General features: G+C 43.2%; 3 protein-coding genes across 3 annotated transcripts in view; 2 read left to right on the forward strand and 1 right to left on the reverse strand.

The window, feature by feature from the left end:
• Nucleotides 1-22,485: 22,485 nt before the first annotated feature.
• COX4I2 (cytochrome c oxidase subunit 4I2) lies at nucleotides 22,486-28,538 on the forward strand. Its single transcript, XM_075276886.1, has 5 exons — nucleotides 22,486-22,642; nucleotides 23,129-23,225; nucleotides 27,145-27,303; nucleotides 28,088-28,219; nucleotides 28,297-28,538. The coding sequence occupies exons 1-5, from the start codon at nucleotides 22,520-22,522 to the stop codon at nucleotides 28,431-28,433; spliced, it is 648 nt and encodes a 215-aa protein (XP_075132987.1). The 5' UTR covers nucleotides 22,486-22,519; the 3' UTR covers nucleotides 28,434-28,538.
• Nucleotides 28,539-30,970: 2,432 nt separating this feature from the next.
• BCL2L1 (BCL2 like 1) lies at nucleotides 30,971-43,864 on the reverse strand. Its single transcript, XM_075276888.1, has 3 exons — nucleotides 43,657-43,864; nucleotides 37,647-38,338; nucleotides 30,971-35,168 (listed from the first exon to the last, which is right to left on the reverse strand). Exons 2-3 carry the CDS (start codon nucleotides 38,154-38,156, stop codon nucleotides 35,031-35,033), a joined length of 648 nt encoding a protein of 215 aa, XP_075132989.1. The 5' UTR covers nucleotides 38,157-38,338; nucleotides 43,657-43,864; the 3' UTR covers nucleotides 30,971-35,030.
• Nucleotides 43,865-59,751: 15,887 nt separating this feature from the next.
• Nucleotides 59,752-72,089, forward strand: part of TPX2 (TPX2 microtubule nucleation factor) — an 18,870-nt gene continuing 6,532 nt past the window's right edge. The window contains exons 1-9 of the mRNA XM_075276953.1: nucleotides 59,752-59,832; nucleotides 65,843-66,009; nucleotides 68,503-68,565; nucleotides 69,591-69,705; nucleotides 70,696-70,809; nucleotides 70,890-70,997; nucleotides 71,205-71,338; nucleotides 71,425-71,582; nucleotides 71,971-72,089. The exon at nucleotides 71,971-72,089 is cut by the window's right edge and continues 59 nt beyond it. Of these exons, the coding sequence (XP_075133054.1) occupies nucleotides 65,910-66,009; nucleotides 68,503-68,565; nucleotides 69,591-69,705; nucleotides 70,696-70,809; nucleotides 70,890-70,997; nucleotides 71,205-71,338; nucleotides 71,425-71,582; nucleotides 71,971-72,089 (911 nt within the window). The 5' untranslated portion in view covers nucleotides 59,752-59,832; nucleotides 65,843-65,909. The remainder of the gene's footprint in view (nucleotides 59,833-65,842; nucleotides 66,010-68,502; nucleotides 68,566-69,590; nucleotides 69,706-70,695; nucleotides 70,810-70,889; nucleotides 70,998-71,204; nucleotides 71,339-71,424; nucleotides 71,583-71,970) is intronic.

Raw genomic sequence — 72,089 nt, forward strand, 5'->3', positions numbered from 1 at the left:
GTAGACAAAGAAAAGGGGCGTAACTGGGCGTGTTGAATGGGCCAAAAGGGGTGTGGTTAGGACGTGGTTAGGGGCGTGGCACCTGTCAAACCTCAAAAAAGGGGCGTTTGACGAAACATATGTATGCCTCACTACTAATGCACCCTTAGGCTGGTCTTACACGACCGTAGTTTAAGACCGCAAATGGTCCGCAATTGAGGGTTTTCAATTGCGGACCATTTGGGGACACATTATATTCAATGTGGCCTCTTATACCACCGGATATTTTATCCGTGGTGTGCCGGGCCACAACCAAAGTGCGCACTTTATAGAACATGTCCGTAATGGCCGTAATTCATGGCACTGCATGGACTCGCCCATAGGACTCTATGGGCGAGTGCGGCAGTTTACGGGCGTCTGCGGAGTCGTGTAAGACCAGCCTTATTCTTAACCTCTTACTGATCCCAGGTGGGAGTAGAATCAAAACTAAAATATAACATTTAATATTAGTTTAAAAACATGGCCAAAACCAACATAAACCACAACAAACCTATAGGTTTCCCTATGTAATGTCCCGATACTGCTAGTCCAATTCCCTCTAGCAGGGCCGCCATCAGGAATTTTGGGGCCCCATGCAGCCTAAGTGTCTGTCCCCCCCCCCCCCGCCATTTTAAAACTACGTTATTTTGCGACATACCAATTATGTATTAAGTTTACCTTTCACACAAAAAAAATTAAACCCTGCCACTACAACAAGGTACACTTGTTTGACAGATTAATAATATGAGTCATTTTGTTAAATCTTTTGGTCAAGTATGTTTATTACTATAATGCAAATATGGCATCATAAAGGAAAGCCCAGTGAACTGTAGACCTATACAAATATTCACTAGACAACACAACATATAACAAATATAACATTATAAAGTGCAGCTGCTAGGGCCACCAGTCCTGTGATATATGCAGCTTTAGTAAAGCCGCGCTGAGTCCACATATCTCTTCGGTGGCCTCTCAGTTTTTGACCAATGTGTTAATAACGCAGAAAATATATTCAAGTCACATCAACATATTACATACATATAAATAAATAACCAGAACAGTGCAAACACACCAAATTAACAAAATATTATTAACTTTGCCATCAACAATATTAAAAGCAGCAATAAGATGGCACAAAAGATAAAGACAAAATACTCATGCACCACACTAGAAAAATATTTGTTTTCACAATAATACCAATAAATAACAGGTAACCAGAAGATAAATTATACGCAATAATATTTAAAACTATACGTAAACTCCACCATAGGTGTAAAAAAAAGTCAACCAACTCAAATCACGTAGAACCTCTATTGCAACAAACAGCTGGCTCCAAAACAAAGGTGCAGTTCATGCAACAGAGTCTGTGTGCTGACCGCATCACAAGGACTGCACTTGTGCATGTGAATGGGGCTCCCCACTTCATAACCGCACTGCCACTCCAAGTGCTGAGGAGCTCCACGCTTCGTAGCCATGCACATTCACATGCATAAGTGCAGTCCTTGTGATGAGGTGAACACATGGACTGTGTTGCACGAACTGCACTCTGGCTTGAACATCAGCTAGATCAGGGTAACTAGAGTAAACTTGGACCTGTATTTAGCTGTGAAGTCCACAGCTGATTGAAAAACAAAGTTCCATATGATAACATTTTCCTACGTGTCTATGTGGGTAAAGTAAAGCTGTCATTTTCTTCAAGTAAATCTTCACAGTATCTGGAAAACCTAGTGGATAGCAAAAATGAACCTTCTATCCAATGCACTGTGAGCGCTGAATTGTGCCCTTCTTGGCTCATAGTTAAAATAAACAACAAATTCAGGTTTATGGAGCAAGTCTTCTGACTTTCTGATTTGCAAAGTCTTTAATTAAATCTTTGTAACAGAGTTGTCTTGCAAGCTCATGTTCAATGGAAAGTATTGCTAGGCTGTTTAGACGTTGTTCACTCATTGTAGAACGCAGGTAGTTCTTGATTAATGAAAGTTTGCTAAATGCCCTCTCTCCTTCTGCTACTGAAAGTGGGAGTGTGGTAAAAATCCGAAGAGCAATACACATCTCTCCAAATATTCCTTGAAGCTCTAGTTCGTAGATTGCGTTTAACAAATCTAAGGGACCCAGGTTTTCTGGAAATGTAGCTTTGTACACTTTCCGAAGATGTTGCAGCTCACCGAGTAAAGATGATGTGAAATCATCAGGGTATGCTGAGATTAATTCTTCAGTCGATGCCACCAGGTCTTCCTCACTTATTGTTGTCACTTTCAAGATTGGAGAAAATAGCTTGCAGACTTCCTCCATAGACTGGAAGCGCTGATGAAGGTCAGAAATGATTGTGTCCATTGCCACAAGGAAGACATTAGCTTTAAAATGCTCTTCAGGATCTATTGCATCATGATTCTTTGACTTCCTTTGCCGCAATTGTTGAGGGTTCAGTAGTTCCTTGGGGATCTCCATGCAATCTGCTACTGCTCCAGCTTCAGAAAGTAAAACAGGCCACTTTTCTCGAAGCAGTTGCATTTCTTCAGCGAGAGCTTTAATGTTGGCCACTCCAATTTCCATGGAAATAGATCTTGATTGTAGAATTTTGTTTCTATCCTCAAAGCTGGTAAGCACTTTGAACCAGAATGTGGCTAAAACCACTGCCCGAAAGGATGAGAAGTAGTCATAGAGACCTTGGGCATCTGAGTGTGCATCATTTGTAAGTTTTCTGGAAGCAAGAACTTTTTCCAGAGCTTTTAAAATGCTTGGTAGATTCTGTGCAACGTGGGCTGTGGACGTACAGCCTCTATTCTTGAACTCCACCGAGTGTCACTCAAACCATGTAAAGACCTTCCCACTTCATCAATCAGTGTGTTCCATCTTGCAGGACTGCTGCTGAACAGAATATATAACCTGTTTACACTATCAAAAAAGGTCTTCATTTCAGGGCAGCTTGCGGCTGCATGCACTCCGACAAGGTTTAAGGAATGTGCAGCACAGGAACAAAACATAGCTGTTGGGTATGTCTCCTGGATTTTGGCTCTTACACCTTTAATTCTGCCAGACATGTTGGCTCCATTGTCATATCCCTGACCTCTGCAGTCTTTGAGATCAATGGCATGTTCACTCAATCTTGACATGATCATGTCAGCAATTTCTTCTCCAGTCTTCTGAAAAAAATCAAAAAATTCAATAAATCTTTCTTGAATACTCCATTTTCCATTTTGGGGCTCTGTTAACGTATCGCAAAACAATTACATTTTGTTCAGTGTGTGAAACATCAGGTGTTGCATCACATATTATTGCAAAATAAATTGCTGCTTTCCTTTCGGACAATATAGCATTCAGGACATGTTTTCCACAAATATTAATGAATTCGTTTTGTGTGGCCCAAGACAGGTAATGAGCTGGAAGTCTCTTTCCCTTTTCCTGACTAGCCTTGACTTTTTCTAAATGCTCTCTCAATAGATTATCATATCTTGCCAAGATTTCCAAGGTTCCCAGAAAGTTGCCATTATGGATTTCTCCAATTCTTTGGGAACTCCCTCGGAATGCCATATTCCGTGATGCTAGATGCAATGTGACATCCAAAAGTCTCTCTAAAAGAGCCATAAACTTATCAGCTTCCTTTAAAAAATTTCTTTGAAGCTCATAATCAACGCCATGACCACCTATAGACTTTTGAAGTGTTCTCCAGCTCCAGTAGTTCTTTCTGTGTTGTGCAGAGTGTTCATGCTCTGGCAACTTCATATACAACTGATGCCACTTCTGCTGTGATGGGTCAAAACCTTCCTTCCTACTGAGGATGCTTCCTTTCTTACTCATACGGTCATTAGAAAATGCCATGCAAGTTACACAGTACAGTACTTTTCTGCTTAAACTCCATCTTAGCCAATCTCTTAAAATCTTCTCACGTCCATTTGATGACTTGGCATACAGAAGAAAATCACTGAAAGAATGATTCTCTACATCTTTAGGCAATGAGTGTGCCATATTCTTTAATTGTTCCTCATTGTAAAGTCCAGAGAGGATAATCTTCTCCCTTTCATTGTCATTGAGGAAATCTGGCCAACGTGCTGGGTCTTTCCAGTCGATTTCTTCCTCATTTGTCTGTTCCAAAGAAGTTATGTTTAGGGCAATATGTTCATTCTTAGGGTCAGAACCCTACATGTCAGGTTTTTCTGTCCGCTTGAAAAGTCGGACATCTTTGAGAATGGACACTTAAGCACGGGCACGGAGTGTAAAACAATGCACCCGTGCGCCATTGAAATGAATGCAGAATGTCACGGACACAGCTAGTGTCTGTGCATGATTTTTCATGGACACTAGCATTGGACACTACATGTCGGACATTGACAGTAGTGTGAATGCCCCCTTAATCAGATTCTATTTGCAGGTATAATCTGCTACGTGTGAAAGCACCTATAGAGAACCAACACCATTTAAAAGAGCCCTCTTAATAAATCCTCAGGGCTTTTTTCATATTGCGTTTTTGGCCTCAATTGCCGGGATATGTTGGTAACCAGTCAGAATCAGCTGTCAACTTATCCCTGCATGAAGAACTGGCCATTAAAAAAAAAGGGGGGCCTGCAGTTCTCCGTGCAGGGATAAGTGGGTAGCTGATTGGGTTAAAGTCCCTTCTCTAAATATGTCTTACACAGAACAGGACAAGCCAAAACAACACAGAAGAGGAGTCAGCAAACCGAGGTCAAACCAGAGAGGCACAACAGTACCAAATCACAATCCAAAAGAGTAGTCAAAAAGCCAAGAAGCAGAGGTCAGTAAATACAAAACAAGAGCAAGGACAAAACAAGGTCAGATACAATATCCAGCAAACATTTGTGGCCTGATGGCTACTTAATGAAGCCCAGAACCCGTCTCAGGCTTGATTGGCAGATAAGCTTTCAAACACAACACAAACACCCCTAAGGGTGCATTCACATGGAGGAAAATGGCGCTGAATTTGGTGTGGAATCCATGACAGATTCAGCGCTGAAAAAAAAGCCTCCCATTGACTTCAATGGGTTCCTTTTTCTGCAAAACAACCCAGTGAAGTCAATGGGAGGCTTTTTTTTTCAGCGCTGAATCTAACGCAGATTCCACACCAAATTCACCGGTATTTTCCTCTGTGTGAATGCACCCTAACAATAACAACACAATAACAAGAGACCGGGAGCAGGTAATCATAAGCAGACAGGCCTCCTGCACTGTACAATGCAGCAAGAGAATGGTGCAGGAGTTCGAACGGGTGAGGACGTAACATGAGTATATTTTTTTTTATTATGCTGTTTTTTTCTCTTTCAGGTTATGATGATCCATTGGATTATGTTGGATTCCATCGATGATCATCATTTTTGTTTTATTTTTTTTTAAATTCTTTAATAAAATGGTCAACGATTTGTCTATTTCAATAAAAACAAATTTCTTTCATGTCTCGAGTTTTTATAAATACTTTCTTACCCCTTAGTAATGGCAACTGGTAGACAGCATCCATTACTAAGGTTTGGCTTAGCATTAGTGGTGAATATTCTAGCATTAACCCTCCAATTATTACCCCGATACCTAATGCTCAGGAGAATTGGTTATCATCCAATACCCGGCTGTTTAATAGAGACTGCTGAGGATTGGGGCAGTCACAGGCTGGAATTATTAGGGTCAGTGCACACTGAATTTTTTGGTGCTGATTATGACGCTAAATCCGCCTCAAAATCAGCCTCCAAAAAAAGCCTCCCAATAGAACTCAAAATGAGCACAAAAAAACTCAGTGTGCACTGACCCTTAGGCTGGAAAAGGCCGAAAACAACAGGCTGGTATTATAAGGCTGGGAAGGGCCAAAAACCATGCCATTTCCACCCTTGTAATGTCAGGATACTGTTTGTTATATCTGTCTGGCTCAGAAATATTGGGGGGACCCTATGTTGATTCATAATTAGAAAAAAAAAATGACATAGGGTCCCCCCAATTTTTCATAACCAGCCAGATATAACAAGCAGCAGCAGCCTGACATTACAAGGGTGGCAAGAGCCATGGTTTTTGGCCCTTCCCAGTCTGCGACCACCCCAATCCCCAGCAGTCTCTTTAGACAGCTGGGTATTGGACGATACCCAGCTCTTCCCAGCACCCCTGATGGTGTTGGGTACCGGGGTAATAATTAGAGGGTTAGTGCTAGACTATTCACCAGCTAACACTAAGCCACACCTTAGTAATGGATGCTGTCTATCAGACAGTCGCCATTACTAAGGGGGTAAGAAATTTTTCAATGTGGCCGGGCCCCTGACGCCAGTACCGGTAGTACTGCCCTATCGGCGGCCCTGCCCTCTAGTAGTCCGTGCAGACCAAGATGGTATGGACATTTGCATATAAGGTAAAGCGTTTATTCCCCCTTCATTCCTTCATTTCTATTTTTCCAGAGCCAGCACACAGGGGGTCTATTAATGCGCCATCTTGTGGATGTTTTTGTGTACTACACCTGCCTATATTTACCATTGTAATGTAATTTGAGCTGGCACTGTAAAGGGAGTGTCCATTATAATTAGGTGACCTCCAGGACCACTCAAGGGAGCTTGGCTAGCCTGGAGGCGGAGCTGAGTGACCGCCCTCTCTAGAGAGGGGGTTGGGAACTTGTTCTTTTTGTCTTTGGTGTGGAGCTGAGCACATGGGAAGCTATAAAAATGGCAGCTAAGACTCCGGGAAATTGTAACAGAGACGTCTTTTCCTCTGTACCCAAGATTCCTCTCAGTGAATACTTTCTTCTGAATCTCCAAGCAGAGATGTCTTGTCCTCTGCCTCCAAGATGTTCCTCAGAGAGTGTTTTCCTCTGAAGCTCCACGTCTCTACGAGTAGGCTGTCCTGTTATCCATACATCTGGGAACTCCACACGTATCTCCCTATTCAAGTAAGTCTTTGGGACAAATCTATATTTAAGGAGCCCATAGCGAGTCCAACGGAAATTGAGGGTCCCCTGCCGTCGATAATTTGTATCTCCTCTTCTATATACGTGTACCCAGTTGTTGAGGTCTAACCCCCTGGATACAGGCCATCCTTACAAGTATATACAAGTTTAACTTCCCAAGCAACTACGAGTTAACCAAGCCCAAGGTATTCTTGCTCCAAGCTCCATCACCTGATTAAGTGGACACTGTCTATAAAGATTGCTGTATTGTATGTGAAGAATCACTCCGTCATCTGTATATTTGTATCAACTCGTCCTGCTAGTAAAAAGAGCAACGATTACCCCCGAAGCCTGGTTGTCTGTTGTCATTGTCAGATATCAGAGTGGGGGCGGGTAATCGGGGACATCAAAAAGGGAGATTTTGTGCACTTTTGGGACCCAGGGACCCCTTGAAAGCCGGCCACATCTGATATATTACCTGTGATAGCAGCCCTGACCCTCCTGAGTGTTGCACCTATAGGTATAGTTAAAGCAATAAGCCCACAGAGGGAACCTCTATGAAACTTTCTGTGAAAAGTACTGCGGGAAAAACCACAAAGTGTTACCACCACAGTTTTTCTTACTGCACTTTTTTGCTGTTGGACACTATGTGGGACCTTAGCCTTAAAGAGGACCTTTCATCAGATTGGGCACAGGCAGTTCTATATACTGCTGGAAAGCTGACAGTGCGCTGAATTCAGTGCACTGTCGGCTTTCCCGAGCTGTGCCCTGGGTAAAGCGCTATCGGTCCTGGTACCATAGCACTTTACAGTCAGAAAGGCGTTTCGCACAGTTAGCCAGGGACGCCCTTCTGCCCAGCAGCGCCTATCGCGCTGTAGAGTGTGAGCGGGGAGGAACGCCCCTCTCGCAGCACTGGGGGCCCTAGCACTCAAACAGAACTGGGGGCATCCCAAATGCTGCCAATACTGTGTAATCGGCCATTTTTCTTGTGGCCACGGGCATGCGCAGTCGGCTTTGCCCAATGCCTAGAAGTTTGAAGCCAACCCCCGGAAAAAGACGCAGTAAAGACCCCGTTCCTGAAGAAGATGGAGGCGACACTGGAGAGTTCTCTGGCACCATTGGGGATGCCCCCAGTGCTGTTTGAGCGCTGGGGCCCACCCCCAGAGCTGCGAGAGAACTCATTTGCATACCGACGGAAAATGGGATTTTAACTGAACAGCTGGGCGGAGAAGACATCTTACAGGCAGCAGGGTGGCTCAGTGGTTAGCACTGCAGCCTTGCAGCGCTGGAGTCCTGGGTTCAAATTCTGCCAAGGGCAACATCTGCAAGGAGTTTGTATGTTCTCCCCGTGTTTGTGTGGGTTTCCTCTGGGTACTACGGTTTCCTCCCACACACCAAAGACATACTGATAGGGAATGTAGATTGTGAGCCCTATATGGGACAGTGACTGACAATATCTGTAAAGCGCTGCGGAATATGATGGCGCTTTATAAGTAAGCATAATAAATAAATAAGGTAGCAGACGAATAGCCTTTCTTAAGGCTATTCCGACGTGTTAAGGAGAAAAAAAAAAGTTTTTAATGGTATAATCCCTTTAAGGTGGTCACTGTTTGACATGTGGTATAAATGCCTCATGGTGAACAGTGAATGTGTAGGGAATTGTGGCACAGCTGTATCTGGGTGGCATGCAGGCAGTTCACTACTCAGACGGTGGCTGAAAATGCCTCTGTACCGGGGAAATATTTGAAGGATATCAGTGCTAAATCTGCATCTTAGGATCAATATAAGATTTGAAATTTGTTTTTCTCAAAATCTCAAAGGGATGTACATAACAAAGGTATGGAGTTGCAATGAAGTATAATATTCTGTGTAGCAAAGTAGTGACAGTTTAATATGCCTGGCGGAGGTGGTAGACTCACACATGTCAACTCACCTGGGTTCTCCAGGAAGAAGGGGAGCAGCATGCACCGAAAAAAACAATACGAAGTTACTAAGATCAAGTGACCCGGCCATCCTGCTGAAGCAGCTTCAGTACTCATTTTCATAACACTTCTTACCTAACAAAGGTATGGTTTTAATGCAGGCCATACTATGTTGTCCTTAGAAAGCTTCTTCAGCAGGATGGCCGAGTCACTTGATCTTAGTAATTTCAGATTGTTTTGTTTTGTTTTTTTTGTGCATGCTGCTCCCTTTCTCCCTGGAAAACCAATTGAAAACTATATGTTACCATGTGAGTCGGTGTAAATACTGGGTGATTCCAAGGAAAACCAGATGAGTTGACATGTCTTGGTCTAACACCTCCCCAAACATATTCGACCTGTTCTTACAGAGAACACTACAACACATTGCACTGATAATGCCATACCTTTGTGAGCACATTCCGCGCTAAATATCACCGTATTGAAGTCAGATTATTAAAGTTATTTTATAAGCTAGCATAGAGTAACACACAAATCCACTCAGCTATTGTGTAAATAGTGGGTTCTGATTTAATGGATAGAAAGAAATTGTTTTAATACATTGCATAGACAAAGAATAGGTTAGACTGGTATAATTCACATTACATGATTGGTGGCAAAGTTGTAAAATAGTTCTGGCACATGGCTTTTGGATACGGAACTGGAAAGAAGTCGCATCACATTTAAGGCTGAGGGGGGATGTGAGCTCTCTAAACAAAGAGGAGTGTAAAATGGCTGCAGGCATGGGAGCACATGGTCCTGGTGTCCAAAATAGAGGTTACACGAAGCTGACATCCTCCACACCTTTGTTATGTATGTCACTTTTGTAGATTTTAAGAAAAACAAATCTTATGAAAATGAGGTAGTTGGAGCACAATGATCAACCGTCAGCTTCCTAGGGCACTGCTCTTGCTACTCAGACCCCTACCGTCACCTGCCTGTACGACCCTGTGTAGCGAGAGATGTACCACCCACTGGTATGACATCACCCATCCTATTTGACCAGCAAAGAAAGTGCTCCCAGGGCACCAACTGTATCTTTTGCAGAAGAGTTCAAAGTTATTCTTCTCCAAATCTACAAAGGTGACGAGTGTAATGTGGGTGGTAGCAGTTTATTATGCTTGGAGGAAATTATAGACTTCCTTTAAGCAACTGACCACAATCTATATAGAGAACACGGGATTGTGATGGGAAGTACAGGGTCTACATAATTACTTGTCTCACAGAATAATCCTTAGGTAATTAAAATCTTCTGCATCCTTAGAAAGTCAGATCCCTAGGTATCATTGATTAGTGAGAGAAGGAAATCACTGAAAGCTCTCTAAGGTTTATCTCTTCCTAATCTTATCGCTTATGTCATAGATTCTTAATCAGTGCACAACTAATCCGAAAGAATTGATCTCCTGTGCCAGAGCCTTCTCTTTTGACCCTGAATATGAGAAACAGGAGAGGGCTCTGGAGGCGAATATAGATAGATTCACAGAACTGATCGAGAATAAGAGGCACTCTCAATTCCAATAGGATTTGGTTGAATTTAAAGAAAACTTTGCATATGCAAGTTTCACCAATATCCCATAAGAAACTGAAGTATCTTCCTTTGACTATGACACATCAGATACAGACACCAAATAGGAATCTTAATAGAGGAGGTAGAGAAAAGGTTAGAGGCAGAGAAATAAGTACCAATGCATTTGTAAGATCTGAGTGCAAAGATTCATCTAACACTCAAAATAGTGATCAATCATTTTTGTCCCTAATCCACCCAATTACCCGGAACCATCTAAGAGGCTGAAAGGATCAAACAGGCGCACATGATGAAAGTATTGAGTAAATGTGGCTTCATATACATATTTACCACTCAATAAAGCAATTGAGGCTCTTAGATATTATCTAGACATGTGCACTGATTATCAAACAGATCTAAAAGGTTTTTTTTATTATTGCTGACTCATGTTTTTGCTCAACAGTTTTTTTGTGATCAATCAGTATTACTTATAGCTAAAATGCCCATCCAAGGGATGGGAATTGAGATAGTCAAGACCTATAAGTACCTGGGTGTGTTCCTCAATAATAAGCTGGACTGGGCTGATCACCTGGATGTGCTACCTGCCCAGGAGGCTGAGGGCCTTTAGAGTCCAGGGGGCACTTCTTAGGGCCTTTTTCAACTCTGTGGTAGCATCAGCCATCTTCTTCAGAGTGGCCTGCTGTGGAAGTAGCATACCAGCGTGGGTCAGAAATAGAATTGACAAGCTAATTAGAAGGGCCAGCTCTGTCCTGGGGAGCTCCATGGACTCAGTACAGGTGGACACTGTCCGTGGTGAGCTCCATGCTGGAAAACAATTCCCCTCCCATGTATGCATGTTAGTGACCAACTGCTTCACCCCAAGTTTGAAAATGAGCGCTATCAGAGGTCCTTCCTCCCAACTGCAGTCAGGCTGTATAATCAACATCAGGCTAAGTGTAGATCACTCCGCACAGAGAACTAAATGATCCGGAGTCTTTCTTTTTTCTTTCTAGTTGCTATGACTGCTAGTATATTTTCTGCTATATATAGCAGAAAATATATTTATCTGCTATAAGCTTGTATGTGTTATTTCTTGAATTATATTACAGTATTATCCATGCTGCAGTAACACACTGAATCTCCCCGTGGTGGGACTATTAAAGGATTATCTTATCTTATCTTAAAAGGTTGCCTATGGAGGTTTGTTTTTCACCTTCAATGGCTAATATATATACACTCAGTGACCAAAAGTCATGGGAAGGTCCCAGATTCGCCGTCAATAGTGGGTTGCCCCTCCACAAGCCCTGATAACTGCAGCAAGATGACGAGGCATGGACTCCACGAGGGATATTGATCCACGCAGTCTGCACTGCAGCCCACAATTGTTTGGCGTTAGGTCCATGGAGCAGACACTGGTATCCACAGCATCCCATAAATGCTCTATGGGGTTGAGCTCGGGCAAGCAGCAAGGCCAATCGAGGGTCGTGAGGTCACTGGTGTGTTCATTAAGCCAGACCCGTGCCACCAACAAGCAAGGACATGTATTATCTTGTTGGTACACAACATCCCCACCAGGGAACTCCAACATCAGAAAGGGGTGCAGATGGTCTGCCATAAGTTGTATCTATCAAGCAACGGTCATCGATCTCTGCAGCCGGACAATAGGGCCCAATTGCGACCATGTCAACACGGCCCAGACCATGACCAAGTCACCTCTCACCTGGACACGTCCCTGTTGGCATGCAGGATCCATGGCTTCATGAAGCATTTGCCACACTCTCACACGCCCATTGACTCTGTACAACTGGAACCATGATACATCAAACCATGCCACATGCCACCATTGTTCCATGGTCTAATAATGATGGTCGTGAGTCAATGCTAGTCTTCAAGCTCTGTGTTGGAGCGTCAGCAAAGGGACACGGGTCGGCCTTCGACTGTTGAAGCCTATGCAGTGTAGTTCTCGGCATACAGACCTGGTGGAAATGGGGTCCTAACGCCTCATATTCAAATCGGTGGCAATTTGACCCACAGTAGACCATCGAGAGCCCCATATGACTCTGCGGAAGTGACGTAACATCCGTTGATCAAACACTTGTAGTCAACCGGTGCGCTGGTTTACGCGGCTGCCAACGTTGACTCTGCGATATTGCAGGTCCACCCAAGACACTCTTGACCTCAGAAACCCAAATTCCCGGGTGATCTCCAAAATACTATGCCCCATGCGTCTTGCACTGATTCATCCCATGTTCAAAGTCACTTAACTTGCGATGTGTTGCCATGTTCAGGAGACACCTGTCTGCATCAGACTGGTAAGATATCCTTGCAACACTAGAGCCATAGGCCGCACCGTGTCACACTATTTGAGCGTCATATTCGACACAACCGGCACTGGGACACGCCTTCCTATGACTTTTGGTTACTGATTGTATGATAGTATGGGAAGAGAAATACCTTTATACTTCTGGAAATCGATATTGTGCCCATATCCATTAGTATAGACCTTATATACACTGCTCAAAAAAAGCATTGGTACTGAGATGTGGTCTGTGGTCCCCACCTGCAGAACAACTCCTTTATTGAGTGTGTCTCGATAATTGCCAATAATTTCCATCTGTTGTCTATTACATTTGCACAACAGCATGTGAAATTGATTGTTACTCAGTGTTGCTTGGAGTTACATTGTGTTGCTTAAGTGTTCCCTTTATTTTTTTGAGCAGTTTATATTAGTAACACAGGGGAGAATCCCCAGTATGGGAGAACAGTAGCTGATAAATAGAAAAAATAAGACCTCTAGTACATGTGCCACCCGAAAAATCTTCTTAAAGCAGTGGGCAAAGTAATCTTAAGGGACCCATAGAGTGAGTGAACAAAATGGACCACCAGAGAGTAGTAAAGCCATTCAGTGGAATGAAGATTCATGGTAGTCGTCAGATTAAAGGACCTGAGCTCTACTGTCACAGAGTCAACTATACCAGCAATCCGGAAAAGGCTGACTTTGGCATCCAGACCATAGCAGAGGACAGACTATCCAGCAGGAGAGGATTAAACAGGATGGATACCATTGAGGAGTGAGAAGACACCAGGGGGAACCTAGTGAAACAGGTGAACCAGACAGACCTAGTAAAGCAAATGGGCCAAGCAGGGTAAGGTAGAGAGGGGGGTAGGGGGGGAGCCAACCCACAGTAGTGCATTAGGATGTATGGGTGCAAGCCAGAGCTTTGATCCATTTAGTGTACAGTACACCAGCATAGCTGCTCAAAATGGGATACAGCGTAGCTGCACTGTCCAATAGTTAGTGCAACAGGAGCAGAAGAGCCAGTCCCCCACACTCCCTCTCTGCCAGCAAAACTGAGCAAGGTATACGGTGACTTTTACCTTGCCACATAAATTGAAAGATCGCCTTCTGCCGGCTCCAAAGGTCCACACGAGGGACCTCTACTGGGAGTGTCTCAAAATAGTATAGCAACTTTTAGAGGAGGGATATCTTGACTGCAGCAATTCTACCTAAGAGGGAAATAGACAAGGGTCGCCACTTATCTTAGAGGGCTCTCAGGTCACAAAAAAGATGTGGATAATTCACTGAATAGAGGGCTGAATAAGAAGTGGATATCTGGGTCTGACCATTGGAAATCAAAATTACTCTAAAGAAAGTTTAGTTGATAATGCGGGATATTAAAGAGGACCTTTCACCACCTGGGGCACATACGGTTTTATATAACGGTAGAAAGCCGACAGTGTGCTGAATTCAGCGCACTGTCGGATTTCACGGTCTGTGCCCAGGGTGAAGAGATATTAGTGCCGCTACCGTAGCTCTTTACCATCAGAAGGGCGTTTCTGGCAGTCAGTCAGGAACGCCCTTCCTCACTGCGCCTATAGCGCTGTACTGTGAGAGCGGTGAGGAACACCCCCCCAGTACTCATCTATGGACAAGTACTGTGAGCAGAGGGAAGGGGGTGTTTCTCACCGCTCTCACAGTACAGTGCTATAGGCGCTGCTGTGAGGAAGGGCGTTCCTGACTGACTGTCAGAAACGCCCTTCTGACGGTGAAGAGCTACGGTACTGGCACCCATAGCTCTTCACCAGGGGGCACAGATCATGAAAGCTGACAGTGCGCTGAATTCAGTGCACTGTCGGCTTTTTAGTGGTATATAAAACCGCATGTGCTCCAGGTGGTGAAATTTTTTAAAATTTTTTATCAGAGGCAAAACATAAAAAAAACAGCAGTTTGGCACTTTTGATTTTATTTTTTTTTCCCCGCTATGGCATTCACTGTATGGGAAAAATATTTTTATAGATTTGCAGACCAGGCATTTTTGGATACAGGGATACCTAATGTATGACCCTCAGGGGGTCAGAACACTAATGAAAGACATTCAAATTTTAATGCATTGCAAAATATCGGCATTGTCTGCAATAGTAGAAAATAGCAGACAAGTTCGGGAGCCTTCAATAGGCTCTCGGCTTACATGCTAACGTGACACTGGCCCGGATCTTGCTTCAGTTATCCCCGGCAAAATGGTTTCTTGTTCAAAGCTGGGGTGTTAATGCCTGCAATAAGTACAGACACTGATCATGGGTATTAGCATCGGGTATCTGCTGTATAATACAGCAGGGACATGGCGGTTATGTTGGTCGCTCAGCTCCAGAGTGCCTGTCATATTTAAATATATGGGGTTAAAATGTTTTTGGAAATAAATATTACATTTTTCTAAGTGCTAGATTTTTTTAAAAGTGGATTGACTATAATGGGGTCCGTCGGGTGTCCTCCATGTGCTGCATGCAGGACTTTTTCCTTTGCCAATTTCTAGGCAGACACGGCATCTGGCACAGATATGAATGCAGCCTTTACATGGGTTTAAAATTTGTCTCTTTTTACCAGGAAGAAATTGATGGCACAAATTTACGAAAATTGATGATAGGAAAAAAAAAATTCATGGAGTTTAGGAGCTTACCCAGAACACAAAAACAGCACCAAGCAGCACATAGCAAAAAAAGGATTAAAAAAATGGCCTCTCATCTTGCGTTGTTGTGACTTATCACAAAAACAACTGAAGCATATAACAGGTGTGGCCTCAGGTGATGCTACAGGATATCTACTGCTGTATGGAGAGTCCAAGCAGTAGTCACCAAGTCATAACTGGTTAGAAAATAATCATCAAGAAGAAAAGAAATCCCCATTCATCTTTTGATCCAAGCAATACTCTTTTATCAGTGTCCACATTACAACACGTTTTGGGGTTCAACTTCCCTTTATCAAGTGTACAGTCATGGCCAAAAGTTTTGAGAATGACACAAATCTTATATTTTCACATGATCTGCTGCCCTCTGGTTTTTATGTGTGTTTGTCAGATGTTTTTATCACATACAGAAATATAATTGCAATCATATTATGAGTAACAAAAGCTTATATTGACAGTTAGAATGAGTTAATGCAGGAAGTCAATATTTGCAGTGTTGACCCTTCTTCTTCAGGACCTCTGCAATTCTCCCTGGCATGCTCTCAATCAACTTCTGGACCAAATCCTGACTGATAGCAGTCCATTCTTGTGCAATCAATGCTTGCATTTTGTCAGAATTTGTAGGTTTTTGTTTGTCCACCCATCTCTTGATGATTGACCACAAGTTCTCAATGGGATTAAGATCTGGGAAGTTTCCAGGCCATGGACCCAAAATCTCTATGTTTTGTTCCCTGAGCCATTTAGTTATCACCTTTGCTTTATGGCAAGGTGCTCTATCATGCTGGAAAAGGCATTGTTGATCGCCAAACTGCTCTTGGACGGTTGGGAGAAGTTGATCTTGGAGGACATTCTGGTACCATTCTTTATTCATGGCTGTGTTTTTAGGCAAGATTGTGAGAGAGCCGATTCCCTTGGCTGAGAAGCAACCCCACACATGAATGGTTTCAGGATGCTTTACAGTTGGCATGAGACAAGACTGGTGGTAGCGCTCACCTCGTCTTCTCCGAATAAGCTGTTTTCCAGATGTCCCAAACAATCGAAAAGGGGATTCATCAGAGAAAATGACTTTACCCCAGTCCTCAGCAGTCCACTCTCTGTACCTTTTGCAGAATATCAGTCTGTCCCTGCTGTTTTTTCTGGAGAGAAGTGGCTTCTTTGCTGCCCTCCTTGAGACCAGGCCTTGCTCCAAGAGTCTCCACCTCACAGTGCGTGCAGATGCACTCACACCTGCCTGCTGCCATTCCTGAGCAAGCTCTGCACTGCTGGTAGCCCAATCCCGCAGCTGAAACACTTTTAAGAGACGGTCCTGGCGCTTGCTGGTCGTTCTTGGGCGCCCTGGAGCCTTTTTGCCAACAATGTAACCTCTCTCTTTGAAGTTCTAGATGATGCGATAGATTGTTGACTGAGGTGCAATCTTTCTAGCTGCGATACTCTTCCCTGTTAGGCCATTTTTGTGCAGTGCAATGATGACTGCACGTGTTTCTTTAGAGATAACCATGGTTAACAGAAGAGAAACAATGATGCCAAGCACCAGCCTCCTTTTAAAGTGTCCAGTGGTGTCATTCTTACTTAATCATGACAGATTGATCTCCAGCCCTGTCCTCATCAACACCCACACCTGTGTTAATGGAGCAATCACTGAAACGATGTTAGCTGGTCCTTTTAAGGTAGGGCTGCAATGATGTTGAAATGTGTTTTGGGGGATAAAGTTAATTTTCTAGGCAAATATTGACTTTGCAAGTAATTGCTGTTAAGCTGATCAGTCTTTATAACATTCTGGAGTATATGCAAATTGTAATTAGAAAAACTGAAGCAATAGATTTTGTAAAAATTAATATTTGTATCATTCTCAAAACTTTTGGCCATGACTGTACAAGTGGATTACAAACATGACAATATGGGACATTATATACACAAATCTATTAGTAACCATTCTCCCTCATGGGAGGGTCAAAACTGAGTCAGCTCCATGAGCTAGACTGGTTACAGAAGCTTATAAAGAAAAAACAAAACCAAAGCATAATTAATTATTATTATTATTATTATTATTGTTTATTTATATAGCACCATTAATTCCATGGTGCTTTACATTTGGGGGTTACATACAATTCACAAAATATACAGGTACATATCATACTAACAGTGATCGGCTGGCACAGTGGGGTAGAGGGCCCTGCCCGTGAGGGCTTACAATCTATGAGGGAAGGGGGTAGAGACAGAAGGAGAGGGGGAGACTGTACAGATGGCAGTGTGGTGATAGTGTTATTGGAGGTTGTAGGCCTTCCTGAATAGGTGAGTCTTCAGGGCCTACTTGAATCCTGTGATTGTGGGGGTCAGTCTTATGTGTCGTGGTAAGGAGTTCCAGAGTATGGGGGATGCACGGGAGAAGTCTTGGAGACGGTTGTGTGAGGAGCGGATGAGGGCAGAGCGGAGTAGGAGGTCGTTGGAGGATCTGAGGTTACGTGTGGGCAGGTAGCGGGAGATGAGGTCAGAGATATATGGAGGGGACAGGTTGTGGATGGCTTTGTATGTTAGTGTTAGTAGCTTGAACTCAATTCGCTGGGCTATGGGTAACCAGTGGAGGGACTGGCAGAGGGGAGCAGCCGATGAAGATCGGGGGGTGAGGTGGATTAAGCGAGCAGCACAGTTTAAGGTGGACTGGAGGGGGGCGAGGGTGTTTGCCGGGAGTCCATGCAGAAGGGTGTTGCAGTAGTCTAAGCGGGAAATTATGAGGGCCTGGACGAGCATCTTTGTAGTTTCTGGGGTGAGGAAGGAGCGGATTCGGTGGATGTTCTTGAGCTGGAGGCGACAAGAGGTGTTGAGGGTTTGAATATTTGGTTTGAAGGATAAGTCGGAGTCCAGGGTTACCCCAAGGCATCGGGCCTGTGGGACAGGGGTAAGTGGGGTTCCATAATTAGGTGACAATATACAACAATGCATAAGGTACAGATGGAAATATTTTTGAAGGCATCTCCAGGTAAGAAGATTGGCACTCACACTCACTGGAGGTCTATAACCAGCATAAGCATGTGCCAAAACACAGCGGTGCACGCACTATGTTGAGTAGTCAGAGACATAAGAGGGGCGTAAAGGGTTGTTCTGTGGAGGAACATGAACTCTGCTTTCCTGTTGTTGGGTGTAGGCCTATAGCAAGTTTCCACTGCACTGTGTGAGTCCCAGAGAGGATGGCACTCAGTCCAAAATGGAACTGCTATCATTATATTGGGGTCTCTTTTTGAAACTCTACCCGTTGAGGGGTGCAATCAGAGTTATCCACTGTTGGAGCTTTTACTAGGACTGAGTATATGGCCAAATTCTAGATTCCATTGTTCTTTGTCCTACCCCTACCCTTTTTTTTGTTCAACTTTAACAAAAGGGGAAATTTAGGCTAAATGGGTCAACCCATTGTGTCCTTTTGGGTATTTTCATTTATGAGGTTTTTAAAGTTCTATCAAAGGTTATATTTTACTGTAGGTAATAGAAATGCCAGTATTGCAGTGTATGCTGCATGAATGGATGAATGAAGAGGTCCTGTTGTATGTGAAATGTCACTGGAAGCTGAATTGAAGCTCATGTTGTAGTATTTGTCCAATGCTTTAATAATAATAATAAAAATTTTTATTTATATAGCGCCAACATATTCCGCAGCGATGTACAATCACTGAAGCTCCAGTAAAATATCTACAACTGTGGATATGGTCAGCAACCTCTCAATTCTCTTTGGCCAGTGGGTGGGAGGACCCTGCTCTGTAGACAGGTGCAAGTCCCCTTTAACATGAAGTTATTTATGTATGCTGTCTAAGAAAATCTCTTTAAAGGGGCTCTATCATTGGAAAAAGTCATTTTTAACTAATCACATCCTTGCATAGCCTTTAGAAAGGCTATCCCACACCTACCTTTTGTATGTAAATTGCCTCAGTAGATTTTGAATAAGTTTTGTTTTATTCATATGCTAATTAGGTTCTCTGTGCACCTGGAAGTCTCTTTGTGCACTGTCTTCTGTATATACAGCACAGGCTGCTGCTGACTCCTCCTCCCTGCTCCCACACACAGCATAGAGATGAGAGCTAGCTGGCAACTTCCTGTGCACCGAGAACCTAATTAGCATATGGATAAAAACGGACTTATTCAAACACTACTGAGGCAATCTACATACTAAAGGTAGGTGTGGAATAGCCTTTCTAAAGGCCATGCAAGGATGTGATTAGTTAAAAATGACTTTTTCCAATGATAGAGACCCTTTAATAAAAGAGACCTGTAAGATCAATTCCAAAAACCAACTTCAAAACTACATTAATATTACACATTCAGGTTTGATTTGTGACCAATAGGTTGAAATATAGCAAAAAAAAAAAATGCACAAGATAAAGTACCTGTAGCACCACAAATGGCCACTAGGTGGCTGTATATTTTTGCAAATGTATTTGTATATTTATACATATATATTTGTTATCATCTATATGTATATTTTAGAATTTTTTTTACATTTTCCTATGATGTGGCTGTAAATTCTACACGTTTCGCATGTTTTGAATGTTTTCCTTAACAATGCCAGTCCCGTGACAGAGACATCTACATTACCCTCATAAAGTGGAAAGTTGGCCAAAGACCAGACTGATCAATAGATAAATTACTGTAATAAATCCGTCTGGAAATTACCAGATTCTTTGATGTTGTGTTTACAAACCTCAATTATGTTAAGCTGTAACTCTGTATGACAGTCAATAAAGGCCAGCCTCGCAGAAAGGGAGTGGCTGCCTCCAATTATCTATGGCCACCATGACCTGCACAGTATATATATATATATATATATATATATAACATCTGGACTTCTACTGATGACATTGTAACTGATGTGGATTTCAGTATACAGGCATATGGCCCAGCGGAGGATGCATCTGAGTTATGAGAGGTGTGTGCTGCATCATAAATGCGGTGTATCTTCCGCAGGGGTACGAATACAACAATCTTCATAAATCTCCCACAATGTGTCTGCCTATGGTATCTTGTTTTCTAGAAAAAGGTGGAATGATATTTCTCCAAACAAACAAAAACTTGGGGTGCCAATTGGTTCGGCAGCGATCTCTTTGGTGTCACTTGCTCTGTGGGCTACAACTTGACATCTTGTAACCACATCAGACATGAAAGGCTCTCGTATAAAACAAAGGTTTCTTAATTGAACATGACATTAGTAAATCCATGAGACTGAGAATCGGTGAGTGTGGAGTACAGACATGTTTGAGAACTGAGCAATGGCTGAATACACCACAGGACAGTTGTGCTCGGGCTATCGGAAGTTTTCCACTCCTGTTGAGTGGCTCGGTAAATGCAAGTGACAAAAGGCCTGTGTAAGTAGGGTGTATTTTTTGGCTGCAACATCACTACATTCTATGAGAGGGAAAGTCCAACCACATTGACTTTGAGTCAGTCAGAGAAAGGTAGTACCTATGTAGGGTAGCAACTGTTTGGCGTAAAAGGTTTCTTGAAAGTCTACCAAAAGCACTGTCATGAGATCCTACGGGGTTTTTTTTGACTATTTCTTTTTCCTTCCTGGTCAACATACCTTGAGAACTGTAAGTGAAATTAAGCATATCTGGAATACACATGTCTATCCTAACATAAAGTGAAATAATACACCTATGGAGAAAAAAAGACATGGCCCGCACATCCCAATCTTATACATTGATCTAATGCGTCTCAGCAAAATCTACAAAAATGTATATGAGATTCTTAGTATACATATTGATAAAGGTGTATAAGCCCACTAGCCATTTCACAGCGACCTCTATATAGTGAGTGCTTACACTACTGGGTGCAGCGCTGCAAAGCGACCTCCACTACTGCAATGCAGTAATTAGTAGGAGACTGCAAAAGGGACCCACCTACAAGCCCTCAGTCCTCTGAGTGAATTGTTTTTAGATATTTTTCACATGGTGCGGTACAGCATAGTATCTGCCACTCCAGTGGTGCTGTACCTGTGGGTTGGTGTGGTTCAGAGCCTGGGGGCTTGGTCTGGTGGCAGGGGTGCTGCTGGACCGCTGGGTTGCTCCCCCTGTGGGTGCTGCATTGCAGTGGTGGTGGTCACTGTGTAGCGCTTCACCCAGTAGAGTAGGAACCCACTATAAAGAGGTCGCTGGGAAGTGGCTAGTGGGCTTATACACCTTGATCAATAAGTATACTAAGAACCTCATGTCCATGTCTTTTTTTTTCTCCATTGTGTTATGTCTGCCCCCTCACTTGGTACCTGCACTCCCTCCCATTTGGCCCAGGTGTTTTTAATTAGCAGGAGACTGCAATAGGGACCCACCTACTAGCGCTGACTCCTCTGACTGAAGCAGTATGGTAAGGTGAATTTTTTGAGATCTGTTCACATGGTGCGGTTTTGCATGGTGTCTGCCACTCCAGTGGTGCTGTATCTGTCGGGTGGTGGCAAGGGTGTTGCTGACCTGCTGGGTCTCTCCCCCTGTGGGCACTGCTTTGCAGTGGCCGCTGTGCAACACCGCACCCAGTAGTGTAGGCACCCACTATATAGAGGTCACCTTGAAGTGGCTAGTGGGCTTGTGCACCTTGAGCAATGTGTATACTAAGAACCTCGTGTTCATTTTTGTAGATTTTGCTGAGACGCATTAGATCATTGTATTAGATTGGGATGTGAGGGTCTTTTTTTTTTCTTCTCTCCATTGAATTAAAATGAAATGTTAGGGCAGATTAGACAGACTATATCTATCCTAAGATAAAATAAAATATCATCTATGTGACCGCTCTGGCGTAGTCGGCAGGATTAGACGGACCACGTGGTCTTCTTTATTCCTATGACTGTGACTGTTAAGGTTTTTTTTACATTAACTCTACCTGCTCAGGTTCACAGAACCCTTTGGGAAAGGGCAAGTTCTAACATACTGCATGTGCCCTTCTCTCTAAGCCTTATATTATAGGGTCATCTTCTACGGTATAAGTGACCTTGCAGCTAGATGCACAGATTAAAAAAATGGTGACAGGTGCCCTTTAATCGTCCTTGCGTGAAGATTGGGGGAGTAAGAAAACAGTGGTTGAAGAAAGCAGACTGTCATGGCCGGTGGCAGAGAAGAGGAAGGAGACAAGATGACAGGAAGAGATGGGGCGAACGTTGTGATATTACGTGAACCCCCTCCTTCTTCTCTCATTTTCTGCAATGTTTGGGGGGCGGGGTAGATTAAGGCGTCCCTTGCTCTCAATGTCCCAGAATGCCCTGCTCCTGGCTTTTTCTCAAAAACTGTGTCTGGCTGTGATCCCAGATCCTGTGCCTGAGTCTCTCTCCATTTTACAGAGTCTGCAGCTCAGCTCCCTCGCTCTCACTGTGAGTACTGCAGAGGCCTGTGTGGGGGGTTTATGTCTGCAATCTCTCGAAATGTGTGATTTGCTTGGTAAATGAGGGGCTGCTAAAACCTGGGGAGGGGGGTAAGAAGATTTTTGTGACGTTGATTCAGGACCTTGAGCTTATGTCAGGGCAATAAGGGCTCTAAGGCCTTTACCGGCTATGTCAGTGAATGCAATAGCTTCTCGTATCTTTCCAGCAGATCCCCAAATCCCTTTCCTCAGAGTATAAGACGCTTTACCAACTGAGCTTACAATCTAACTGTAAGTTCATAGATGGACGCAGCAGAAGGTAAAAAAAAATAGACATGTTGACCTTTCCCTGTTCACAGAGGTCAAAGGAATGAGCAACTTAGATGCCAAGTGGCAGTGCCAGGACGTCCTATATAGCGCTGCTCTGTGGCAGGAGAGTGGAACAGCTGCTTATTATTCAGCACATCCTGACCTACAATCTTATTGTACATTACAGATGTTGTCGGTTCTGGCACAGAGGTCATCACTCTTGGCTAAAATGAGGCTTTTGGGAGCCATCAGTGTAAGAGGTGCCCACAGCCATGGGGACCATGGTAAGTGTTGTTAGACAAATCATATAACAGTAAACCCTTAACCTTCCTCTGTCCCCGCTCCCACATTACCCCACATGATCCCACATGATATGATGTCATCTCAGGATAACTTTGTCTGTCCAAGCTCCATCCACATGTTAAAGGACACGACTGTTGACGGCTCATAAACTTTTATGTTTGTATAATGACAGTAACCTCTATTACAAAAGTGTCTGACCTCTACATAAGCAATGCCGCCCCTGCTACCTCTTGTGTCACCCCCTCTACCTCATAGATTGTAAGCTCTTGCGAGCAGGGCCCTCAGTCCCATTGTGTGAAACGACTTTCTTTGTAATGTATCTCTGTCTGTATTTGAACCCTACAAATTGTACAGCGCTGCGGAATATGTTGGCGCTATATAAATAAAATTTATTATATTATTATTAAATCATATAACAGTAGGTAAAGGGCACAGAATAAGGTGGGCACAAGACAAAGAATTAGGCACTGGTAATGATATTCATGAGAATCACTTGTTGAAATGAAGTCTAGAGGACACAGAGTGGTGCACAAAAAAGGATTCAGGTGAAGGTCACACCATTTTATGAAAGTGGGAAGAGCGGGGTAGACACATATTTACTATAGGGGTAAGTTTGCAGTTAGGAATTTGGCGCTGAATTTGTCATGCAGAAAATTTCTGCTTCAGGAATTTAAAGAAGATTCTGCTTGACAAAAACAGATGAGGATTTTGACGCTGAATTTAAAGCTGATTTTGATACTAAATTTGTTGTGGAATTTGTCAAAATCCAATAACGGAATTTGGAATTTATGCCTGCCCAATAAAGACAAAATACAGTGGCACTTTTCTCCAAATTCAGCGCTGTCCATGAACTGCAGATCTGCGGGGATCTATGGCTGTCATTTCCCACATATCTAATATTGCTGACCTATGCTAGAATAGGCCATCATTATTAGAAATTGGATAACCCCTTTTACCTGTTATGTTTTTTTTTGTATCAAATGATGTGGAAATGAGATTATATAAAATATAAGTCACCTTATTAGGACTGTAAAATGCAGCTTTTTTTTTTTCTCCTGCATTTCTCCATGCCTAGGAACACTGCATTTCTGCATTATGTCGCCTCAGCTTGAAGTTCATGTAAAAGTCGTTAAAGGGATCCTATCATTTAAACACTTTTTTTTTTTTTTCTAGCTGACATGTCGGAATAGCCTTAAGAAAGGCTATTCGTCTCCTATCTTTATCAGTCACCTCCAGCCCGCCATTTGGTGGAAATACTGTTTTTTACCGGTATGCAAATGAGTTCTTTTACAGCACTGGGGGCAGGCCCTAGCGCTCAGACAGCACTGGGGGCGCCCCCAATGCTGCCAGAGAACTCCCTCCAGCGACGCCTCCATCTTCAACAGCAACTGCCTCTTCTGCATCTTCTTCTGGCTGGGGTCACACTCCGGCGCCTGTGCAGCACTCTGTCTGAGCGCTGGGGCCCCTCCCCAGTGCTGCGAAAGAACTTATTTGCATACCGGTAAAAAAAAACTGTATTTTTACCAAACGGCGGGCCGGAGGTGACTGATAAAGGTAGAAGATGAATAGCCTTTCTTAAGGCTATTCCGTCGTGTCAGCTAGAAAAAAAAGTGTTTAAATGATAGGATCCTTTTAAAGGAGTTATGCAGATCCTAAAAAGTTATCTGCAAATACATCCACACCCATGCTAAATACTGTTCCCTTGTGCACCCTTTGCTTAGCTTTATATTACTTGCTGCCCCTTGTGTCACTGTTGATTACAGGCAGTGAATCAGTGGAAAAACTACATTTCCCATTATGCATCTGCCTGCTCTCACTTTCTGTGTACCCCTCCCTTTTCCACTTTCCCTTGCAATAAAATCATTGGTAATAAATTTCTCCCACATCTGAGCTCACATACTACTGTGATGTTTTGTCTGCTGCTCACAGAGAGGGGTAGTAAGCTTGCAATCAGAACATCACTCTGAGGTCAATGACCTGAAAATACTGTAAGGTTGTGGCCCTTCCACACATTGCGGAAAAATACTTGCAGCAAAGATGCTGCAACTTTCAAAACAATCGGGGTTTTGGAAATCGCAACATATGAATTATACCTGCAAAAACGCTGACTATTTTCCTATAGGAATAAAGAAAGCAGAAAGTTTCTGTGAAAAGCGCCGTGGGAAAAACTGGGATGCGCTTTGCCGTGGTATTCCTCTAGCACTTTTTTGCTGCAGCTCGCAACTTGGAGCCTTTGCCTAAATCAGAAAAACATTGCTGAATTGAAACGGGATATATATATGGTTAGGGTATTGTCTGGGGCGAACCTACCTTTTTTGCCGCCCGAGACGGACGACAGAAACCGCCCCCCCCCCCAGGGGAGGGGGGCGGAGTGAAGGGGGCGGGGCTTGTCCTGGACTGGCTTAGGTAAGCAAAAATGTCCCCGTATAGTATATTAAAGGAAAGGCTAACCTCTCCTCCCCCATGTGCAGGTTTTGAAGCCTAAACCAAGTGTGGCTCATAACTGGCGAGAACCTATAAATACCATGTACACTTTAGATACTCCATTGCTTTTGTCTGTGTGTCCCTACCCTTGGGTCTGATTAAATCTTCAGGTTTTCTGATGCAGTTTATTGAGCCAAAACCAGATGTTGATCATACAAGTACAATATATCAGACAGGTGCTATTTCTCCTGGTTTTGGCTTTAAAACTGCAGCAGAAAACCTGAACATGGAAAGATGGATTCATGTCATATTTACAAGCAATTTTGTAACAGGTTAACCATGGCAGAATCGCTGAGAGCTAAACTGGGAATTCTGACATTTTGTCCTGTGGGTTATGAACCTACAACAGATACAATATTGCTGCGGGTTCGACAGGCTAGGCTTGCTGTCCAGAAATCACGACTGAAACTCACAATGAAAGCCAAGTGATTTTGGCTAGTTTGCTGGACCTGGTTTAAAGGATTTCATACTCGTACACATTTTCCATTTTAAAAAGTGTCTAGAAAAGGGGGTGCAAGGAAATGAATGGGGTGTGCCACAATTTTCAAGCAAAAGTATTGTTCAAAGTAAGCCAGACAAGAGAAAACTGTCTATATAAATATTGGTGCATCTTCTCCTTGCCTGGTCTGAAGTTGACAGTAATAAATCTATCTTCCCCAACTGAGTCGCAGGATTGGATAAGGAGGCCGAATATGATGAGTCAATAGTGAATAACGTGTACTGTACTACAAGTATGAGCTGTCCTTGAGCCTAGGACACTTGTAGATATGTAGGTCACACCTCTAGTTAGAAGTCATTAGTCAACAGTTGTAACAAAACCCCCTAAAAACACTGTCGTGTTTGGCAATAAAGGAGTGGCTCAGAAAGAAGCACATTAAGGTTATGGAGTGGCCTAGCCAGTCTACAGACCTTAATCCCATAGAAAACATATGATGGGAGCTGAAGCTCCGAGTTGCCAAGTGACAGCCTCAAAATCTTACTGACTTAGAGATGATCTGCAAAGAGGAGCGGACCAGAATTCCTCCTGACGTGCGCAAACTTCATCATCAGCTGAGCGCGCTAACAAGGGGTTTGCCTCCAAGTATTAAGTCTTGTTTGCCAGAGGGATCAAATACTTTTTTCTCTATGCAAAATGCTAATACATTTATACAATGTGATTTTCTGGATTTTATTTTTGATATTCTATCTCTCACTGTTACAATTAACCTACTGTTAAATTATAGACTGTTCATGTCTTTGTCAGTGGGCAAACTTACAAAATCAGCAAGGGATCAAATACTTATTTCCTTCACTGTAACCGCTATGAAACTGCTCATTATCTAACAGAATATAAATGTAACACCAGGTACAAAATATAATATTCCCCCCTATGGACAGGAATAACTGGTCTAATAGAATCATCTTTTCCATCTTTAGATGCAGTACCATATTACACCAAGCCGGCATATTTTGACCACCGGACTTTACCTCTGCCTGATATTCCCTTCCATGATAGTCTGAGCTCCCAAGAAACTGCACTTAAGGAAAAGGAAAAAGGACCTTGGAAGCAGCTGAGCCCAGAAGACAAGATAGCACGTAATGTACAGTGTGATCATGACTAGTGGTCTACAGGTTGTCATTGCAGGAAATCTGTACACCACCGTATGGCTATCGCTGGGCCGTGATTGAAAAGCTAGTCTGTTTAGATTACAGGGATCCTCAAACTGCGGCCCGCGGGCCACATGCGGCCCACCAAGCACTTCTGTCTGGGCCTGCCGACAACGCCGGCAGGCGTGCATTTGTAATGAAGCTCCTGGGGAGCTCGGGCCAGGCCATGAAGCGCACTTCACTTTACCTATTGGAGGGCACCGCTCCCGATGTCTGTGCGACCTGCTCTGCCTCCGGCCCACTATTTAAAAAGTTTGAGGACCCCTGGTTTAGAATATTGTCCTGGAAATTACAATCTTGGAAATCTTGAGTTGACACACTGTTGCTTTGGAAATTTTCAGAATTTACCTCCCAACTTTCAAAGCACAAAATCAGTTAGACCTCTAGCCACACCCATGCCCACTTTGGCTATAACCATGCCCAGCTATATCCCATTGTGCACCTTAAAGCTTAATGTCCCTTTAGTGGCCCCAACACAGTATGTCATCACTGTAAATTTTCCACACCGTATAATTCCCCCCTTTAATATGGCCCCACTGTATAATGCACCCCTTCATATGCTCCCCACTGTACAATTTACCCCAGTATAATACCCCCTTAATCATTGTTGCCAACTCCGACATGGCCAAGGTGTTTACATGCTCCCTTGGTGTGAGAGTTGTCCTTGTTTGGTTGACACTTTAACCCTTTCCTTTCTTATTTCTTCCAACAGTTTACCGCATAAAGTTTAATCTGACATACGCAGAGCTGAATAAACCGTCCAATGAGTGGAAAACTGTTATTGGTGCTATCTTGTTCTTCTTTGGTGTAACAGGACTCATAGTGTGGTGGCAAAGAGTACATGGTAAGTATACGATGAGAAATGACGCTCCTCGTTGGGTCACCTTAGAGTGGGACTGACAATGGTTTCTATTCATGTAGTGTTCCCTCCTCTTCCACACACCCTGCAAGAGGACTGGATAGCAATGCAGATTCGTAGGATGCTGGACATGCGTGTAGGGCCTATTGAAGGCTTCTCCTCCAACTGGGATTATGAGAAGAATGACTGGAAGAAATAAACCGGATCCAAGCCAACACAAACTCTCTATATACAACCTAACCGCAGTGTGTGTGTCCGTCTACTAGTTCACCAGCAGTCCACAAATAAACTGTTAATAAATTCACGTAACACGTGTGACCTTACCTTTACTTACAATCCTAAATGGGTCAATTTGTTACCCACATATGCCGTTTACTCCGGTGGTCTTTAACTTGTAGCCCTCTAGCTAATAGGAAAAAACTCCCAGTATGCCTGGACAACCTGTTGCTGCTTACCTGAATCCCAAGTACCTCTTAAAAATTTAAGCACACCACGGGAGATCCCATGTGCTAGAAATGAAGGGAAGTATAAGAAAAGATGGTCCGCTACGCTCTGGGACTACGAAATTTCATAGCTATGATTAAGGGGGCTTCCACCCCGAAATGCGGCAGCGATTTTTAGAGCACTGTTTGTTTTTCCTACCTTTTTCTAAATGTCTTTTGTCTGAAATCAGTTTTTAATATGGAGTAAATAAAGGAAGAAATTTCATAGTCCTGGAGCGTAGCGGACCATATTTTCTTATGCTTACCTATTGTTGGAAGTCCTCGTCGGTCCGGAGGCCTATCCAGCACCCCAGTGTACTACGGTGGAAGTGGTAAACAGCAGTCACTTTGTTTTTGGTAATCGATTGCTAGAAATGAAATCTATGCCAATCCAGAACTGTCAATTGTTTCAGGTGTAACTTATGCCAGTTTTCCAGTGTGTGCACATTTGTTGGGCCATGGCACTCCAAGGACACTAGAACTCTAGAAGGGGCATTTCAGACTCCCAAGCCACCTAGGAACTGGAGTAAAATTGACCTTTGAAATAGTTGCCGTTCATAGCTACCCAGGCCAAACCATAAAGACAGGGAAAATGGATGTGTCAGGCTTGGTAAAAAAAATTATTGCACAATAACAGTGCAAATGGCTTAATATATTCTGCTAGTCTTGATGCACCAGATTTATCACAGTGCCCGATAGTGAAGGATAATAGTGTTGCATTATTAGACTGTGTTGTCTAACTTTACAGCACTTATACGTAGGATTGTTTACATTAATGTATCAAAATTTTGGCACAGTGTGTACAACTTAGCCCACATTCTGTTATTCGGCACTCTCTCTCACAAAGTTGCACTTTTTTTTTTTTTTTTCAAACTAAGTTTTGGTGCAGAAATTCGAAAATCACAAGTCCTATCTTCAGGGGACTAGTTAATAGGTCCTGATCCCACTCACTAGATATTTATAATAAACATCATATGGCACCCACTGGAATAAAAGTTCTCCAATTCACTAGAGGCACAGCTTTTACAATCTATCTCCACCAATTGTGCATATTCAAGTTGGCATAATGTATACTGATGACCTTTCCACAGGATTGGACATCAGTATCTTTGAGGGTCTGACATCCAGATCCAACACAGATCAGCTGATTTGTATGGCACTCTTTCACAGGTGGCTGTGCAAGATTTAAAAAAATTGTGTGTGTATGTATATATATATATATATATATATATATATATATATATATACACACACACATAAGCACACACTCACCTGTGCTCAGTGTCCCAGATCCCTGTCCGGTTCAGTGACAACACAGGGCTTTTCTGGCCTAAGGAAAGTATAGTTAACATCCCTGTTCATTTCCTTTGGCCACTTCTGCCAGAGAAACCTCAGGGCCTGAGACAGCAGGAACAGGTGAATGTGTTTTTTGTTTTTGTGTTTATTTCACCTTTCCTGCCTTCTTGCCGCAATAATAATATATCCCGGACAATCCCTTTAACTTGTATAAGAGCAGAGCCACTTGGACAACCTTTTTAATTTTTTGACTGAAGTACCTCCCCCTGCCATATATCCAAATCTGGTCAGATATCCAGGAGACAAAAAAATATGTAAAGGCATTTTAATGAAACTTTTATTATACAGAAAATAAAAAAGTAAAAAAAAACAAATAAAAAAAAAAAAACCCACACAAAAAAAAGGGAGTCTGAACTGTAAGGCCCCGTTCCCACGGTGTAATGCACCGCTTATTTAGACACGTAAACATGTGTCAGAGCGAGGCGCTTCAAAACAGATCCCATTGACTTCAATGGGTGCCGGCTTACACGTGCTACACATTGAAATCAATGGGAGGCTTTATAACATTGATTTCAATGGGTAGTGTGCGTAAGCCAGCACCCATTGAAGTCAATGGGATCTGTTTTGAAGCGCCTCGCTCTGACACGTTTTTACGTGTCTAAATGAGCGGAGCGTTACTCCATGGGAACGGAGCCTTAGTTGAGTCAGATGGTCAAGGTTCATGTGAATAAAGGCATTTCTCAGGATCCTGATCAGTTCCTCCATTACTGAGATGTTTATTAACTTATATCTCAGCGGCAGCTATCAGGAAGCAGAAAAAAATAAGTTTTATTCAAATGAACCCTGACTATAGTTCAATAGGGACTGAAGCCAAACTCCTTTTAAGTAGAAGTAATACAATACAATAAAGAAAACATCAAATGAAATAAAGACAGACAGGAGTAATATGTTACAGAGGTTATGTTTATTAATTTGACAATGGAATCTGTTGATGTGAAATGATTATGGTTAAGATCTTTATGCTAATGCAGATAAATAAGAAAAACGCTCCTAGAAATATTATTGGAAAAACCAATCAATCACTCGCTTATCAAATCTGCTAACTTTCCCAGGGCTGGACGGATGAAGATCATTCCACTAGGTAAATGCAACCTGGACTATAGATAGAGTTAATGGGCTGCAGCCACCACTAGAGGGAGTGAACGATTCATGAGTTGAACTTGCAGAACTATCACATTATACAGTAATGGCTGCAGGGAGCCATTTATACAGAGGATGTGGAGCCTCGACCACCATACAGAATAAAAGAGATGAAATGTAAAGGTGAGAATCAAGAAGCCAAATTTTTTTTTTCAATTTATGCAGAATACAAAAAACTATATTTTGTATAATTTTATTATCTCTTAGACCGAGTCAGAAACTCTAACCATTAGGTTACAGGAACATAGCAGAGCCCTGCACGTGATCATGAAAAATGGACTTTAGTTCACAGCCAAGTGCATATCCGAAAGTAGTTAGATTTCACGGATCTATTCAGTGATCAGTGAACGTGACCTGTTATAAGGATATTCTATTATTTTTTTTTAATCAGCTTGTTCATACAGATGGGCAAGTTAATAGATCCATTAAAGTCTAAGGGGTAGTGTAATGGCCGTTAATACAATTCACCTGTCGTGTGAACAAGCCCTTACTCCACTAGATGGGAATATTAGGATATGTTCAGGTGTTTAATAAAATGACATCTTAAAGGGAGTCTGTCAGCAGGAAAATCGGTAACTAATGCCAGTACCTTGGAGAACTAGTTCTACACTTTCCAGAGATGCCTTTCTTATTCTGCCATGCAGATTCATTTTCATGGACGTGTTTTATTCTTATACAAATTAGCTGAAAAGTGCTTTTAGGCTAAACCCCCATGGAACGACCTGCAACAATAAAGTGCTGCGGGAAAAACCGCGGCGGCAACTCATCGGCATTCTTCCCGCAGCGCTTTAAACAGAAAGTTTGTGGAGTTTTCCTCCGCGGACTTTCTGTTACAATTAAAATCTATGGGAAACCGCTTGCATTTCTGTAGATGATTGACCGTGCTGGTTTTGGAAATGGCGGCGTGTCTATGTCATGGTTTTTACCGCAAAGAGGGCATGGGATTCGAACTTTGCAGTTACTGTAAAACGCTGCGATTTATTCTCCTACCAGGACTGGTTATCTAGAACAAAGGGTGAGGAGAAGTAATGCCCGCTAAGTCTAAGGACCATATTGAGAAACGCAGCTAAAAATGTTGAGGGAACAAAAAGTTTTTTTCCATAGTGTTTTTACAGCATTTTCTCTGCATTTTGTTTTCCTTATTAAATCCATAAGGAAACTACAAAAGATTTTGCAGGTAAAATTGACATGGTGTGTTTTTGAAGATGGAGCTTTTCCGCAGTGGGTTTTTTTTCTGTGATGTGTAGATGTGATTAGCAGGAATCCCATTCACTTTGATACTTTGGTATTGGAATTGCAGCGTTATTTTCCACTGTGTTTCCGCTTTAGTGTAAAGCCCTTTTCAGCTAATCTGTATAACTCTGACTTTTATGAAAATGGAGCCACAACGCAGAATAAGAAAGGCATTTCTTGAAAGTGTAGAAGCCATCCAAAAGATATGGTACTATCTGATATTGCCTTCCTGCTGACAGACTCCCTTTACAGGGGTTGACCACGAATATTTGATCTGTGTGGGCCATCAGCCAACCTCACCTAAGTTATTTGTGGCAACATCTGACATCAATACTACACATAGCTGGATCTGTGCCCCGTTTAGTTCACTATACAGGTAAGCCAAATGCTTCAAAAATCACTGCTTGTCACTATGATTGTCACAAGTGCCCCAAAGAGATTATCATTAATGACCAAATTCCTGGTCAATACCTTTTAGGATGACGACACACATCGGATAGAATGTATCTGCCACCACTACTCACAGTATACCACAATTATTAAGGGAATCGCCTCTTTATGCAAAACTGGTGAGCAGGTAGGAAAATGGATGATCAACACTGTTTTACACAAATGGTTATATGACATATGTGCTACATCTGTGCCAGAAAACTGCCTTGATAACTTTAATAAGCGTCATCCACTGCACTAGTATAGTGAAGAGCTTCATTATTCTGAACCAAAGCCAGGAGTGAATATAGCAGGAAGTACAAGTACAAGGACTTCCTTTATATTTCCCAAACCTTTTCAAGCTACTCCTGGCTTTGGCTCAAAATACAGCAACTAAATCTGCACCAAAAATGCAAACGTTTTTCTTGTATAAAGTTTAATAAATCCTCCCCAATGTGTGTCTTCAACCTAAAGGCGATATATTCTGTTAACAGTGGTCTCCAAGCTGTTATAAAACTACAATTCCCTGCATGCTCTGCAGGCCCCTGGTTGTAGGATTCAGAGATACATAGATAGAAATGACTTATAGAATTTTCCACTCAGTACCCAGATTAAATATGCCAGGCTATTTGTAAGGACGATAATATATTATATAATATAATAGAATTATAGCGCCCTCCAAAGAGTAACTAAGGGCACTGCCGTTATTGATTGGAATCGCAGTAAAATCCAAATTTATGCTTAAAAACACACGCAAAAGACACACACTGCTGCACCGATACAATGCAGGTAAGATTTGCTTTCATTTTTTTTTCTTCCTTGCTATTTTTAAGCCACTTTATCCACTACCTGAAAATATTGTAAAATTTTTAGGTGGTCTATGTATTCAGGTGTATGATCTGGTACCTCAAGTAGATCTTAGAATAGAAAGGGCCCTTTCAGGAATAAGTTCACCCCACTATCCACTCTCTCTATACCTGTGCAGAAGGGCCCGACTCATGTTGACCTGTTTAATCCTAGAAAAGGATGGATCTCCCAACACCTGGTTTCCTAATATTTCAATGTCTATGGAGAAGGGGTCTCTGCCTCAGGAGAAAGGTCACTAAATTATAAAAGTGCTGTCCAGAGGGTAAACAAAATTTTTTTTTATTAAACAAAAGACAAAATAAGTTATACCTAACCACCTCCCCCCCCCCACTCCTCATAATGCAGATCTAAAATTTCAGGGGGGAACTGACTAGTCTGTGCCTGACATCTCTAACACACAGAAGCTGGATCTCCGTTGGAGCCTGTGAGGTTCAGAGATAGCAGATAGTAGAAGATAGTGAGGGCAGCATCAAATAAGCAGAAATGGAGCGACAAGGTCTAATATTTTAACCAATTCTTTTTGGTTTTTGTTCTTAAAATAAGCTGTTTGAAAAGCTTTTTGGAGGGGCTCCATATACTTTACAGAGTAGAGGGAATGGTGGTTCCCCCACTAAAAACAAAACTAGACAAGACCATACACTTACAGAATTCCCCAAATGATATCTCTATGGGTGCCAGCAGTCTGACCTCTTGCCATCAGTTGGGGAAGTTGCTTTACAAAAGGAAGTTACCTATCCCTTTCGGTGAACAATCCCTTAATACTCAAAAGAGTCCTTTTACAGTAAACAAATCCCATCTTCAGCATCTGCTTCCCCTAAAAGTTGTCTAAGTGGCAGGTAACGCTGCTGCCAGACAACATAATGCCTGCTAAGGACAGCAGGTGCCCCCTGAAATAGAGGGACTTGCATTGCATTGTCGATGCATTAAAGACATTACAAACATCTAGGATGTGGCTGAGGATATGCAGTCATTTCCAACCTAAACAGAAAGTGTGGAAAAAAAAATAAAATAAAAAAAAAGAAATAAAACTATTTATTTTAGATACAGATTTACGGATCTGATCCACAGAACAGAGACTTACGATAAACAAATGGTTAACAAAGGTTCTGAATCTGCCTGCAAGGAATCCCAATTGTTTTATTAGAGTTTTGCGCTGTCATTGGGACATCCTGTACAATGAATAAAGGGGAGGGGGGGGGGGGAGATAAGACATTCTTTGACACTAAAACTCCCCTCCCCCACCTCTTCCTTCCACCTTTCAGCTGTATCCAGATCCAGTGGCTGACAGTCTATCTGCGGATGATGTAGGATGCTAGGAGGGCAGCTCCAGCAAGTGTCACACCAGTAAGCAACCACCTCCCAAAGCGTTCCTGGCTCCTCCTAGATTTGGCTGCAGCGTCGCTTCCATAAAGACTGACAAAAGCTTCCTGTGGGGAAGGAAAAGAAGGTTAATAAAACACTGGTCTCTTAGACTGGGTTCCCTCCCCACCACACACCAATGAGTTCTGAATTGTCGACACTCCCAAACAGATTAGTTGAGCTCCTTATACAGGAGGCAGGTAGTAGTCCACATCAGATGACTGAGCTTAATACCAACAATTACTAAAATGGAAATGAACAGCGCAAGCTACAGACGCTAAACCTGCAGAGAATTCTAGAAGATTTCAGCTCTGCCAGCAGTATGTGGGATAATAGTGATAACCTGTCTAAATGTCATCTTTATAGAATGAACCCAGAGGTTATTAGGCAGGAAAGGATTCGTGACCACGTCTTCTGACCCGCTCTCCCTGTGCTGGAATGTCCCCGGCCTTATTAAGAACTGTTTACATGTGGCGAACTGCGGAGCTGCTGGCTATGTCCAGACATGAATCCCTGTTATGTTCTCAGGAGTGTCCCCAGCCAGGAGGTGAGGAGAAGACAATGACATTCTTCACATTGCTCAGTGACTACTCACCATTGTAAAGACAACCTTAGCAACAAGCCTGTAGCAAAGGTGAGCAGCTAACCCCAGGAGCTCCCAGCCAGGTGGACCTTGTACCACATTTTACATCATTTTACTATTGAGTAACTCTGAGAAAACTTTCTCTATATTGCCACATAATACCTTACCAAATAGTCATATTAAGAGCTGCTCTGATATTCTGTAAGCATCTTAAAGAGGACCTGGCACCAAGCAGAAAAAGCTGAAGAAAAGAGATCATTTGATTATTGTAGTTCCCCTGGACAAATTAGGGCTCGTTCACACGGGTGACGCGGGGAGCCGGGTCACTCTCAGGTCAAAACCCGCCTGCCACGACCGTCGTTGCTGCCGCGGAATCCGCCTGAAGAAAGGGCAGCTCGCTTCTTTTTTCCGCTATCAGCAACATGCATCACCATTGTATGGAGGCGGATTTTGAGGCAAAATCCGCTGTCAAAATCCCCCTCCTTGCCCCCGTGTGAACTAGCCCTTAGTGGTTTCCTTTTAAAATCTGCCCACCCATTCAGTAGATATGACCCCTGGAAGATTACGTGTAAACTAGCTCTGGTTCTCTAGGAAATAAGTAAAAGGTCCCCACCGACATGGAGAATCAGAGATAGATAGATAGATAGATAGATAGATAGATAGATAGATAGATATGAGAGAGGGGATAGATAGATAGATAGATAGATAGATAGATAGATAGATAGATAGAATATAATCAGAGTTATAATATTCCAGGGCCATATCTACTAAATTGGTGGGAGATTCTGTCCAGGAGAATGGTAAGCATCAGCTCATGTATTTTACTCAGCATTTCCTACTTGGTGACAGGTATTCTTTAAATCCCTTTTACTCTTGTTGGTTAATGTCTCACTGGCTGCTAAGTCGAACTTTGGACAATATAATGTTGAAAAGCGGCCCCCACTATTTATAGCTAACAGCCATATTCACAAGTAACTACTTTTAGCTATATGACATTCTCGCCTCCAATGGCACTTAAAGCAAAAGCTTACGTTTCTTCATGTTTGTCCTACCTATATACTGTATCTCACCTCCCACAATGCCCGGGTCTCTTTACACTTTCCCCAAAGAGTTTCATACCAATGCATTACACAACAGGATTAGACAAATCCATTTATATAGTGTAAAAGGTGTTGTCTCAAGTATCCCCTGATATGAAAGTTTGGGGAAAAAAAAAAAAAAAAAAATCAGGCATGTGAGATTTCGGTATTCCCTATTCCTTGCTCTCACGTTGCAGGTTTCTCCCCACATTGAGAGAACGTACAAACTTAGTTGTGGCAAGTGTCATCGTATATGCTGTGGGGGGATTACAGTGAGGAGAGATTTCTGTCGAAAGATTTAGTGTGCAGAACCAAAATCAAGTAAAATGGTCTGTCATAAAGATATAAGCTATCAACTTTAGTGAAGGAAATGTTTGAGTTATCCACTCCCTTTAGGTCTTCAGCTGTGTCACACCAGCAATACGGCTCTGAGACTAATACTGCGCCTTGTGTGCAAACAGAGTCAATTTCTCACTACATTCCCATAAGACTCACATTAAACTTTCTCATAAGAAGGATTAGAGAAACTGACATCATGCCCACACTAGATGCTGTGTCAGTTGTAGCGTCAGATTGTTAGTCACATGATACCATTAAGGGTAAGAAAGGGCCAAATAACACTAATGTAGGGTATTCAGCGTTGCCAGGTTCACTCTTTTGCCAGGTGTCTGTTCTTTACACAGACTGGTAAAATAGCGAACACCAATGGACCCCACTGACTACAAAAAGGTCCATTTGGAAGTTCCGATTATTTTTTTTTAAAAAGTGAATCTAACAATTTTCATGCCTATTCTGATGCGTTTTCACCATCTCAGTACACATGAAATACGTGCTAATCCAATTTCCATGCATACTTATAACAACCACACATGGTTACTGCTCACCCAGCCTCCATTTGTTTGTATCCATGGTCCTAAAGCTGTGTCCAAATAGGTGGCCATCCATTCGATAATCCTAGGTATCAGAACTTCCATTTCCTTGTTTGCACTTTCAAAGCAAAGCGCCCCCCCAAAAGAGAAAAAAGCCACAATACGTCCCCAGTTTATACCGTCTCTAAACAGCTCCTGCACCACCTGCTCAAAGCTCTGATATGCAGTTCCCAGGGTAATGTGCAGCTGGCAAGTGAGGTCACTGAACGCCCTGCGATACCTCAATTCAAACTCTTCTGAGGCCTCCAGCAGTGTCTGCAGAACATCGTCCGCCATAACTCCCTGCAGGGGTGCCGCGCCTTGGACATTGGCCTGGACAGTGGGCGATGATGTTCCATTCTGCAGTATCCCAGGCTCAAAATCACTGCAGCAACTTGGATTAAAGCCTTTTTGTGAGAGTTTTTTGCATATAAAGTTTTGTACAAGATTCTTATTGCCTCCGTCCATCCTCAGGAGTGAGATCATATCATGTCCTGGGAAACAGAGGCATCAGCTGAACACCGCACCACATGGAAGCAGAAAGATGAATGAAGAGGTGCCAGGCGCTGTGGATCTAGGGTTCCCAGTGCAAGAACACGATGGCCATCACTCAACCTTGATCTCAGTAAACCTTCATAACTGGAAACTCACGGGAGAACGGAGATCATCTGCAGAAAGAAAGACAAAGAGGAGCATCAAAAAGATGAATAGAAGAACATTACAGCCATCAGCTTATACAGAAGCAACAGTCTGTCTCTCCTGCCCACTGCAGAACTGAGTCTATCCTAAATCAGGCCCTTAGGATGGAGCACAAATATTCATACCGTATACCTTGGGTGGGACTTCCTTTTGTGCTCAGAGTCACGCCCTGCAATGAATGCACAAGGTATGAGCTGCCAAGAAGAATGGAGGAAGGGAACACTGTCCCCTACATATTAGAATGTGATAACAATAGGATACTGCCCCCTATGTGCAAGAATAGAACAACCAAAATATAGCTCCCTATGTACAAGAATATAACCAAGAAGATACTGGCTTCTACAGTCCTATGAAAAAGTTTGGGCACCCCTATTAATCTTAATCATTTTTAGTTCTAAATATTTTGGTGTTTGCAACAGCCATTTCAGTTTGATATATCTAATAACTGATGGACACAGTAATATTTCAGGATTGAAATGAGGTTTATTGTACTAACAGAAAATGTGCACTATGCAATAAACCAAAATTTGACCGGTGCAAAAGTATGGGCACCTCAACAGAAAAGTGACATTAATATTTAGTAGATCCTCCTTTTGCAAAGATAACATCCTCTAGTCGCTTCCTGTAGCTTTTAATCAGTTCCTGGATCCTGGATGAAGGTATTTTGGACCATTCCTCTTTACAAAACAATTCAAGTTCAGTTAAGTTTGATGGTCGCTGAGCATGGACAGCCCGCTTCAAATCATCCCACAGATGTTCAATGATATTCAGGTCTGGGGACTGGGATGGCCATTCCAGAACATTGTAATTGTTCCTCTGCATGAATGCCTGAGGATTTGGAGCGGTGTTTTGGATCATTGTCTTGCTGACATATCCATCTCCGGCGTAACTTCAACTTCGTCACTGATTCTTGAACATTATTCTCAAGAATCTGCTGATACTGAGTGGAATCCATGTGACCCTCAACTTTAACAAGATTCCCGATGCCGGCATTGGCCACACAGCCCCAAAGCATGATGGAACCTCCACCAAATTTTACAGTGGGTAGCAAGTGTTTTTCTTGGAATGCTGTTTCTTTTTGGACGCCATGCATAATGCCTTTTTTTATAACCAAACAACTCAATCTTTGTTTCCAAAATGAAGCTGCCTTGTCCAAATGTGCTTTTGCATACCTCAGGCGACTCTGTTTGTGGCATGCTTGCAGAAACGGCTTCTTTCTCATCACTCTCCCATACAGCTTCTCCTTGTGCAAAGTGCACTGTATTGTTGACCGATGCACAGTGACACCATCTGCAGCAAGATGATGCTGCAGCTCTTTGGAGGTGGTCTGTGGATTGTCCTTGACTGTTCTCACCATTCTTCTTCTCTGCCTTTCTGATATTTTTCTTGGCCTGCCACTTCTGGGCTTAACAAGAACTGTCCCTGTGGTCTTCCATTTCCTTACTATGTTCCTCACAGTGGAAACTGACAGGTTAAATCTCTGAGACAACTTTTTGTATCCTTCCCCTGAACAACTATGTTGAACAATCTTTGTTTTCAGATCATTTGAGAGTTGTTTTGAGTAGCCCATGATGCCACTCTTCAGAGGAGATTCAAATAGGAGAACAACTTGCAATTGGCCACCTTAAATACCTTTTCTCATGATTGGATAGATCTGGCTATGAAGTTCAAAGCTCACTGAGGTTACAAAACCAATTTTGTGCTTCAGTAAGTCAGTAAAAAGTAGTTAGGAGTATTCAAATCAATAAAATGATAAGGGTGCCCATACTTTTGCACCGGTCAAATTTTGGTTTAATGCATGTTGCACATTTTCTGTTAGTACAATAAACCTCATTTCACTCCTGAAATATTACTGTGTCCATCAGTTATTAGATATATCAAACTGAAATGGCTGTTGCAAACACCAAAATATTTAGAACTAAAAATGATTAAGATTAATAGGGGTGCCCAAACTTTTTCATAGGACTGTATATACAAGATTATAACTATGATAATACTGCCTACAAGAAAATAACTATTTTATACTGCCCCGTATGTATAAAAATATTACTACTACCATAAAACTGCTTTCTATTTCTGCAAGATAATAGCTACTAATATACTGCCTACAAAAACATAATACTGCTCCATGTGTACATTAAAAATACTACAATACTAAACCAGTGATTCACAATTAGGGTGCCGTGACAACCCAGTGGGGGAACAGCCACATGCCCCCTTTTGACTACATTGACAGCAACCTAAATAGAACAATACATTAGGACTTTAGCTTCCTGTTATATTACTCAGACATCAGCTAGTGATACCTACTGAAGACCTGCTGCATCCAACTGCAGAGGAGGGGGAGCACAGCGCACTGGAGAGGGAGGATGGGAAAGTGGAGTTTTGATATTTACAGCACAACTACAGTGTGGGGCCATTGGAGGACTTTATTAGGTGTGTGGGGGCAAGTGGGGAGTATTAGTAAGTGTCTGAGAGGCACTAGGTACCATGTGGTGGTCCACTGGGAAGCATGAGACCATGTGTGGCCACTGAGCTTGGTGATGGTAAAATGTGGATTTTTGTATGTGCTGTGTGGAAAGTATAGGATGGAGTAGCTTGGAGGATTTATTCACACGGTGCAGTTGTGATGCCGTTATGATGGCATCAAAACTATAACAAAAAATACATGCAGTCATTTCAAAGGCTGCCCTTAAAAAGGGGTGCCCTGAGGATTTTTTTTTTCCACTAATGGTTCCCAGAGTCTGAAAAGGTTGGAAAACACTGTATTAAACCTGTGTGTGCAAGAATAATACAAGTATAATCCTAAACCTATGTACAAGGATATAACTATAAAGCTAAACATGCTGTATGTAGAACACTAAACGGATAGCTACTGGAATTTCTATATCTGAAAATAAAAATCTAATTAATGAGCAATTTCCATAACTTCTATATGACGATTCAGTCACCAGATCACATGATATGTCTTCCATAAGGCAAATTCCAAGTAAGTGATTCAGAAAGTTAACATCCTGAGATGACTGAATCATAAGAACAGAAAGCGGTATCGTAGGGAACAACTAGTGCTAAGTGCACCGTGGCCCAGTAAAGTTATTAGACATCTACCACCATTGGGCTCTATGCACAAAGCACATTCTCAGAGCCTCCACATGGCAAAGCGGCCAATTCAAGCACTCACAAGCTGCTATAAAGGCACAAATGCAACACTCAGCCAAGTCGGGCATTCAGCCAACAGCTATCTAAAGTGTACGGTCAGTTTAAAAGGATATTCCTAATCTCAGTATTTATGGCTACAGCCATAGGATAGGCTATAAATACCTAATAGACTTTTGGGAAAGGATGGGGGCCTGTTCTTAAGACAGATTCAGCTCCCAAAGGCGAGACCTATGATCTAGCCATACATACTGTGACGGGAGTACACAGTATATACACAGTATGTACACAGTATGTACACAGTCCTGAGTAGCAGTATAGTGACTAGATGTTTCAGCAGGACTTGCAGCTCAGGTGATATGAGAAGACTGAGCTGAAATAAAAAACTTTACCTAGATTCTACTGAAATCTATGGCAATCCACAGTGGCAATAGATAGACATGGTGCTCCAGAGGTGCATTTGATGGGGTCCTCAGCTATGAGTGATATTCCTATCTGGAAGCCCCCCTATTAGCTCAGTGATGTGCAATCTGCTGCAACAATAAATCAACCAAGATACTGGGACTTAGAGTGTTACAACAGCTTGAAAGCTAAGATTGCAAAATCCTCTCTTTAATGGGATGTCTGACACCAGAAAAAAAAATAATGGAATAAAAAAATATATATAAAAATACGCAATACTTACCAGTACAATCCCCAGTTGCTCCACCAGGATCTATTTTCTGACCCCCTATGGCACATAGGAAACAATAGCTCAGCCAACCAATGGCCACAGCACTGACCTGCCAAGTCATTGGTTGAGCGGTATTTTCCTGTATATTGAGTGGGATCAGAAGGCAGAGACCTGTGGGAATTACAGAACTGGCACAATGGACAATTGATGATGCGGGTCATTTTTGTCAATTCGTTTTCCCTTTAGACAACCTCTGACGATGGGTGAAGTTTTAGACTTGGCTCGGCCCCTTCATGAGGCCATACTGTAAGGGTCTTTGTTCTATCACGAGGGGCTTTACTTTCCTCTATAGCACCATTTATGAACCAGGGGTCCTTCAGCTATAATCAGGTGTTCCCCAGAACACAGCAACAACACAACCTGTCACTTATAGAATAGGTACAGTAAGCTTATAGAGGATACATCATAAGTCACACATTATCTGATTCGCCTGATCAATTTGGGGTTTTTCTTTTTTAAAAATCTTGTCCACGCATTCAAAAGATAAGGAAAGTGGAAGGTGATAGCTCGAAATCTTATGTTTTTCTATGAGGAAAATGGAGAATCAGATTTAGTTTACACACAATCTCCCAGGGGCCATATCTTTTCAATAGGTGGTCCCAATTTAAAAGGCAGAACAGATTGTTCAGGGGAACCACAAGAATGAAAAGGTGCATGTTATTTGACATTTTCTACATGGTGAGAGTCCTCTTTAAGATGCAGAACAAAGCAGATATGATATCTGAGCCATATCACAGTATATAGCATGGACAGGACTTACAGAATACTTTACCGCCCCCTGCACTAAACTTGTTTAAGCAGAGAATGGTCTCCCCTATAGTAATAAAGTCAGGAATCACATTAGGGAACAAATTAAAGGGGTCAGCTGTTAGAACAGACCTCAGTGTGTCAGATCAATGGACCCCTCGTGATCTGGAGAACAGGTACTGGAAAGCTCCATGTGAATAAGCCACTGGTATACATGTATGGCCAATGCTCCAGTCCCCATTCACATGAAGGATTCAGGGGCCCCTCTTAGGATTGTCTTATCTGAGACCCCTCATTCTTCTGCTTGCAAGAGTTTCCACCATCAGCAATGTGACACCTAAACCCTTTAATGGATGAGCGCTGTGCAATACTACATGGGAATTATTGTGATCCTATGGCCAGTGATAGTAGCAGATAGCAGGACCCCAACAATATGGACTCATGTAAAGTAGAATAAGTAATATCCACACACACACACCCATGCAGGTAGATAGACTAGTACATACCCCACACAGTACAAGCTGGTACAAGGCAGAGGACTATCATATACGGAGCATAATCTCAGTTACATGACACACACCCATTATAAATATGTATACACACCCCGGACACGGACACATACAGGGAAGGAGGAGTCCCCGGGATACTCACACAGCAAAGGCCCTGCTGGGCTTCCCGTCTGTCACTCGGAGGCCACCTAGCTCTCTCACTGCCCCCACAGACTCTTCTTGTCCCCTGCAGCTCAGACCCCTTTCCCTTGGTGACCCTACACAACCAATCAGGCAGCGCAGCTGTGAAAGGGCCGTTGCCCTGGCAGCACCCCAGAGAACTGAGCACGCACAGCATTAGTGGACTACGTTTCCCGACATGCTTTGCTTCTTGACGTCAGCCACACGCATGTACCGTACCAAGTGCGAGAACGGGAATATACGTAAGATGAGAAAAAGGCTGCGTCATGCCCCGGGGTAGCCATTTTGTCGTAGACCCAGAGCGTACTTACTTCTTACGTAATTTCCCGTGAAGAGATTTTAGAGCAGTGATTGAAAATTGTGCTTGTAAATATACGTGGTGGAGCAATAGGGGAAGCTGTAGAGTAAATTCATATTGACCCCTTTTTTTTATTTCTAATTTTTGAACCCCCACTTTTCAAACCCCATAATGTTCTTATTTTCTGTTCACGGTGCCATATTAGCGCCTATTGTTTGTAGGAATAATTGTATATCATAATGGTACCATTTCATATTCCATATCATGTACTTAGAAGCTGTAAAAAAAAATTACAATTGGGGAGGGGGATTGAGAATTACATTTGTGTGACTTTCTTAGGGTTTTCGTTTTCCGGCATTCACTGTGCAGCTAAAATTACACATCAGCTGTATTAGGGTGCATTCACACTACGTTTCCTGAAGCTTATTCTGAACATAAAACATGTTCAGAATAAGTGGCGTATAAAGCAGCTCCATTCATTTCTATGGGAGCCGGCATACGAGCGCTCGCCATAGAAATGAATGGGCTGCTTCTTTCACTACGAGCACTCCCGTTGAAGTGAATGGGAAGTGCCGGCGTGTACGGCTCGGCATGAGCAGAGCTTGCCGTATACGCCGGCACTTCCCATTCACTTCAATGGGACTGCTCGCAGTGAAAGAAGCAGCCCATTCATTTCTATGGGGAGCGCTCGTATGCCGGCTCCCATAGAAATGAATGGGAAGTGTTCGGCAGCCCTGCTGTAATGCCGACGTGTACGGCTGTGATACACGCTGGCGTTACGTAGTGTGAATGCAGCCTTAGATGGATCAGTACGATTCTCGGGATACCAAATTTATACATACCTCCCAATCATCCTGGATTCTGTGGGACAGTCCCAGATTGTGGATACTGTCCTGCGGTCCCAGTCGGCAGGAGGTATGTCCCGTATTCAACTCATCTGTGTCCAGAGAGGACGCAGATGAGTTGAACACAATGATGAGACATAGCAAAAAAACAAGTCAGCCACACAATTGTACAAAAATATAAAAGATAACTTTTATTAAATACTACTAAAATAGTATAACAACATGACACATGTAAATAATGCAGGGATTACAGAGGGGTAGACAAGACTACATGTACTAATATGTTAACATAAGGATATGAAATGGATGGCTCCATGAACATGATTATATAAAAGGCAAACAAACCATGAGGTTTAAACAGCTTAATAATAAGGCAAAAGTGTAAAGACACCTCCACTATCATGTATGTGCTGACCCCAGGTAAGTAACATGCCCACAAAGAATAAACAAAGTATTGCCACCATACATACCCAAAAAAATACAGGGACCCGACGCGCGTTTCACCTGTATACGCCTGTTGTATACAGGTGAAACGCGCGTCGGGTCCCTGTATTTTTTTGGGTATGTATGGTGGCAATACTTTGTTTATTCTTTGTGGGCATGTTACTTACCTGGGGTCAGCACATACATGATAGTGGAGGTGTCTTTACACTTTTGCCTTATTATTAAGCATTATACTGTGTGGGGTACAAAGAAAAATGGGTGAGAATGGGCGGAGTCAACATAGAAGTGAGCGGAGATAAATTTACCTTGGCACGTATAGCGTGACACACATTTTGTCCCTCTTTCTGTCCTTTAAAAGTTAGGAGGTATGTTTTTATAGTTTTATATACATTTTAACCCTTTAGAAATCCACTAAGCAAAAAAAAAATTTCTTAGAGTTGCCATATTCTGTCTTCCGGAACTTTTTTATATTTCCGTGTATAGCGATGCACAGGATGTCTTTTTTTGTGAAGCAAGATGTGCTTTTTCATAATACTATTTTGTAGAATGTCTATTGCTTTGGTTGCTTTTTATTCAAATTCTTAACAGAGGCAAAAGGGTGAAAAAAAAAGTGGTTCAGTGCTTCTGATTTTTTTCCCACTTACCCCATACCTATATAATTTCTGAAAGTAGACCCCTGCAGCATTGACAAAATGTAGGGATTACTCACTGTGAAAAGTAAGTGCACCCCTAAACCCTAAATATTTCTTGAAAGTAGACAACCTGAAGATTACATGTGCCTCAATAGCCACATCCACCTTCATGTAGCTTTTTGACAGACATGCATAATTTTTTTGAAAAAAGGAACTAAAACATATATTTTCTCCTAAAACTCCTATTCAATTGTACATTCACACAAAATTACATATAAAATAATAGATTAAGGTGTAATTTATATATACTGCAAACATCTACTACAATAAAAGCTCATACTCTTAAAGGGATTCAATCATTAAAATGAGATTTTTTTTCTAACTAACACATAGGAGTAGCCGTAAAGGGATCCTATCATTAAAATGACATTTTTTGTCCCTAACACGTAGGAATAGCCTTAAGGGTGCATTCACACTGAGTAAACGCTAGCTTATTCTGAACGTAAAACACGTTCAGAATAAGCGGCGTCTAAAGCAGCTCCATTCATTTCTATGGGAGCGGGGATACGAGCGCTCCCCATAGAAATGAATGGTCTGCTTCTTTCACTCCGTGCAGTCCCATTGAAGTGAATGGGGAGTGCCGGCGTATACGGCAAGCTCTGCTCATGCCTGAGCGTACACGCCGGCACTCCCCATTCACTTCAATGGGACTGCACGGAGTGAAAGAAGCAGCCCATTCATTTCTATGGGGAGCGCTCGTATCCCCGCTCCCATAGAAATGAATGGAGCTGCTTTAGACGCCGCTTATTCTGAACGTGTTTTACGTTCAGAATAAGCTAGCGTTTACTCAGTGTGAATTCACCCTAAGAAAGGCTATTCTTCTCCTACCTTTAGATGTATTCTCGGCGCCGCCATTTATTAGAAATCCCGTTTTTTTTTTTAATGCAAATTGCATCCCCAATGCTGCGAAAGAAATCTCCAGCAACGCCTCTATCTTCTTCTGGAACGCCCTCTCCCTGTGTCTTCTTCCGTCCTGGGTTTCAATCTTCTAGGTCTCGGGCAGAGCCAACTGCGCATGTCCACAAGCCACAAAAAAATGGCTGATGTAAGCAATGTAATCCAGGAAAAAAACGGGATTTCCACTGAATGGCGGTGCGGAGAAGACATCTAAAGGTAAGAGAAGAATAGCCTTTCTTAAGGCTATTCCTATGTGTTAGGGACAAAAAATGTCATTTTAAAGGGATCCTATCATTCAGATGGAATTTTTTGTGATTAACATGTCGGAATAGCCTTAAGAAAGGCTATTCGTCTCCTACCTTTAGATGTCTTCTCAACAACTGAAGGCAGCGATCGCTCCTCAAAGGGGAATCCTGTACCATATTCCCCGTTAGTGAGCGATCTGGGCGACTGCACGCGTGCCAGCATGGGGGGCTCTGCGTGCCCTCTCTGGCACGCGTGCCATAGGTTTGCCATCACTGACCTAGAACAAGATTGATTTAAACTTTAGAGAGCCCTGTACCAAGTAAATATCCCAAACAAATACAAACCCTGGGCCCCTACAAAAATACAGTACCCGGACCAGACAAGCTTAACAAATAGAGACATCAACCCCTAAGCAAATACAGAATCCAGACCCCCTACATAAAAACAGACCTCAGATCAGATCCTTTAAGTAAATACAGACGACATACCTCAACACCCAAACTAATACAAAACCCAAATAAAGAGCCAAGACAAGATCCTCTTAGTAAATACATCCTATACCCCTGAACCCCTAAATAAATTCAGTGCCCAGATCAGATCTTCTAAGTAAATACCTGAAACATATGGAGAATACAGACTTCAGACCAAACTTGCCTCTCCTTGTTCCTGCAGTCCTCTTCACTCCCAAGCGCTGCTGCAGACAATATGATGAATGGCCTCATTGTCAGGATGTTTTCTGTTTCGGTGCTCGGGATGAAGAGGACTGCAGAATACGGGGCATCAGGAGATTTGTCTGCTCTTTCAGGAGGCCAGACCCTTTCTCACTACATGACCATGGCGCACATTTATCAATATCTCTGCAACTTCTAAATTGTATTTGTACTATTTATTGTTAGTCACCTCTTCATTGTGACTGATCATAAATTTCAACTCTCCAGAAATATCCAGGAGGATTCCACAAAAAAAAAATGGGAGATCTCTGAGACTCTCTGAAGAGCTGTCAAGTCTCCCAGGTGCCAGCAAAATCTCATGGAAAGCAGCACATCACAAATTGTGATGGTTATTTTTAGTTGGGTTGTTTCCTAAATACAAAATGCCCACCTCCTGCCTCTTCCTGACACAACCATCGGTCTGCTATTTGATTGATGAGAGGCTATGTATAGAACATAGTTGCTTGTGCTGTGCATTCACCTGTTACATTTAATGCCATGCGCTCTGCAAATAAATCTGAATCACTCCATTAAGACTCATCCATCTTTGCTGCTGTCTCTATTTGCCTTACAATTTACCAATATGCAAAGGTGCATACACTGTAGACCATGCATTAGTAAGAAAAAGTTATTATTGAGTATATATCAGTTTAATATATGAAAAACAGCTAAGCCAGTAAGCAGCTGCTTCATAAACAGACTTGTATAATCCTGCAAATGATGCTAAAATGCTATAATTTAGAAAAAAAATTGTGACCCTATTTAGTATAATATACTCCCCAGCAGCCTCACACAGTATAAAAGGCTCCAAACATTTCCCCCCAGTATAATGCTCCACAGTGGCTCCACACAGTATAATATGCTCCGCGAAGTGTCATCACATAGTATAATATGCTCCACAGAGCCCAAACCCACCACAGTATAATGTTCTAACATAGAGTATAATAAGCTCCCGAGAAGCCCCACACAGTATAATATGCTCCACAGTGGCCCTATAATAGGTTCCCCACAGTACAGAATAATAAATCTCACAGTATAGTAGGTTCCTTACACTGCACCCCCTGTATAAAGCTCCACAGTGGCCCAACAGAGTACAATGTTCAACAGTCGCCCCAGACAATATAATAGGCTCCCCAGAGGGCGCCCAGTGTAATATGATCCCCAGAGGGCCCCCTTGTATAATGCTCCCTAGAGCCCCCCACCCCCCATGCATACCAAACACTATCCCTTTATGGGAGCAGTACTGAACACCAACCATTATAGTTGAGGCTGGACAAGACAAAAACTTACATGTCAAACTGGGCCAGCTCCTTCTACTGCTCTAACCCATTGGCACAAAATTCCATGAGGGGGGGGTGTCACATTTATCTTCAGGCACTCTAGGTATGACTGTACCAGCTGATAGTTTGCATGTTGTGGCTCTAGTTGGTGCTGTGAGCTGAAAAATTTCTGGTTCATCATGTTTCAGATACTGCACTAGCTGCTGCTGCTGCTTTTACTCCTGATACTTGTAGCTGTGGCACTGGCAGAGGCCACCTGGGTATGTGTACAACTGGCAGTGGTCTCTCTAAATGCTGCGCTATGCTGGATATACCGCCTACCCTTATAATATTCCAATTTTTCTTCCCTTTGGAAGGTAGGGAAGAATTTCCCCCTTTTGCCTTTATAGTGAGGATCTAAGGCCTGGCTCACATCTGCATTCGGTTATCTGTTTGGGGGGGGGGTCCCCACACAGATCCCATAGACTATAATGGGGTCCATGTTCTTTCCGCACGGTGTCTGCACAGAACATGCGGACAGAAAAGTACATTACAGGGGCCACACGATGGCTCAGTGGTTAGCGCTGCAGCCTTGCAGCGCTGGGTCCTGGTGTTCAAATCCTGCCAAGGTCAAAAAACCATCTGCGTTTGCATAGATGTCCATGTCCATGGATGTCCAGGGGAAAAAAATGTACATTGTGAGCCCTATGTGGGGCTCACAAATCTATATTAAAAAAAAGTAAAGTACGTTACAGTCGGTGTATGGGCAGCACATAGGAGACACCTGCGTGTCCCTTGCTCATCGCCATTAACGGCTGCTGGTTAGCACTTGATCGTGTGCGTCCAGCTTAAAGATCAGCTCACCTAGTCTTTCTTGGAGTGAGAAGAATTCTGGTGTGTGGGCAAACAGGGTTGGCTCCCAAAATCAACCTTAGAAATTCCAATAGCTTTATAGAAAAAACTAAAATTCAAGTAGCCTATGTATTAAATAAGCACATAGACGTTGCTTAAAAAAATGTTAAGTTCACAGGACATTGTCACCGCTACAACCTTCTATGGACCTCTATACTATAACACAAATGAAGTAAAGGAGGGTACGGATAGTTGAATGGAGTGTCTGTAGGTGGAAATGGAAAAGTCCAGAGGATCTGGAAGCACAAGGGAGGTCTGTATGACTTGCTTTGGGGAGAACGAATAATGGTTAAGGACAGTGGCGTAACTAGGAATGGCGGGGCCCCGTGGCGAACTTTTGACATAGCCTCCCCCCCCCCCCCCGACCGACACCAAAGACCTTGACCGACCCCCTCCTATGCATTCTTGCGCGCTCTATTATGCCCCATAGTGGCCCATGCACACAGTATTATGTCCCTTAGTGGCCCCTGCACACAGTATTATCCCCAATAGTGGCCCCTGCACACAGTATTATCCCCCTTAGTGGCCCCTGCACACAGTATTATCCCCCATAGTGGCCCCTGCACACAGTATTATCCCCCATAGTGGCCCCTGCACACAGTATTATCCCCCATAGTGGCCTCTGCACACAGTATTATCCCCTATAGTGGCCCCTGCACACAGTATTATCCCCCATAGTGGCCCCTGCACACAGTATTATCCCCCATAGTGGCCCCTGCACACAGTATTATCCCCCATAGTGGCCCCTGCACACAGTATTATCCCCCATAGTGGCCCCTGCACACATTATTATGCCCCTTAGTGGCCCCTGCACACAGTATTATCCCCAATAGTGGCCCCTGCACACAGTATTATCCCCCATAGTGGCCCCTGCACACAGTATTATGTCCCTTAGTGGCCCCTGCACACAGTATTATCCCCCATAGTGGCCCCTGCACACAGTATTATCCCCAATAGTGGCCCCTGCACACAGTATTATGTCCCACTGTGGACACCCATAAACAATTATTATAATCTGGGGTCTTTTCAGACCCCAGAGCATAATAATCGGAGACCCAGGGGGAGAAAAACATTAAAAAAACTGTTACCTATCTCCCGTCTCCTACGCTGTCAGTCTCTGAAGTAGTCCATCTACAATGATGTCAGACGTCACATGATCTGGGACGCAGGCCGGGGTCATGAGACGTCAGACAACTAGGCAGAAGTCTGCACGGATCGTGGAGAGGTAAGTAACAGTGTTTTTTATGTTTCTTACCTCTCCCGGGCCTCCGATCATTATACTCGGGGTTCCTAAAAGGCCCCTGAGTATAATGATAGCAACAGTAGTGGCTGTCACCGGGCCCCTAATGTCCCGGGCTCTGTGGCAGCTGCCTCTGCTGCTATGGCGGTAGTTACGCCACTGGTAAAGGGGAGGTTGATTGAAGGATAGAACAGGACATGCTAGTTTGTTGTCCGAGACATCTCTGGAGTCAAATTCACACTATTCTGGTACTCAGCAGATTCTTTAAACTACATCCAAGGGCACCAGATATTGTGAAATGTATCATAGTCGCCGGAATCATTAGCTATGAACTCATCCATTATTAACAAGAGTATTTATTTCCTAAAGGCATTCCAACATAGATAGAGCACCAATGGCAAGGAGAATATAGTTATAGGGAGTGCAGACACTGCTGATTGTAATAGGACATGTCACTACATGTTACTGATCACTCTGTATTTTGTTTCTGACTATACTATATATGGTAATGTCCATTTGTCCAGTCACAGTCACGAAAACCCCGTACTAGCCCATCCTACCCTGTTTCCCCCCAAATAAGCCCCACCCCAAAAATAAGCCCTAGCTTGATTTTGCAGTGTTTTTGGAGTAGACTTGAAATATAGCCCTAGTCCAAAAATAAGCCCTAGTTACAGTCAATGTCTTTAGCGGTAGGTTATGTCACAGAGACGGAAAATAGGCATATCGTAGTTCCCAACCGTCCTGGACTAGTGCCCCGCTACCTCTTACCACAGCAGAGAAAAATCCACTCACCAGCCACATAAAGTGTTTAGAGAGAGAGTGCCAGTAAGTTTGTTTAGGACCCATTGACACTGCACCATCAATTGTGAATGTAAGTTAGGATTACTAACCAATTTGCAAGATTAGTCCAGAGCGAATCAGAAAAGATTCTGATTTGCTCCAGTGCCTAAGTAATAAGGCCTAACCTGAAAATGAGGCCTGTGTGCTGAACCCTGTTGCATCTCAGATGTAGCAGTGCTGACTGTGTGCTGAACCCTCTTACATCTGAGATGCAACAGGGTTCAGCACACAGTCAGCTCTGCTGCATCTCAGATGGAGCAGGGTTCAACGCACAGTCAGCTCTGCTGCATCTGAGATGCAACAGGGTTCAGCACACAGTCAGCTCTGCTGCATCACAGATGGAGCAGGATTCATCACACAGTCAGCACTGCTACATCTGTGATGGAGCAGGGTTCAGCGCAGTCAGCACTGCTACTTCTGAGATGCAACAGGGTTCAGCACACAGTCAGCTCTGCTACATCTGAGATCGGACCACAATGGAGACTGCTGTGGACCGATCTTAGACTCCGCCTCCTCTGGCAGAACCAGCGTTGATTGACCGAATGCTGTACATTGTATGGCATTCGGCCAGTCAACTCTGGTCAATGCATTCCTATGAGAAAAAGTCAGCTCCCGCATAACGCAAGCTGACAGGGATCCCGACGAGATAGAGCCCCAAAGAGCTGGGTGAGTGAAATTCTCACCTAAATAAAGCTAATCCCTAGCTAACCCTGCCTGTAGATCTGTCCCTGTCTCACAATCACATAGTTCACAGTCTCATATGACCTGGATTTGAAATCCACTATTCGTATAAATTGGAGGTCACCTGATTAGAGATGAGCGAACACTGTTCGGATCAGCTGATCCGAACAGCACACACCCATAGAAATGAATGGAAGCACCTGTGACGCTGACTTTGCCGGCGTCCGGCCGGCGTCACAGGTGCTTCCGTTCATTTCTATGGGTGCTTGCTGTTCAGATCGACTGATCCGAACAGTGTTCGCTCATCTCTACACCTGATTTAGCCAGCCAGTTACTTTTTCTGATTTTTTTTCGATGTCATACGTTGTCATAGTTCCTGTCCCACCTCCCCTGCACAGTTATTGGTGCAAAGAAAGCGCCAGGGAAGGTGGGAGGGGAATCGAATTTTTAGTGCGTTTGCCACGTGGTGTTCAATTGGAATTGAATATCTTGAGCAGCCTGATATTCGATCGAATATCAATTCGATCGAACGCCGTTCGCTCATCTCTAATAAAGACCCCAGAGATTCTGGTCCTAAATAGTCTTAGTATTGACCATAAATAGATGCCCTGCATGTCTGGAAGTCACTGAACAATGGCTGTACATCAGTGTCTTATATACATGGAGCTCACCCATCCATTGAGCTATTACTTCATTTGTAACCACAGCTAAGTATTATCTCTTTTCATTTATTAAACATGTATTATTTTATTTTATTCTGATGCGATTATAGTCATTCTTTGACCATCTTTGAGCTCACCTCAGTGGTGTAACGATTGTGGTTGCAGGGGGTGCAACCGCAAATTGATCCAGTGGACCACCATGATAATGGTATAGGAAAGCCTAGTTCTCCAACCGCTATATATATTGTTAATGTTGCCAGTTCCCTTTCCAATGGTAGCCTGCCCAGGAGAGGAGAGCATAAGTATTTCTTATTTTAAGTCACCTCTCACTGGACCTTTGATAGTCCACAGCATCCTATCTGGGGCTCTTCCGGCCTATGAGGTCATAATGATGTGAGTGCACCTCAGGTGATCGCTGAAACCCAATCACAAGCAGAGGGCCGAACCTCATGAATATTCGTTGAATTTCATGGGGTTCACCTGAAGCGTCTCTAGTGGAGCTCTTGGACCTCCACTGCTCTCTTACATCTCTTAGACTGTTAGGACCCCACAGATCATCTGTTTGCTACAGTATGCAGCTCCCAGTATTGTTACATTCCAGGTGCTGTGCTGCTCACTGACCATATTCTTGATGACTGTAGTTGTGGGTACTAAAGCTGTATTCCTTTGAAGAATCTGAGATATTGCTGTAGCACACATGACTGTCACCATTGTGAATTCGCTGTAGGGAGGGGTGGGGGTTGCACAAAAGATTGCACTGGGGCCCACAAGACTTTAGTTATGCCACTGGTTAACTTGTTTAAAAACAAACAAACAAAAAAACAACATCCCACATTTGACAACATTGGTGACCTGGGTCTTGTTGCTATTGAGGGCCCGGAAAAAGGGAGGTCTTGGGGAAAACAATTTTTGCCTCTGTACGCAGGAGCAGTTTTGTTATATGATTTCTCATGGTCACAGGCCATAGACTGGAGCCAATAAATCAAGGTATATGGGACCACATGCTTTGTACAAGGAGCGGAGTAGATGACATCATTTATTGTCAGTAGTAGTTGCAATGGCTTATCATACGATGTATCCTGTGTTGTAATACTGTCTTTTCTGTGATGCAAATGTGGTGGCTGCTGCAAGGAAACCCCCTATAGAATTGGCAGGTATCACTCTATTATTAGGTTAGGAAGAAATAAAAATTGTACTGTAAATTACTTAAAAAAATTACTAAAAAATTAAAGATAGTGACATCAAAAATAAAAAATTCTTTAAAAATATGTTCAACATAAGGCATGTTAGGTCATTTTCCCATTTTCTGGTGAAAAGTAGACCAACCTTAGATTACTATAGTCTTATGTAGTAGTCTAAGGCTGGGTGGTTTACAGATTCTAGAGAATCCTATCCCCACTTTGTGGTAAAATATGTGCTGCGGACATGTGATTTCCAAAGCTGTTGTGGTTTTGGAAATCACAGCATGTCAATTATACCTAAGGAAACGCTGACGGTTTCCCTATAGGTATAATTGAAGCAGAAAGTCTGTAGGTTATGCCTGCACTGCTTTTTTTGCTGCGGGATGCTATGTGGGGCCTTAGCCTAGGTTTGGCTCACTAGAGTGACAAGATGGTGTGAACATCTTAAAGGGATTTCATGATTGTTGGATGGACATACCCCTTTGAAGGGTAGTCAATATATACGCTGTCTGTTAATGGTCAACATATGAAGGAAACACAGCAGCTGTCAGGAAAGAGAGCAGTGTGTACATACGATAAGACAGGAAAAAAAAGGATGCAGATGTAGCCGATGGGCTGAGTCACTTATCTGTCTAGTCCTCAGTGAGCAGCAGAAGGACCACACCCAATATTCATATTAAGTTAGTCTAATTATAGATATTTATTTATTAAAAAAAAAATGACAAATATCAGAAAAACATAAACTTTAGCAGTCATGGATAGTAATAAATAATAAAAAAACTGATGCAATGTAATATGCAATATGTAATATGCCCGCTGCCTCGGGGTTATGTTTGACGCAGACCTTTCCTTCACCACCCATATTGAATCACTCGCACGTTCATGTCACCTCCACCTCAAAAACATCTCCAGAAGACGCCCTTTCCTCACCAGAGATACACTAAAGACACTTATTGTTGCTTTGATTCATTCTCGCCTTGACTACTGTAACTCCTTACTAATCGGTCTTCCTCTTACTAAACTCTCCCCTCTACAATCCATTCTGAATGCAGCAGCCAGGCTCATCTATCAGGCTAGACGCTACAGCGATGCCTCTGGTCTGTGCCAGTCGCTACACTGGCTGCCTATTCATTATAGAATAAAATATAAAGTTATCACTCTCATCCACAAGGCTCTCCATAATGCTGCACCTCTATACATTTCCTCCCTCATCTCTGTCTACCGCCCAACCCGTACTCTCCATTCACTCAATGACCTAACACTTACATCCTCTATTATTAGAACCTCCCACACTCGTATACAAGACTTCTCCCGAGCTGCACCACTTCTCTGGAATGCTCCACCCCGGGCAATCAGATTAACTCCCAATTTCTACAGTTTCAAATGCAAACTAAAGACACATCTTTTCAGACAGGCCTATCACAATGTATAACGTAAACCCTTCCGTACTATAATTAGAATCCCCAAAATCTAACCCTCCTCTGTTCCCGCTCCCACATTACCCCGCATGATATGATGCCTTTTCAGGCTAACTTTATCTGTCCAAGCTCCATCCACATGTTACAGGACACCACTAGTGATGGCTCATAAAGTTTTGTTTGTGTAATGACAGTAACCTCTATTACAAAATTGTCTGAATACTGTATAAGCAATGCCGCCCCTGCTACCTCTTGTGTCACCCCCTCTACCTCATAGATTGTAAGCTCTTGCGAGCAGGGCCCTCAGTCCCATTGTGTGAAATGACGTTCTTTGTTATGTATCTGAACCCTACAAATTGTACAGTGCTGCGGAATATGTTGGCGCTATATAAATAAAATGTATTATTATTATTATTATTAATATGCTGCTCACTAGTCACTTCACTGCACAGAGAAGACTGCCTCAGCTTACCTTGGACCGCTTTTGTTGTTTTTTCCACTGCAAAAAAAGTACTGCAAAGTACCTTGTACCATGCACTTATTAGTACCTGCTTTAGGCTGGGTACCAAGTGAGCTAAAATGGTACTGGAAGGTCATGTGTACAAGTGCTGCTAAGCTGAATGGTCATCACGTAGGGTGACAACTAGAGAAGGGTAAACTGGTTTGTAAGTAGCTCGATTTGATCCAAATTTTCCAAAAGTTTCAGTTTGTAATAAAACTGAAGCTTCTGCAATTCATAAAAAAGGACCTTTCATGTCCTCGGGCACATGCGGTTTTATATACCGCTAGAAAGCCAAAAATGCATTATGTTCAGCGCACTGTCAGCTTTCCCGTTTTGTGTCTCGGGGCAAGAGATATCAGTGCCGTTACTGATATCTCTCCACTATCAGATGGGCGTTCCTTACAGTATAGCTGGGCTGTGAGGAACGCCCCTCATGACAGTACTGTCTGTAGCCCTGTGAGTGGGCGTTCTTTACTGTCCAGTCATGACACTAAGGGCTAGTTCACACGGGGGCAAGGAGGCGGATTTTGACAGCGGATTTTGCCTCAAAATTCGCCTCCATACAATGCTGATCTATGGAGACCACGAGTGTTCTTTTTTCCGCTATTGGCATGTTGCCAATAGCGGAAAAAAAGAAGCGAGCTGCTCTCTTTTCAGGCGGAAGCAGCCTCCGGTTTCGGCCCATTCATTTGAGCCGACTCCGGAGGGGGAGGCAGCGACTGTGACGGTCGTGGCAGGCGGGTTTTGACCCGAGAGTGATGTCTCTAACAATACAGGGCTATGGACAGTACTGTCTGGAGGGGCGTTCCTCACAGCCCAGCAAGACTAGGCACATAACAGGAAAGCCGACAGTGCGCTGAATTCAGTGCACTGTCGTTTTTCTGGCGGCATGTGCCCGTGGACATGAAAGGTCCTCTTTAAGTAGCACAAATGGCCATCACCACATAAACCATGAAGAAGAACAGCATAGAAGTAGAGGATCTCATGATCTGTGGCCTAGGTGCACTTTTGCCATCATCACTTGACAGCCTCTTAGACCAGGTTCACATCTGCGTCGGAGCCTCTGCTGCAAACTCCACCGGAAATTAGCGGAGAGAAATGTCCTACTGTTTTTCCGTCCGACCTAGAGCCTGGCGTAAGTGTGAATCTAGCCTTAGCCAATCATGAGAAGTGGGTGCAGAGTTCACAGTGATGATGTCTTAGGTACTATACAAGATTATGCACTGATAGGAATCATTTAGTGGAAATGACAGCAAGGAAAGATCTCAGGTAGCAAGAAATGTAGAGAAAACATCAAAAATTGGTGTAATACAAATATGTGTGAGAGAGAAGCATCTATGACAGGGGTCGGCAACATCTGGCATGCGTGCCAATAGTGGCACTCCTTGGCTTATTTCACTGGCACGCCAGCAGCACAGGACCTGCAAGAATTACATGAAGTCGGAGCATCCCTTCAGTGCTCTGCTAGAGCTGAGGCATAAGGACACTCCCCTTCTCTCACTGACCTCCAATGAGAGAGGTGAAGGAAACCCAGGGGGTGGAGCTTAATCACTGAAGTCTCTGCCTGCTATAGTGATAGCTCCTGCCGTCTGCATCCCTGCAAAGGCTCCCGGAGGAGAGGAGAGCGGCCAGCAAAGGAAAAGTAAAAAAACACACAGGTACATGCTGAAGTTACTATCCTTACTAATGTCAGGCATTTGGGGTTATTCATTTAGTGTTAGTAACTCCATGTGCCTCACATTAAAGGTATTCTACCACTAAATAGCTATTTTTTTCTGCTTTAGACGTCGGAATAGCCTTTAGAAAGGCTATTTGTCTCTTACCTTTAGACGTTTTCTCCACGGCGCCGTTCCTTAGAAATCCCGGTTTTTACTGGTATGCTAATGAGTTCTCTTGCAGCAATGGGGGCGGGCCCACTGGCTCAAATGGCGATGGGGGCGTCCTCACTGCTGCCCGAGAACTCTCTCTCCAGCGACGCCTTCTTCTTCAGCTGCATCCTACCCTTCTCTGTCGTCTTCCTTCTGCGTCAGCTCCGACGCCTGCGTAGTCGGCTCTGCCAGCGAGACACTAGTAGAGCAGACTGCGCATACCGGTGGCCATATTTTCAAGGCTGCAATTGCGTGCACGTGCAGTACGCTCCTCGAAGTCTTCGCCGAACAGAGTGTACTGTGTATGCTCAGTAAGGTACAGACCCTCCGAAGCCTGGATGACTTCACTTGCGCATCGGAGGTTTGTACAGACCTTACTGAGCATGCGCAGTACGCTCTGTTCAGCGAAGACTTCGAGGAGCGTACTGCGTGTGCTCGCAATTGCGGCCTTGAAAATATGGCCGCCGGCCGGCATGCGCACTCGGCTCTGCTGGTGTCTCACTGGCACAGCCAACTGCGCAGGCGTCGGAGGTGACGCAAAGGAAGACGACGAAGGGGAGGATCCAGCTGAAGATAGAGGCGTTGCTGGAGCGTGTTTTCGAGCAGCAGTGGGGACGCCCCCATCGCATTCTCAGCGCTGGGGCCCACCCCCATCGTTGCGAGAAAACTAATTTGCATACCGGTAAGAAACAGTATTTCTAAGGAATGGCGCAGCGGAGACCACATCTAAAGGTAAGAGACGAATAGCCTTTCTAAAGGCTATTCCAACGTGTGATTGCCAAAACAATTCATTTCAATGGTAGAATCCCTTTAATATTATATGGGGCTGACTATATGGATCTGTGCCCCTTTCTAAAGGCCACACTCACTTTTTACCATTACCTGCTATTCACTAGTCACCCTAGCTCACCCAGACAAATGTCTGTAAACCCAGATACAAATGGGATGGTTTCTGTTTATATCAATCAGGGGACTGTAGCAGCAGCAACTAAAATAACCCTGGTCTTCCATGCACAGCTACGCCCCCCAAACCCCAGCCCCTTTTTGGCTGAATAATCCTGTGCAGAATATTTGGGTGGCAGCCCTGAATATAATGCACATCTCAGCCTGCGCCTATTCAATAACACATAACTGATTGAAGGTTTGTCCCATATAACATGGTGGGCAGGAAAGACCATTGAGCGCAACACAATCGCAAGGCATTCTGGGAGCTGTAGTTTCTTACTCGCGCTTAGTAACTGACGCTCATGTACCACAGAACTACAATACCCAGGATTCCGTCTCTCAATTGGCAGACCAATCATAAAAGGCTCTCAGGAAGGACGATCTGATTGGTTAGTTTGGAATGTGCTAGTAGTTTCAAATTGGTAACGTGCGGGAGCGTCGCTGGAGCAGCAGCTGGGCCGGTGAGAAGCCCTGGAGACCGGGAGTCGACCGGAGCCGGTGGGTAACGGGGTCTCCTGGGTCTGTGCCGGCTGGTAGACTTGTATTGTGAACGTGAGGGCTTCCCGCATTCTCCTGGTGCTGTTTGCATCGTGTTATGGCAGCGTACAGGGTGCTCAGGGGTCTTAGCTTACCACGTAGTAAGAAAGAAAGCTGCAGCTTATTGTGTTATGGCGGCGTATAGGGTGGTCAGGGGTCTTAGCTTACCGCGTAGCTGCAGTTTATGAATCACGGAGCTCTGTTTTGGGGTCACTTGACTCAGAAGAACGCTTTATAATGGGTTGGGGGCATCCATAACGATGGGTGCCTGAGACAGGGGTGTTAGGATTTAGGCTTGGTTGCCTATGTAAGAAGGACCAAAATGTGAGGTTAGGGTGGGATAAGTGCTAGAATGTGATGTATGTTGGGGGTATATGGGAAGGGGTGATAGAGATGTAGGACATTAGGAGATAGGATATGTTGGGCTTGGTAATATAGTGACTGTGTATACAACTCTGATATTGGTGGTAGCTGGAAGGTATTAAGGGGAATACTGTCAGCAGAAGCCAGTATATCATATAATACATTTTATTTGTATAGCTCCAACATCTTCCGCAGCACTGTACAATTTGTAGGGTTCAAGTACAGACAAAAAAATACATTATAAAGAAAGTTACACAATGAGACTGAGGGCCCTGCTCACAGGAGCTTACAATCTGAGGTGGAGGGGGTGACACAAGAGGTAGCAGGGGCGGCATAGGAGGTAGCATTACTTATACACTGGTCAGACAATTTTGTAATAGAGGTTACTGTCATTACACAAACATAAAACTGAGAGCCATCACCAGTCATATCCTTAAACGTGCAGATGGCGCCTGGACATATAAAGTTAGTCTGAAACAGCATCATATCTTGTGGGGTAATGTGGGAGGTGGGACCTAGGTTACACTTTTCAAGTGGAGGGGGAGCCATCTCATCCAATGCAGTTCTAAATGGATTCTATCATTAAAATGCTATTTTTTTTCTAGGTACCACGTCGGAATAGCCTTAAGAAAGGCTATTCTTCTCCTACCTATAGATGTCTTCTCCAGGCTGCCATTCAGTATAAATCCTGTTTTTTTTCGGTATGCAAATGAGTTCTTTCGCAGCACTGATGGTGTCCCCAATACTGCGAGAGAACTCTCTAGCACCAGCTTCAGGAACGTCGTGTCGTCTTCCGGCGGTGGCTCCAAACTACTAGGCCTTGGGCAGCTGGCTGTGCATGCTTGCCGGCCACAAGAAAATGGCCGCTTACAATACTGTGTAAGTGGCCATTTTCTTGTGGCTGGTGGGCATGCGCAGTTGGCTTTGCCCTAGGCCTAGAAGTTTGAAGCTAGTGCCGGAAGAAGATGTGAAGAGAGCCCGTTCCTAAAGAAGATGGAGGTGGCACTGGAGAGTTCTCTTGCAGCATTGGAGATGCTCCCAGTGCTGTTTGAGTGTTGGGGTCCGCCCCCAGTGCTGTGAGAACTCATTTGCATACTGACATAAACTGGGATTTATACCGAACGGTGGCCTGGAGAAGACATCTAAAGGTAGGAGAAGAATAGCCGGTACCGTAGCGCTTTACAGTCAGAAGGGCGTTTCTGACAGTTAGCCAGGGATGCCCTTCTGCCCAGCAGCGCCTATCACGCTGTAGAGTGTGAGCGAGGAGGAACGCCCCCTCCCCTCCTGATAATACTTGTCTATGGACGAGCTGTGTGAGCAGAGGGAGGGGGCGTTCCTCCCCGCTCACACTGTGCAGCGCGATAGGCACTGCTGGGCAGAAGGGCGTCCCTGGCTAACTGTCAGAAACGCCCTTCTGACTGTAAAGCACTACAGTACCGGGACCGATAGCGCTTTACACCGGGCACAGATCGGGAAAGCCGTCAGTGCGCTGAATTCAGTGCACTGTCAGCTTTCCAGCAGTATATAGAGCTGCCTGTGCCCCAGACCATGAAAGGTCCTCTTTAAAGAAAACCTTTCATGTCCTCATGGAAGTGCAGTTTGATATTCAGCGCACTGTTGGCTTTCCCAGTATCTGCAAGTTTCGGCACCGAAATATCCCCACTGTCAGAAGGGCGTTCCTCATAGTTCATCACTGGGTTATAAGGAATGTTCCTTTTGACATTACAGTATGGTGACGCTGAGCTGAGAGGAATTCCCTTCTGATAGTGGGGTGATTTTAAGTGAATTCAGCTCACTGTTGGCTTTCTAAAAGTATCTAGTTTTTTTTGGGGGGGTTTCTCCCTCCCCCATTAACCATACAGCATTCACCATAAGGGTATGTTCACACTGAGTTTTTTGCAGGCAGATTTTGATGCAGAATCCGCCTCAAAATCTGCCTGCAAAATGGCAAATAGTGAGATGCCCTATCTTGCTGTGTTATCCACGACTCGAGATACGCTCTTTTTTAGGCCCATTTATTTGGGCTTAATCAGGAGCGGGATGCTACAACAGAATGCCAATGCTGTATCGGCTAGCCGCGCGGATTGTTCACAAGGCGTAAAAGGTTTCCATGACATTTTCTGCCTTGTGAACATACCCTAAGGGGAAAATATTTTTATAACTTTGTAGACCAGGTGATCAGTGCATTGTTGTGTAGGTGTTTGCTGTAAAATTCAGTTCATGAACGGCCACCATATTCAAAGGGGTTATCCAGATATTTTAGTACTGGGGCTGGAGCATGGGCAAGATGAAACCTGAAAAAAAAAAAATACTCTCTGCTGTCCGGTCCAGTGGAAGTCTTCACTGCAAGTGACAACTTAGGCCAATCAGTGGCCTTAGCAGTCACAGGAGAGGATGTCACTCGCATAAGTCACCGGTGAAGTCCTGGGTCCTTTCCTGTGACATGAGGCTGCTGATAGGCCTTAAAGGGGCTTTATCATTGGGGAAAACTCATTTTTAACTAAACAAAGTCTCAGTGAGCACTGTCTGGTGTGTGTGTGTAGGCTGCTGATGACTCCTCAGCCTTCCCTGCTCTCACACATAGCAGACAGTGCTCACTGAGACTTCCAGATGCATGTTGCAGGCTAATTAAAATATAAATAAAAGCTGGCTAATTCAAAAACTACTGATGCGATTTACATACAAAAAGTATATGTGGAATAGCCTTTCTAAAGGCCATGCATTTATGTTTAGTTAAAAATGAGTGTTCCCAATGACAGAGCCCTTTAATGATTACATGTGGTGAGAACTTCAGCTGGAACAATACTTGGGCCTCGCTAGACTGACAACGGTGGGGGACACCGGATGGTTGGGGACATTTCTGGGCAGCGGGGAACACCCTCTGATCGTACCCTTCCATAATCTTGTATGGGGAAGGGGGGGGGCCTTCCTCACAGCCCAGTGATGAGGCTGTGCTGTGAGGCCAGCCCCTCTGACAGTGTAGTGAGATCGGTACTGAAACTAACAGCACTGATATCTCTGCAGCTGGGGAACATTCCAGCAAAACTGACGGCTTTCAGCTATCTGGTGGTATGCAACTTCCAATGTCAGAGGACGTGAAAGGTACTCTGTTAAAGGCTTCATGTCCTGTGATGGGACAAGGGGCGAACAGAGGAGGGTTATTTTGGTGAGCATACATGATTGGCCTGTCTGAAGAACTGTTTTTTTTTAGGATGCCCTTTAAGCTCTAGAAAGTGGCTGATCTGGAATAGAGCATTACAAAGAGCTTGTACCACTTAGGAGAATACTTTAAGATGGACGTGCAAAGTTCTGATTATAGAAGATTTTGGTCTCGGGTAAAAGACAAGTGGTGGAGGAAATGTGGAGGCATGCAGTGCAATAGAGCTTTGTGTAGAAGGGTGATAAGTTTATATTGCATTCTATAGTAAATATACAAGTACAGTGACTGGCACAGACTGGATTCATTGGTGTATCGTGTAGACTGATGAGCATGGCTGCTGCTAAGGACAGATTGTAGAGGGAAAAGTTTGGTGAGGTGATTACATTAAGTCTCTACAGATGGGTTTTCAAGTCGAGAATAAATCAGTATGGCTGTGAGGTTTGAATTGTAGAGATATATTTGTAGGTGCAAAAGAGTGGATATAGGAAGAAAAGCAAGGGTACAAGTCAAGCATAACTCCGAGGCATCCGTAGTGGTCATGTGTCCTTGGTGCTATGGAAAGACCACAGACTGAAATGGAAATATTGGAGTTATTTTTGTTGGTAGATGGAGGAAACACCAGTAGTTCAGTCTTTGAAAGGTTCGGTTTCAGACTTAAAGGGGTATTCCCATCTACATAATTATTTATTAATTTGTAGATGATTAAAAGTTGAACATTTTAGCAAATATAAGTAATTAAAAATTCTGGAGAGTTTTAAAGATTTTCTCTAACTTTTAGTGGTGACAGTCTGTTAACTTGATCGTTTGTGGATACGACCACCAATGCAGAAACTTTCTAAGGTCAGAAAATCAGCCATGATGTCCTTATTGTGGCCAAGATATCTTCTTATACATGTAATGTCCCTGTCTGATAACCCAGGTACAATAAGAAAATCATGGCTGGGTTCCTGACAAGTTGCAGATCATAGAAAGTTTCTGCATTAGTGGTCGTATCCATGGCAACCGATCAAGATAAGACTGTCACCACTAAGGGCTTGTTCACATCTGCGTTCTCCTCTCCGTACTGCAGGTTTCCATTTCCTGCATAAAACAGAGCAGGAGATGGAAACCTGCAGGAGTCTCTGTCCCCCATTCATTTGAATGGGTGAGACAGCTGTGCGGCGGTGAGCATTTTGTGCTCTCCGCCACGAAACCGGGTTTTTTAATCCGGACACAGAGTTGGACATGCAGTACTCTGTGTCCGGATTGAAAAAAAGGTTTCGCGGCAGAGAGCATACAACGCTCACGGTCGGACCCGGTCTGTGGTTTCCGTCTTATGGCATGCAGATATAGATATGATTATGTACATGGGAATACCCCTTTAAGGAAAACTTGTTGGGTTGGAGGCAACAAAGGCAGTTACTAGTGTTTAGTAGTAGTGCAGGTGATGTTGTGGGAGGAGGTCATCAACAAAAAGATGGTGCTGGAAGGCAAAATCTACTGATCTGTCCAATGGCATGGTGGAAAGTACTGGGGAGCAATGTATTGTATTATGCTGCGTCAGAATCGGGATGCCCCTGATCTAGATGAGGGATTGAATGGGATTCTGAATCTATGTAGGGTACTATAGAAGGATTCACTGTAACAAAACTGAAGGCAGAAGCTCTGACTGTAAATGTTTGGAGTGGTCAGTGATATGAAGGGTCATGAAATTAAAGGGAGTCTGTCAGCAGTAAATTGGTTGTAAACCTAATCGCAGTACCTTTCGGAGGTGATTCTACAGTATCCAATTGTGGTGGTCAGTGCTGAAGTCCCTTTCATGTAAATCACTGTTTTATTCATTTGAATAACACAGTAATGGACTTGAAAAGGGGCTTCACAACTAAGACATGTTTGTAAGCAGTAGAATCGCCTCTACTAGTTACCAACTTATTGTTGATAGACTCCCTTTAAGTATAAGTGAGGGGGGTTAAAAGTAATTATAAATGGGAACAACATGGTGTCTCAGTGGTTAGCAATGCAGCCTTGCAGCGCTGGAGTCCTGGGTTTGAATCCCACCAGGAACAACAACTGCAAGGAGTTTGTATGTTCTTCCAATTGTTGCCTGTATTTCCTCCCATTCTACAAAGACATACTGATAGGGATCACAATGTACTTTATTTTTTTTCCTATCTGGAGCTCACAATTTACATTTAAAAAAAAAATAAAGGTAGTTATAAATGGAGGAGGCTGATGGTGAACCTAATAAAGGTATGCAATGGTAAAACATGGGTGATGGGTCCAATAATTAGGGCAGCAAATTTGGGTAGTATAGACTCGAGGAGAGTCATGGCCTGGGGGTTTCTATACTTGAAGGGTGGTATAGAGAGTTAGTAGTGGGGATGTAATTGTACATGTGTGAGGAGAGCATAAATGGGCTATTAGATGTCTTTTCAGCAGTGTTGTCTATTGTAATCCTCTCCATCTTAGTTACAGGAGGCTAATAAGCTCTACTCATTCCAAGAAGAATTGTTGGCCAGAGAGGGAGGAGCAAGTCATGTCGGGCTTACAGGAAAGCTACTCTTATGATGCTCCTTCTACGTATATCAACTTTGGTTCTTTCCATGAAGATGATCAGAATGCAGATTCCTGGTTTGGTGAGTGTTTTGTGTTTTTGTGGGTCCCCTCTTCCCCCCCCCCCCCCCCCTACTTTTACCCAATACAAAAAAACTTTTATATGTGGCACACTTATCCTGATTCTCCACCTATTGAAGGCTTCCAGGCCTGTCCTCAATATAGTTATAACTGGCTACCTGTAATAAAGTGTATGGATTTTGCAGTATTGTATTACTAATCAGACCCCCTGGGGTTCAAGATTCCCTAGGGAGGGGCGAGATCTTAAAATAGGGTAAAAAAAAATAAAACCCCTAAAAAGTAAAGTTACACACTAGTTACACACAGTTAACACACACTAGTTATCTTTGCATTTGAAAACTACCAACTAAGGGTGGGTTCACACCTGTGCCTGAACTCCGTTATGCAGGTTCCCGTTTTCTGCCGGCAGAAGACTGAAACCTGCATTCCCTGAGCGCCCGTGAGCGTTTTGTGCTCTCCGCGGCAACACTTTTTTTTTTTTTTTTTTTTTTTTTTTTTCTTTTCTTTTTATTGGACACAAAGTCCTGCATGTCTGACTGTGTCTGGTTAAATAAAAGGGTTTCGCCGTGGAGAGCACAAAATACTCACGGGTGCTCACGGCAGGACACTTTTCAAAAGCATTCAAGGAAACCTGCATAACTGAGTTCGGGCGCAGGTGTGAACCTGCCCTTATACAAATATTTTTCTCATACGGTGAGCCAAACTGGCTGTGATCAAGGCATTGGACACCCCCAGCCCAAAATGGTATAAATAAAATGTGCATATGGCTTTAAAAAAGACTCCTTATGCGGACCTGTATACTGAAATATAGAAAAGATCCAAACTATAAATTTTAGTACTTCTGTAAAGGTGCCAACTTGCAGAATATAGGGAACGTGTCATTTTGGCTGCACAGGAAATACCGTAAAAAAATAAACCAACAAGAAAGTGTCGCAAATCAAATTCCATCCTATTCTGAATTTTTTTTTTCAGTTTTCCAGTACATTATATTAACCCATTAAGGATGCAGGGTAGCTTATGTTAATGTTCTGTGACTTTTTTTTTTTTTTTTTTTTTCAATTAGGTGACCAAAATGTTAATTTGCAATTTTTATTTTTTTTTTCTCTTCTCCTTCACCATATGAGATAAATATTACTATCTTGGGATGCTGTGGACTTATACACACTTGGGGGATATCTAACATAAGGATTGGGCTATTATGACCTAAATCAAAATCTTTATTACTGTGATTACCCGGAACTTTACCTTGATTTACGATTAATGGTGATTATTTAGGTCATGCCCATTTACCCCTTTACAGTATAACTAATGGTAGGTACACACTAGCATTTGTCTTTCTGTTCTTTGGGTCAGCTTGGGGACCTAAAAAAACAAAACAAAAACTGAGATCTAATCTGTGTAAGAAGTAGCTACCGGCGGGAACTGAAAGCAGTGGTGAAAAATCTCCAACACTTCGGCTGAATTCATACCAGCGTTTGCACTCCGTTCAGGTTTTCCGCCTGCAAAATGTGGAGACAAGTCCTGCTTGCTTGTTTCAAACTGAAGGACACTCAACAGACAAAATTATAGTCAAGGGAGTTTGCTGGGCTGCATGTGTAACCGCTGTTCTGTCGGTCTCTGTCATTCGGGTCCCCCTATAGACACAAACAATGAAGAGCTGGTGCTAGCGTCAACCTAGCATATCACTCAGTGTTTAAAGGGATTCTACCATTAAAAATCTTTTTTCCTAGTTAACATGTCGGAATAGCCTTTAGAAAGGCTATTCGTCTCTTACCTTTAGTAGTTGTCTCCGGCCCGCCATTCGGTAGAAATACCGGTTTCACTAGTATGCAAATTAGGTCTCTCGCAGCACTGGGGGCTTCCCCAATGCTGCCAGAGAACTCTCTCCAGCGACGCCTCCATCTTCATCAGCAACCGCGTCTTCTTCCGGCTGGGGTCACACTCCACTTTTTGCGCGGATGCGCAGTACACTCCTGTAGTTCCACGGGGAACTACAGGAGCGTACTGCGCAAGAGCGGAGTGTGACCTCAGCCGGAAGAAGACGACAGAAGAGGGGGTTGCTGTTGAAGATGGAGGCGTCGCTGGAGAGAGTTCTCTGGCAGCATAAGGTAAGAGATGAATAGCCTTTCTAAAGGCTATTCCAATGTGTTAACAAGAAGAAAAGAGATTTTTTTATTTTTTTTTTATTTATTTTTTTAATGGTAGAATCCCTTTAATTCTAATTAACATTGGTCAGTAGTTCTCTACAATCAGGAAGTTAGGACGCCAAAAACAAAGGTCTGCTCATCGATCTATGCCAGAAGTCATAGCAGCCAGTTTTCACCCACCAGCTCTGAAGACAGCTAAAAAAAGGAGATTACAGAGATGGAGACTTCTAAAGTGCCGATTTAAGTTATCTAATGGTCATGTACTATACTATTGGTTTGTTCATTTGTTTTATGAAAGGTTTAATATTCTTTAATGGCGTGTGTGAACTGTAAATTGTTGTCTTGCAGATCAAGTGACAGATGGTGAAAACCTTCCCCCAGACTTTGAGAACACAACGCAGACACAAGCAGGTATTATTGGCAAAGGGATTATCTACACACAGAGCATAACTTCAGAAAGTGTACATATATTCTTTATTTTTTACAGAGTTAGGCAATGTTCAGATTTCCATGGCTTCATTGCTCACATCCATCCTAGAATGACAGCAATGGACTTCAATGGTGCTGGGATGACAAATGTAGACTGAGCCTCCTCAATCTGCGTTAGGTTTGTCATGTTACACAGCTCTGTCTGCATCTGTCATCCTAGTGCCATTTATGTCTGTTGCACTAGGATGGATGAGAGCAACAGCTTTTACAATAGGAAATCTGAACCTAGCCTTGCTTGATCTTCACTGATAAGTTATATACCCTATATTGTACCCCACACTGCACTTGCTATTCCCCCCTTCCCCCTTATGAAAATTTGTGCCTCCATTACAGATATTAATTTTTCACAATATACAAATGAGCCTTTGGGAGTGACGAGGCCATCCCATTGTTCCACACTGCCCTAATGTGCCCTTTTTCCCTCCCCAGTTCTTTGAGTGACACAGCCAAGGAGCTGTTGTAATCTCTCCTGGCCCTGTGTTCACACCAGTGTATTAGGTCAATGTGGAGTGTAGCAGTTTGGAGCTGCTCTTGATGCTCCAGATTTCACATTCGCATATTGGGGAAATGCATATATTGTCACTGGAGGCACAAATTTTCATGAAGGAGTCATTCTATTCAGGTGAGCCTGACACTTATATGTTGCCTGTTTAATATGTCACTTGATGACTCACATTGGTAGGGACCTGACATACAGCTCATCCACTGAACAGCATTTTGAAGAAACAGCACTCATCTGAGCACTACTGCCTCTTCATAGAAAAAAACTGCCATACATCTCTATAGCAGATGTCTGGTATTGTATTGCAGCCTATTCACTGTACTACAAATGGCCTATATGACCGGCGAACATGACATCATATAGCCTGAAAAGTGGAAGTGATGATTGGATTCAGGTGACCCTAACCCATTTGCAGGGCTGGATTGTCTCTCGTTTATGGTGACAGTCCCTAATACATTTGTACTTTATTCCCTGATTGTTGTTGCAGATGAGAGCACAGTAAGCAATAGTAATACAGAAAATGTCAAGAAACAGAAGACTCCAAAAACGCAGGCCAGAAGGTAACGCTCATGGAGGGTTGCATACGGTTAAGAGAATACAAATCAATGAGGTTGGACAGCATAATGATATAATTGTCCTTTTAATTTTGGCCCCTTTTTAACAATTACCAGGTGAATAATTTTTTTTTAAATTGCTGCTGTTAATGAGTTAAGTGCACCAAAGTACCTTTAGCATTATTTTGAGTGATTTCTGAATTTCTCTGGGAGCTCCTGACAATCCTCTGCATTTGAGTAGCTAGCTTCCTGCTGTCTTAGCTCTCTCTCTCCCCCGTCCTCTCACACCCCTCCCTATTTCCCTAGTTATTCCATGGACTACTACCCCTACCAACCTAACTTACTCAGCCTGCCCCATCCCATTATACTTCCCTGTCTTCTGTGTCGTGAAGATCACTTTCTTCTGTCCTGCCAACTCCTTCTTCTGTGGATTTCTGCGGTGCCTGCGCAATAGAGCCTAAAGAGCTTTATTGTGCATGTTTGGTAGATGGGCTTCTTCTCTTCATCTGCCGGTGACGCCGGCAGAGAAGGGAGTGACTCACCGTTCCCAGAAGAATGAAGATGAGCAACTATGATGTTGAATGAGGAGAGTATTGATGACTATCCAGAAACATAACGTCAATTTACCAGCCCAGCGATCTCAATAATTAGTGTTTTATTGTTTTGTTTTGTTTTTGGGTTCATCCCAAACAACCCCTTTAAACATCTAGAACGCTAGACTAATGTGTTTTACCCCCACTGACAAGATATTTGTGCTTCTGATGAGTCTAGCATTAACTTGTATACCATACCATGTATTTTATAAGCTGTGTGCCTCTTTACTAACATGCACATAATGGGACACCTTTTAACTAAATAGGTGAGGGGAAAAACTACTGGTCTAAATGAAAAGTATTTAGAAAATTATTGAACATTTTGAATCTCTCAAATTTAATCCAGTCTGAATCTGATATGAAATTTCTGTATAATGTGGTGCTTTTTCTGTTTAAATCCAAGGTCATCAAAACGCTTGTCTGCACAACAGCGGAACAAACAAATGGCAAAAATAAGGGCTGAAAGGAAGAAGGTCACACCTAAAGAAGATCACCCTCCCTATAAGCGACAGAGGCTGTAGGTGTCTAATATGCTTCAGCATTCTCTAACCAATAGACAATATCTTCTCTGGTTCGTAACGTGTGATTCTTTTTTAGGAATGCAGTCAAATGCAAATCCACAGACTCTAGCATCAACAAAGGGCTGGAAAGTTCCCCTAAAGTAAAGTCCAAGCTGACACTGCCATCAACTCCAACAGTACTTAAGTAAGTCTTCTCTTATTGAAGTCACAGATTAAACCACCCTTAGTCCTCATGACTGCAAATGAGGCCAACCTTTACACGGCAAAGTGCAATGCTGAGTGCCTCAAGCCCTTGACTTAACAGGATAGCTTTCTTGGCCTATGTTGGTTGTGAGGTAGAGAGCTGGATGCAGCAGAAAGCTCTATTCTGAAACCTGTTTTCTCACTCTAGGAGAAGGAATATGCCCTTAAGGGTTAAGAACTCTGAGGAACAAGAACTGGAGAAGATGCAGCAGCTTCAGCAGGAACTTGCGGAAAGGCTTAAGAAGAATGAGGAGTCCCTGAAATCTGCTTTGGCTGGAGCAGGTTGGGAATATAATTACTGTAGCATGAAGACAGACTTTTTTTTTTTTTTGCCTATATATTAAAGCGTTTTTGCTTCTACTTTATAGGTCAGCCTTTGAAGAAGGCACCGATTCAGGCCACCAAGCCTGTAGACATTCATTTCCACACAGATGATCGTATTAAGCGACATCAAGAGGAGACGAGTGGTGAGCAGTACAAACAGGTGGACTTTACATCTGAGCTTCGCAAACACCCGCCATCTCCAGTGAGTATTCACAGGAAACACTGGCTACATGTTGTCATAAGTGCATTTTTTTTATTGGTACTTCCATTCAGCACTAAATGTGGAAAACAAAACCTAGTGCTCCACATCCAAGGGAGTGCTTCAAGTGGATAATCCCTTGTGATTTGTCCTAATGTATTGGTGAGTACCATGTAATGACCTCTCCTGCCATGGTCACTGTATTGGAAACGGTTTTGTCTTCAGGACTTACAAGGCTAGGGAACGCCAACCCTGCTGAAATTCACTTGCTATGTAGGTTGTCACTTTGGTGAATGGCTTGATCCTTTCATGTTCTTGCTTAGATCTCCACTGATCTCTTGGACAAAATGAAAATTCCCAATACTCCAGCTATGTCTGCTCTTGTTTTCAGATCCAGTTACCGAAAGGAGGCCGCACCATTCCCAAACCTTTCAACCTGTCTCAGGGTAACAAGAGGAAACTTGAGGAGTCCACTGGGGAGTATATTTCAACAGCTGAGCAAGTTTTAGC

The sequence above is a fragment of the Leptodactylus fuscus genome, chromosome 6, assembly GCF_031893055.1.
Source record: "Leptodactylus fuscus isolate aLepFus1 chromosome 6, aLepFus1.hap2, whole genome shotgun sequence".
NCBI lineage: Eukaryota > Metazoa > Chordata > Amphibia > Anura > Leptodactylidae > Leptodactylus > Leptodactylus fuscus.

Bases quoted from the DNA above. Each gene is read 5' to 3' on its own strand.
- COX4I2 (XM_075276886.1), top strand. From the start codon at position 22,520: ATGTCCCAGAATGCCCTGCTCCTGGCTTTTTCTCAAAAACTGTGTCTG. The intron at 22,643-23,128 runs GTGAGTACTGCA...TGTACATTACAG, and splicing joins TCAGCTCCCTCGCTCTCACT to ATGTTGTCGGTTCTGGCACA. The intron at 28,220-28,296 runs GTAAGTATACGA...CTATTCATGTAG, and splicing joins GTGGTGGCAAAGAGTACATG to TGTTCCCTCCTCTTCCACAC.
- BCL2L1 (XM_075276888.1), bottom strand. From the start codon at position 38,156: ATGATCTCACTCCTGAGGATGGACGGAGGCAATAAGAATCTTGTACAA. The intron at 35,169-37,646 runs GTGAGCAGTAAC...CCTTCCCCACAG, and splicing joins TACAAACAAATGGAGGCTGG to GAAGCTTTTGTCAGTCTTTA.